Source organism: Cupressus sempervirens, chromosome 5 (genome assembly GCF_028749045.1).
Source record: "Cupressus sempervirens isolate cs-2001-9-10 chromosome 5, ASM2874904v1, whole genome shotgun sequence".
In the NCBI taxonomy this organism is placed as follows: Eukaryota; Viridiplantae; Streptophyta; class Pinopsida; order Cupressales; family Cupressaceae; genus Cupressus; species Cupressus sempervirens.
Genome location: NC_143122.1, coordinates 845,266,462 through 845,338,550, shown reverse-complemented (window position 1 = coordinate 845,338,550; position 72,089 = coordinate 845,266,462). Strand labels below are relative to the sequence as shown.

General features: G+C 31.3%; 3 protein-coding genes across 3 annotated transcripts; all 3 read right to left on the bottom strand.

Moving 5' to 3' along the window:
- Positions 1 to 7,488: 7,488 nt before the first annotated feature.
- LOC149558565 (L-type lectin-domain containing receptor kinase S.4-like) lies at positions 7,489 to 8,754 on the bottom strand. Its single transcript, XM_089830928.1, has 3 exons — positions 8,636 to 8,754; positions 7,744 to 8,522; positions 7,489 to 7,601 (listed from the first exon to the last, which is right to left on the bottom strand). The coding sequence occupies exons 1-3, from the start codon at positions 8,752 to 8,754 to the stop codon at positions 7,489 to 7,491; spliced, it is 1,011 nt and encodes a 336-aa protein (XP_089687054.1).
- Positions 8,755 to 21,381: 12,627 nt separating this feature from the next.
- On the bottom strand, positions 21,382 to 29,051 carry LOC149558564 (L-type lectin-domain containing receptor kinase IX.1-like). The gene is made up of 6 exons (XM_089830927.1): positions 28,995 to 29,051; positions 26,896 to 27,077; positions 25,561 to 25,756; positions 25,225 to 25,473; positions 24,417 to 25,059; positions 21,382 to 21,662 (listed from the first exon to the last, which is right to left on the bottom strand). The coding sequence occupies exons 1-6, from the start codon at positions 29,049 to 29,051 to the stop codon at positions 21,382 to 21,384; spliced, it is 1,608 nt and encodes a 535-aa protein (XP_089687053.1).
- Positions 29,052 to 48,061: 19,010 nt separating this feature from the next.
- Positions 48,062 to 49,486, bottom strand: LOC149558563 (L-type lectin-domain containing receptor kinase IX.1-like). Its single transcript, XM_089830926.1, has 2 exons — positions 48,859 to 49,486; positions 48,062 to 48,759 (listed from the first exon to the last, which is right to left on the bottom strand). Exons 1-2 carry the CDS (start codon positions 49,484 to 49,486, stop codon positions 48,062 to 48,064), a joined length of 1,326 nt encoding a protein of 441 aa, XP_089687052.1.
- Between the last annotated feature and the right edge of the window lie 22,603 nt (positions 49,487 to 72,089).

The following is a 72,089-nucleotide window of genomic DNA, read 5'->3' as shown; positions in this document are numbered from 1 at the left end:
TTCTTTATTAACAAATGATTATATTGTAAAACCCTCTTAGCAATATCATAATTTGACTTTCTATGGAAAAATTGTCCTTATTATCAATGATTACGTTCTTGTAATTCAATTGACATGTATTTTCTTCTCCTTTGCACAGGTTGCTAGGATCCTTTTATTTACAAGAATTCATTTCTTTTTTTTAGTTTCTTCTATGCTATTACTTTAATAGCTTTTGTTGATCTTGATAGAGCCTACATTTTTACAAAATTAGAGCTCCCATCTTAGCACAATGATTCAAATTATAACAAAAATTAGACATTAAGCATGGAGAAAACATCAAATGTAGAAATGATTCATGAAGTTCATGATGCAGGTGCATCATAGGGACATCTTAAGAAGTCTAGGAATGGAATTGAAGATAATGCATACAGCATTGAACTTTAAATTGGATGAAATTTTACTTGTAGGTACTTGTGATAACATGTAAAATGAGGGAAGACTTGACAACAATCATGGCTATAGTGTTGTTCAAGATCGCATGGTTCTTGCAAATGTTAATTAAAGCTTAGGGTATACCAATTTAGTTGTATTAATGAGGAGGGACAAATGGAATCAGTAGGACCTCTGATGGAAATTGTAATATCATAGAAACTAGAATTACACATATTGTAAATAAATATTATTTTCTATGTGTTAAGCTTTATAGTCTCAGACAATAGGAGTATTTAACATGCTTGACCTGTAAGTATATGTGCACTCTTGTGAAGAGAAACAAGCCTGTATATGACATGTGGAGTCAAGAGGGCATGAAGAGGAAATCAAGAATAGTAGCAAAAACATATTCATAGGTTGGCAACAGTATAATAGTTCCAATAATGTCATTCTCTGTATGCAATGATTTCATTAAACATATCAATTAATAAAAGGATAGCTCCATTGATGTCTACCACCTACAACACTCAGAAGCCCATGCCAATAGAAGAGTTATATCTTTGTCAAACCTAAAAGCTCCCACCTACACGTTTACTTTAAATGTCTTAGACTAAATTATTACATCTTTACTCATTTAGCTTAGGACGTTGCAGTATAATAGTTCCAGTGTCATGCTCTATATGCAATAATTTCATAAAACATATCAGTTGAGAAAAGGACAAATCCATTGATGTCTACCAAGTACAACACTCAAAAGCCCATTCCAATAATAGAGTTATATCTTTGTCAAACATACAAGCTCAATTATTATATCTTTACACATTTAGCTTAGGACATAAATATTTAATTTAAACCAGACTAATCTAAGTCCTATAAGGATTATTAAAATTATCTACATTTATTTATCCAAATTACAAAAATTATCAATAATTAGAAATAATTTACTTATAAACAATTTTAAAAAAATTAAACATTTAATGAGAAATGAAAATCTATTTTTTATTTTATTTTGAGGCAATATAAGACAAGAGGAAACCTATTTTTTAGTTTGTTTGTTGTTCCATTTGTAATTTAAGGTCCACAATGCTACTTTTATCATTTACCATTGTAAGAATAGGGCCCCAAAATGTGAGAAATTATGAATCTACAAACAAAAATGTTCTCATTGAGTGAGTTGAGAAAATGTCAACATGCATGCAAAAAATTTTGATAGACCGTTGATGTTGGAAAATATTTATTGGCAAAATGCTCAAAATCGAATTATAATAGACTCAAAATTTGCCATGTTTGTAAATATTTTGATGTTGTATACTAGGAAAAAAAAATTAAAAAACAAATCTTAAGCAATTCGAAATCGAAATCCATGCAAAGTCCTAAGCATGTATATATTTTGTCAAATGCTAAAATGAGTGACAAAATATATTGCATTGTTTTCAAAAATATTATCATCATATGAGCATTTATTTACACTTCAAGAGACTACTTGATGGATTGCAAGTTTTGGCATAAGATATATAGGGATTTCTTTGTAGAGTAAATCAATACTAGAGCCATGCAAAAATACAAAAAATTTAATGAGTTGAGAGAATTTACATCGATTTAATTTATTTTTTATTTAGCTCAATGGGTTTGAAAAACTATAAGAAAGTGGCATGGTTACCAAATAGGATACTAAGAAAAATTAAAAGTGAAACACCAAAAACCTCAATAAAAAAGATAGTAGAATAGTTTTTTCTACAATATGCAAAGTTATTAATTTTAGAAACCAAGAATTCTATTTATTCTAATGAGGGATGGATTCATGTTGAATCACTACTTATGAAACATGGGTCAATAAGTTTGACTCAAAAACTACACAGTTAAATCTTGATAGCAATATCACACATCAATAAAATTTATCCTATAGTATGTAGTGCATACATATTTTTAATTTCATTTTTATTAATTATTCTTATTTTCTCATTAGTCCATCTGCATTTTGCTAGGGGTTTTATATTTTATTTATTAAGAATTTTAAAAGAAAACTATTCCAACCAATGAACAAATGACAGTTTAAAATTATTAACACATTGTAATGTTCTTTTTATTGCCCAGGCAAGAGTGGACTGGAATGATAAAATAGACAACTGGAATGCAAGGACAATGTAAGATTACTTAATACTTTTCAAATATGACATTTAATACTATACTTACAACTGTCGTGGGTGAATGCCTTTCCATTTATAGTTCCAGATTCTTCCTAAATTTCTCGTGAATTGTTGTAGACCTTTTGGATCTATTCTAGAGTCTACGATAATTTTTAAGTTCCCTGCAAACAAAAGTGAAAATTGATTTGATATTTGTTTTTCCTTTTGGGGTCACTATCAAAAGTTATCTGTAATTTTTTGTTAAGTTGTACAAATATTAGGTTTGTTAAGGATATCTACTGTAGTAGAGCTTAACTCTAGTATGATTTCCCCCATTTTGTAGTGCAGTCTTTAGATTTTATGATAAAGGAGAGGTGATTGCATTTGTTTTTCTATGATTAGAATTCTTAAGTCATTGGTTTCTATTATTTAAATTTGAAAAATGAAGATTTTTTTATTCTATTTGTGGTGGCCATTTCTTTCATGCCACTCCAAAATTATTTAACCATCAAGATAACTGTTACACAATGTTGTAGTTTTCCATTTATTTAAACTCATTTTTCTGTTATTGTCTATCTCAGTGTCTACAGGTTTGGTGATTTATAGGGTTTTTTTTTTTGGTGGCAGGCAAGTTTATATATATTTTGATTTCTCCATTAAAAAAGTTCTCATCTTTTCAAATGTATTGCACTGTATCATATTTGTGAGCTAGAGAAAGATTTTAGATTTGTAATAATAGAGTAAGGATGAATGTATTAGAAGAGTTGATTAAGTGCATAGGTATATGCAATGACCGATGAAGGATTCACTACCTAGTTGGAACATTATGGAGTTTAACATTAACCATCCAATGTGGAGTGCATCATCTAGAATTCGTCATACAGCTTAAAAGGTGTGATACAGTGACAATCACTCTTTGTTATTTGTATTTGGATAACTCGCATTGAAGAGAAAAAAACTCTAGACCAATATGATGCTCTTGATATTTTAATGCTAATCTTGTTTACTCTTTTAACATTTAAAACACATATGATACACATATAATACTGAGCACCTCATCCTTATATGATATAATATAAAATTTCACCCGATATTGCTCACTTCACAACATTTGACTAAATATCTTTAAACCCTCCCAACTAATATTCCACTCATCTTGCCAAACTGTAATCTTGGGACACGAGATGGGAAAGTGTTTTCAATATCAAGTGATATGGCATTCTTAATGGAAATCCTCATGGATATTCTAACAAAGTAAAAAAATGATGTTGAAATTCATGGGCTTCTTGTTTGATATTACATTTCAGTCTTTTTGAAGGCAGACAGGCATGGTGCAGAAGATGGTGGTTAGCATATAGGTCGAGTCATTTTTATAAAACGTTAAATTCCTCATTAGTTTGTTGTCTCTATTTTACTTACTGATTTTATGATTTGGCATTCCCTAGAAAACACATAGAAGTTGAGCATTTCTTAATGCAGTCGGTCGGGTGATTACATTTTGACATACCAACGAACACATAGGCCTCTCTGTGTTGCGTTAAATTTCATTATTGTTTTTTTACCGATAAGACCTAGGAAATTGTTAGTCATGATGAAACCTCGATGACACACAGGTTCCATCAAGGTCTTGGTTGAGATATGAAGAGCGTGCAAGAGAAATATTTTCGATGTCATTCGCTACAAAATTTGTCCTGGAATGCCTTTGGCCATTACGAACGAAAAACATCGAACTGGTTGAAACTCTCAGGGGTTCTTGTTGTGACATTGCACGAGTTCAATCTTTTTCAAGGCAAATAGGCATGGTCCACAAATGTCGGATATCATAGACATCCATTTTTTCTATAGTATTTTAATGCCTCGTCAGTTTTATTTCTCTAAGCGGCGTTAATTAAGCCGAGATGCTTCTACAATGGGAGCACATTTTGTGGTAAACAATCTAACATTTTGAAAAAATTTTACAGGTAGTTGAATAGTTTTACCAAGTCCTTTATTGAAATTCCATTCGGACTTGACCAGCAATTCTTAACACTGACGCTTCCCATTCCCTCATTAACCATATTTTTGGTTTGAATGCTTCGATATTTCCAAACACTAAACACACATCCTGCGAGTCTATAATTGCAAACGTCAGGTCCAGTCGGGTTGTCATCAAATAATAGTTTATTACTGACAGTATGAAGACACATTTAGACGTTTCTAAATATATTTCTTCGTCTTTCACTCAAGCAAGAAGAAATCCAATAATCTGTTATGAAAAGAAAACCAAATGTCTTTCCTTATGCTCCATTTTTACACGTTACATGTTTTCAATTGTTTGGAGTTGAACCATCACACATCAACATTATATATGGCAAGAGCCTATTTTCTTTTTTATTCAACATTGTATTGAACAACAGGATCGATATTCTGATTCCTATTCAACATTGGATTGAGTAACACGATCAATATTATGATTTCTATTCAACATTGGATTGAGCAACAGGATCATTATTCTGAGTATGTATGTTTATGTGTTTTGATTTCTTCTATTTTTGAAACTTTTATTGTGTTGTTTTTTCTTATTTTCAAAGCTCTATAATTTCCTTAATTTTTCCTAGAAACTTTGATAGAATAGAAATTCTTCTCAATTAGAAACATTGTTGATTTGTATTTCTTCCATTTTAGAAACTTTTATTGTGTAGTTTTTTCCTATTTTGAAATCTGCATAGTTTCCTTAAATTTTCTTAGAAACTTTGTTATATTAGAAATTCTACTCAATTGCAGATTTCTTTCTATTTCTTTCTCTTCATTCAAAACATTAGATTTTTAGAATTTAGATATTATAGTATTAATTAATTTGACTTCTTCAATAGATTATTTGAATCAATGATTATATTCCTCTATCTATTATTAAAATAACATTACAAAGCTATTTTAAAATAACATTAATAATGGTAATTGTTTGCAATTTTTATCATTATATGTTTTAATTTTTAATTTTTATTAATGAGTAGTAATCTTTTTAATAGATAGATCATTTTTAATATATAAAATTTTAGATTATACTATTTTTCATGTTATATTGATTGATCAATATTATTGTATTGTTGTTATGCATCTTTTGAGAATAGACTTATGGGAAAATAAAAAACAATATTTCATGAAATGTTATCTATTTTCTCCTTAATATTTGAAGTTAGGTTTTACTATTAAAATTTTAAATCAAAGATTAGAACATTATATAAATAATATTAAGAAGATATAAGTTTTTTGTTAAAAGAAATTAAATGCGTAGAATTATGTTAATAAGAAAGAATCAAACAAATCTTCTTCTCTTTCAAATACCAATTTATTGCTATATATGCATAGCTTAATTCTTGTCATTTTGATACTGACCATTTTTTATCCTTACATTATAGATATCAGAAAAAAATTAACTACGGATGCTCAACAAAATAATTCTGAGAACACTATCGCAAGCCCACTTCTTCCAAACGACTTGGTGCAATCAAGCCAAATTGTTCACACTTATTTGGATAGATTGGGAACAATCATTTCTGAGTCTTGTAAAAAAATTATAGATGAAATTCATAATGCGAGCTTTCATGTTTGAGGTGTCCAAGATTCTCAAATCTTGCAGATGGGACAATATACAAAGGAAATTCATGACTCATGGAAGAAATTATTTGGGTTCTTTGAATTTATGAAAGACTTCTGCTACGATCAAGAGCACATGGATGGCAAAAATAACCTTTTCCTCACTGATGAATTCCACATGTTTTTGGATCACTATAATGAAATCTAGGAGTCATATTATTTGACATTATCAATTTTTTTAATTAATTTGTCTGTTCGACTTATCAATTTTGATGAACGTATGTTATTTTTCCTTTGTCTTAAATAAATTTAGTATTATACATACAAGACTATTTGGTATTTAGTATATTTGTAGATCTTATCTACACAAAAAAGTTCCTCCTATATGTATTTGTGAATTGTTAAACTATTAATTAGAAATGAATAAATATCTATCTTATCTAAAGTGCAATGCCACTAAATTAATGTGATATTATAAACAAATTTTATAAAAAGTAATTTACTAAATCTACTATTTTTTTAATGTTTGGTTACAAATTTATTTCATAGAAATGAATAAATCAAGTATGAATTTCCAATCGGATGAAGAAAGAAGACAATTGCAAATGGACCAACAAAGAGCATACCAGAGAGAATACTAGAGAGAATATCGTAGACGACGACAAGAACAAATGACACAAGCTGAAAGAGAAGAAGAAAGAAGAAGGAAAAATGAAGTCCGATGACTAAATTATGCTAGAAGAAGGGCAGGATTGCTAATACAAGAATTGGAATTACAAAATAGGGATAGAATTACTCGTCAACGAACATCTGATGAAGTGTCTTATTTTGAAACACAAGCGAGACATGAATTTGATTTTGAATCAAGTGAGAGGTACAATCAAGCATTACCTGTATTTGTGGAAATGAGTCACCAGAACGAAAATTCAAGAACAACAGAGCGTGTTCCTGAAACACCTCATCCTACAAGGCAAAATAGGATAAATTTAGGTGGACAAGGCAACAGAGAAAATATACAAAACCCAACTATATTTCTTAAGGATAATTTCTATAGATCCCAAATGCAGTTTCGACAACAAATGGATAGCTTGAAAATGCCACAGATGTGTTATATTTTTCAGGAATGCTATCTACGAATGAAAGTGATCCTCACATCAGAAGGTCCAGTATGCAATAGATGTTGACAAGAAAAGGGAAAAAATTGTGTTCTTCAAGGCTATGATCAATCGGCCGCCTTCCGTATGCAATTTCTAGTGTAACTGCCCCAAAGCTGTACACGTCAGCTTCTGGACTAGTTTTCCCTGTTATGTACCACTCTGGAGCAACATACCCCCACGTGCCCACCACCATAGTCATATGGGAAGCCTCCTAGTCACGTTCCATCAGTCTCGCCAAACCAAAAATCACCCGACTTGACATTGAAATTAGAATCCAACATTGCGTTGCTTGCCTTCACGTCTCGATGAACGACATGCTGGTCCCACTCTTCATGGAGATAAACAAGAGCAGAGGCAATGTCTTGGATGGATGAATCTCTAATAGCATAGATGGGGAGCAAGGTCCTTAAGTATTTTCTATTAACAGTCTCTTCTTCCAATTGACCACCTAGACTTCTTATTGCACTTACCACTAAAAATGTGTCTATCCAGACTCCCATTTGGCAAGTACTCGTGGACCAGAAGTAACTCTCCCTTTTCGTGGCACCATCCTAAAAGCCGCACAAGATTACGGTGTCTGAACCTGCTGATTGTTTGAACTTCGGAGACATAATCATTTCTTCCTTGTCTCAATCCTTGAGCTATTCTTTTGACAGCCAGTGCCTCCTCGGTGCCGGCCAAGATTCCTTTGTAAATGTTGTCGAAGCCACCTTGTCCAAGCTTTTCTTTCTCGCAGAAATTTCCTATTGCGGCACTGAGCTTGGCGTAGGAAAAGCTTCGGGGGCCATGAGAACAACATTCGTCTAGCTCTGGATCGCTCTCTTCCCTAACCTTACCTTCTCTTCCCTTTTTTTCAAAATACTGCCACCAGGGAACAACTATGAAGCCACATAGGACCACAACAACGAAGAACACGCATATCAAATAAACTTTCACAGAAAATCTATTTGCATTGCCATTTCTAAGTAATTCACCAGGAGGTCTGACTTCCCATGAATATTCAAAAGTAAAATTCCAAACTTTTACAGTGTGCATCTCTGTGTACTCTCCTATGGCAGCCGAGAAGCCAATCTTGATGTACTCTGGTAGATAGTTGCTCAGATCTATTGTGTGGTTAAATAGAGGGATTTTGGGTTTAGAAGAATTATACCACAGAAAGAAGGGCAAAACCTTTTCTTCACCGTCATAATCCACCCAGGCATCCCATGTCACGTTTGTGAGATTTTGGTGTGTACAGCGATTAAATAGACTAGATGTATTGAGCAGAAAAATGAACTTCGAGAAAATGCTATTGATGTCGATCCCAACATTATTTTCATCAGGATCCCAATCATTGTTTCATGTATCATGCTCCACAGTAACCATCTGATAAGATGATTGAATAAAGCTTTCCTCATTAAACAAGCCAAGAAATCCACCATAAGCGTCCTCTGGTGGTTCCACTTCGAATGGTGCCATGAAGAGCGCAAGTCCATCTCCATGATGTTAGAAATAGTCAACAAATACACCCAGGCTATTATAACTGAATTGTTTGTCTCTCACACATTTCCTATTATGTTGCTAATAGATATGGATGCTATCCTTGATACTAGGTCATACAGCCTTAGCATCTTAGCCTCTAGAAACATCTTCTATTAATTCCCTCATCTCATAGGCTCTCTATATATAGAGGCCATTGCATAGGTTGTAAGCAATCAGTTTTATGAATAAAATATGTTGTTAGTTCAGTGTCTATTTCTGATTCTCGTTGCCTAGAATATTAGATCTCTTATTTTTATCATGGTATCAGAGCAAGGTTTAGCCAAGTTCAGCTAGAGATTTATATAGAAATTCAGCTAGAAATATTGCTAGAGGGTTTTGCTGTAGGCAAATAGTTTGCTGAAAATGGTTTGTTTGCAGGGCTGATTTTTTTTGGAGTGATATTTGGTTGCAGAGTTGTTATGCTACTAGAGTATTGCTCGATTTGTTTGAACTTGATCTTTTTGCTAACATGGGTTCTTCAAATGAAGTTTTGCCTATCTTTGATGGAAGTGGTTTTGCAGATTGGAAGATTGCAGTCAAGAATGCTCTAAGAGAGAAGGCTTTATGGAGGATAGTAAATAAAGAAATTGGAGAACCTCAACAAACTCATAAAGAAAAGGAGTTGTGGAAATGTAAGTTGGAGCAAGCTAGAGGTATTATTGGTAAAGCTTTTAGCCCCAATCTCAATAGAAAATTTGTTGATATTGATAACCCAATAGAGCTGTGGGAGACTTTAGAAAAAGATTATAAAGATGAAGACATGGCTAGCATGTTTAGTATAGAAGAAAAATTGATGAATTTAGATCCATCTTATTTTGAAAAAATGTCTGATTACTTCAATGAAGTTACTTTTTTAAATACTCAGCTAAAAAAAATAGGCGTTGAATATGCAAAAAAGGATTTTCAGTTGATTGTAATGGTTGAAAGTAAGCTTCCCCAGCCATATAAAGTTTTTAAGGAATAGAGGAAAAGTTTTCTTCAACTAAATCCCAATACCCCCCAGCAAACTTTTGATCAATTTTGCAAATCTGTTTTAGATGAAGAAGTTCAACTTATTAAAGAAGAGCATGTTAAAAAGAATCATGCATATAAAACCAAAAGTAAATTCTTTAGAAATGATGGAAAAAAGAATTGGAAAGGAAATAATAAATTTTGAAATCATGAAGGTTCTAATCATTTTTCTAGAAATGATGGTGCAGAAAAGTAAGCTGGAAGAAAGCCTTTTATTTGCAGGTATTGTGGAGGTGAGAATCACATGGAGAAGTTTTGTTTGAAGAAGAGGGACAGTGAAAGGCAGCAATATAAGCCCAAGCATGAAAGGTTTAAGGATGGAAAGAAGGATAATCATAGTTTCGTAGCTATCTCTTTAAAAAGGCAAGAGAAATCAAATGAGGAGGTAATTGCTACACCCAAAAGTAAATCTAGTGTTAAAGGGGGATACTTTGCTTTAGATTCTAATAAAGAATGGATTTTAGATTCGGGGGCATCATCTCACATGACTAGGGATAGATCTTTGTTTATTTATTTTATGAAGGGAAGAATTCAGATCAAGAAATTTCTATTGGCAATAAAATGAAACTTCCAATTTTTGGAACAGGTACTGTTAATGTAACACATGGGTCTTTGAAAAATGTTTTATTGGTTAAAGGATTGGGGGTGAATCTTATTTCAGAATACAAAATAGTTCAAGCCGAGTATGAGTTTGTTGTCAATCCTGATCAAGTTATTTTTAGAGATAGAAAAGACCCAAGCAATATAATTGCTATTGGTAGAGTTGATCATGAAGAGAATCTATTTAAATTTGTGGGGTTTCTTGATGATAAATATACACTCTCTCATGATTTTATTGCTCAGACTGATTATATGTCACAAATTTGGCATGCTAGACTTGGACATTTAAATTATAGAAAATTACAAGATATGGTTAGAGGATTAACAAAAATTTCAGCTTGTGAAGGTGTTTGTGAAGGTTTTGTGTTAGGGAAACATCATCGAGATCCTTTTGATTCAAGAAAAACATGGAGAGCTAATCATCCATTGCAACTTATTCATAGTGATTTATGTGAACCAGGATATCCTTCACTTTCAGGTGCTAGGTACCTTCTCACTTTTATTGATGATTACAGCAGGAGAGTATGGGTTTATTTTCTTGAAAGGAAAAAAGAAGTGTTTGAAGTATTTCAAAAGTTTAAGGCATTAAATGAAAATCAAAGTGGCAAAACAATTAAATGTTTAAGGACAAATAATGGGGGTGAATATTGCAATTATGCTTTTGAGTTATTTTGTGAAAATTATGGTATTAAGGTGCAAAAAATAGTTCCTTATACTCCTCAACAAAATGGAGCGGTTGAACGAATGAATAGAACTCTTTTAGAAATGGCCCGTTGTATGTTGCATTTTAAAAGTTTGCATACTAAATTTTGGAGTTTGGCTATTTCTTGTACTGCACATATTATAAATAGAATCCCCACCAAAGCTCTCACAAATATCACCCCTGAAGAAGCATGGAGTGGTAAGAAACCTCACATTGGATATTTTAAAGTATTTGGGTGTATTGCTTGGGGACACATTCTTGATGCACAAAGGGAAAAGTTAGAACCAAAGAGTCATAAGTGTTTGTTTATGGGTTATAGTGAAGAATCAAAGGCTTATAGGCTATATGATTTGACAACAAACAAGGTCTTTGTTAGTAGAGATGTGAAGTTTGATGAGCATTCACAACTTACAGCTACTCCTTCTCACTCTACAACAACAAATGCTTCTCATTTTTTAGATATTTTAGGAGGAACTAGAGACTACATTGAAGAGGATGAGTTGTGCACTTCTACAAATGATGAAAATACTAGTGAAAACAACACAACTAATGCTTGTAATCAAACATTTTTTGCAGGTAGTAATGATGAAGAAGATAACTTTTCAGCTAGCCAAAAGACAAGGAGTGTTGAAGAAATATATAGGCAAGGCTCAAAGATCCAAGGGAGGAATGGTAGTGCTCTCATGGCCAAAGTATTACAAGTAAATGACCCAAGATCATATGAGGAAGCTAGAGGGAAGAAAGAATGGGAGCAAGCTATGGAAGAAGAATATGATGCTTTGATGAAAAATAAAACTTGGGAACTTGTGCAACTTCCCAAAGGTAAGAATGTCATTGGTTGCAAAAGGGTTTATAAAAAAAAATTTAAATTAGATGGTGCTATAGAAAAATTTAAAGCTAGATTGGTTGCTAAGGGATTTAATCAAAAAGAGGGTGTTGATTATGAAGAAACTTTTGCTCCTGTCATTAAAATGAATACAGTTAGAATTATTCTTTCTTTGGATGGAAGTCTTGGGTGGCATATTCATCAAATTTAATGTAAAAAATGCTTTCTGAAATGGAGATTTATATGAAGAAATATACATGGATCAGCCACCAGGTTTTGTAGATCAGCATCATCCTAATCTTGTTTGTAGATTAAATAAGTCACTTTATGGGCTTAAACAAGCACCAAGAGCATGGAATGAGAAGATTGATAGGTATTTTCAGCTTCATGGGTTTCAAAAATGCAAATCAGATCCAAATCTTTATGTGAAGAGAGTGCAAAATGAAATTATTCTTGTTGCAGTTTATGTGGATGATTTACTCATAGCTAGACCAAATATTGGGTTAATTAGTGATTTCAAATCAGATCTTAAAGGGGCATTTCATATGAGTGATTTGGGTGAACTGAATTATTTTCTTGCCTTGCAAATTAGTAGACTTCATGATGGGTTATTTATCTCTCAAGAAAAATATACTTTGGATCTTTTAGATAAATTTAACATGCTTGAATGTAAGCCAACCCCTACTCCCTTTCAATCTGGAATTAAGCTTATGAAAGAATGTATTTGCAAGAAAGTGGATGCTACTTTATATAGACAGCTTGTTGGTAGCTTGGTTTATCTAACACCGTCTAGACTAGACATTTGTTTTGCAGTCAATTTGGTATCTAGATTTATGCAAGAACCAAAAGAAACTCATTGGTTGGCTGCAAAAAGAATTTTACGATACATTTGTGGCACCATTTACTATGGCATTCATTATAGTTACAAGTCTTCAATTTCTTTGACTAGCTTCACAGATTTAGACTGGGGAGGTGACATAGATGATAGGAAATCTACTAGTGGATATATTTTTCAGCTTGGGTCAGGTCCAATTACATGAAGTAGCAAAAAAACAAACTACTACATCATTGTCCTCATGTGAAGCAGAATATAGAGCAACAAAAGAAGCTGGAAAGGAAGTAGTTTGGATTTGCAACCTTTTATTTCAGCTTGGTTTTGCACAAAGTTCAGCTACTCCTTTGTATTGTGATAATCAAAGTGCTATTCAAGTTGCAAATAATCCTGTTTTTCACGCTAAAACAAAACACATTGAGATTGATGTTCACTATATTCGGGATCTTGTTCAAGAAAATTTTCTTAATCTTCTCTTTTGTCCAAGTGAAGACCAAGCAGCAAATATATTTACTAAGAGTATGCTCGAGGCCAAATTTCTGAAACTACGAGGCATGCTCGGCATGATTGAGGTGAACATTAAGGGGGGATAGTCATGTTGCTAATATTGTCTGTCTCTCACACATTTCCTATTATGTTGCTAATAGATATGGATGCTATCCTTGATACTAGGTCATACAGCCTTAGCATCTTAGCCTCTAGAAACATCTTCTATTAATGCCCTCATCTCATAGGCTCTCTATATATAGAGGCCATTGCATAGGTTGTAAGCAATCAGTTTTATGAATAAAATATGTTCTTAGTTCAGTGTCTATTTCTGATTCTCATTGCCTAGTATATTAGATCTCTTATTTTTATCACATGATTATCGTATATTTCATTGTTCAGATCAATATTGAATTGAAAGTAAGTTGAAAAATTGGCCAGAGCCCCAGTAGACCTATTTCATAGCGGAATATGGTCAGTATAATACACCCATCTAGAATTGTTCTTAAGGTTCCCTGATGCTTCATTTCATGTAAGCTGCACGGCTGCTTGATTACTCTCTTGATATGTGGCATCATTTTTCCTTTCTATACCTGTTACAGGAGGGAAGCTAAAAGTAACATTTCCTGCATGCGATGATAATACAAAAAGAGCAACACAGGTTAAGAAAAGGAAGGCCCATGTAGGGTGAGTGAATTTAGCCATCCTAATATGTGATTTAGAGGGTCTCTGAGGGTAATTTGTTAGCAATTATATTTTGTAGTGCCTTTCATAAGAAGAAGGCTATTGCAATTGTTCAGCCGATTCCATTTCGAGATAGGAACGAACACATAGGCCTCTCTCTTCATTATTATCTTACAGGATTAGGACCTGCCGATTCATTAGTCTGGATGGACCTTTGATGGCCCGTAGGTTTCATCGAGCTCTTCGTGGACGTAGGGATCAGAGCCCAATAAAATTCTTTTTGATATCAAGCAACGTATAATTTTTGGTGGAAATCCTTGTGGATATTCTAATGAAGTACAAACTAATTGTGAAATACATGGGCTTCTCATTTGATATTCCATTTCAGTCTTTATGAAGGCAGGTAGGCATGGTGCACAAGATGGTGGATAGCATATAAGTCGAGTTGTTTCTACAAAATGTTAAATGCCTCGTTAGTTTGTTCTCTCTAGATAACTAACTAATTTTATGATTCGGCATTTCTTGCAGTTGGTCGGATGATTCCATTTTGGCCTACCAACGAACAGATAGGCTTCTCTGTGTTGCGTTAAATTTCATTATTGTTTTGTGACGGATAAGCCCTGGGAAATTGCTAGTCACGATGAAACTTCGACGAAATGCATCGAGGTCTTCGTTGACATTCCAATATCATGAAGAGCGTGCAAGAGAAATATTTTTGATGTCATCCACTACAAAATTTGTTGTGGAATGCCTTTGGGCATTACTAAAGAAACACATCGAATATGTTTAAATTCTCGGCAGTTCTTGGTGCAATGTTCCACAAGTTTAGTCTTTTCAAGGTGAATAGGCATGGCCCAAAAAATGTCGAATATCATAAACGTCCAATTTTCCGTATAACATCATGAGTTTGTTTTCTGTAATATTATGATCCAGAATTTCCTAGAAAACAAGAGCACTTAAAGGAGATGAGGTCCCTCTCTTTTGATCAAAATAGAAGATGAATCTTTTTTTAAAGATTAGGACATTGGGTGATCACTACAACATGAAGGGGGGTTTTAAGATAATATGGGAGATAATTTTTGAGTAAATTGTTGTAAATGGAGACAAAAAAAAAAGTTGTGTATTGTCTTAAGTAGTGTCTTTAAGTGAGTGTCTTAGACTATTGTCTTAGAAAGACAATAAGGAACAACACTATTATTGTGTCTTAGAGATGATTTTAATTTTTTCTTTATAGAAACGTCTTTAATCTCGCTTATTTTCTTCTTGAAAATAGTTAGAGAAAAGATGGTATGAAAATAATAAGTTCTATATATATATATATATATATATATTGCATTGTAATTAATTAATTCATGTTAAGGCATGATGGATTTGAACCACCATCCCTTGCTTGTAATGCAAGGGCTCATCCATTGAGCTAGCACCTTCTAAAATAAGGAAAAATAATAGTCTAAGGTTTTACAAATAAGAGATACAAGAAGGGAGCAAGGTAGATTGATTCAATGAGTAGGAACATTGATGATGACTTGAGAGTTGCATGTGGATAGATGGTGATAGGATTTGGTAGCTTTACATCTTGCACTCAAGATTGCATGCTCATCACATAGATGTTGAAACAAATTAGATGGAACTTAAACTTGTTTTAATTGTAAACTTTAATACATGGTTTTAAATGTTGCTTAAAAGGCTAAAGCTTTTCATAGTTAAAAAAAAACTAAACTCTAATTAAAAAACCTTTACAAGTATGTTCTCTACATGTGCTGACTTGAGGCTTTGGAAATGGGTATGCACATACAACAACAGAGAAAGATTTTAGCTACAATTGACCTCGTACACATGTACACCTAATGTGGAAGTAAACACAGGCATGACAAGTATTTTTCATCACCACATATGCCAAGACTGAAAGCCTTTAAAAGTAACTAATTTATTGAATCAATTTTAGATTTTTGTCCAAGAAGACCATTAAACTCAAATTCTAAACACAAAAATACAAATCAAGTAGAAATTGAATTTCCATAGGGAAGATAATGGAAGAAATTTTTAAAGAACTTAAAAACAAGCCAAATTGAGTGTGATAAAATAGGGGAGTGCATTGGAAATTAGGTAGGCTATTGTAAACAAGAAAGAGAAGTGGGGTTGTGGGGCAATGATAGGGAGATGTGAAGAGGAAGAAAATAGCGAAGAAGGGTGTAGTAAGGGTGTAGGAAGAAAATAGCCATTATAATATAATTTTTTTGTTGCAAGGTGCATAAAATCTCACTGGATGCACAAGGCCTTCAAAGTAAGAGCAGTTTATACCGAATACTTGTTGGTTTAAGTCGAGCATTGTCATTCCTATTCGAAGGAGGATGCATCTGAATAGTTTTGAAAAGCTATAAACATCAGTTTTAGGTTTCTGGATTTCTATCACAATAGTAGAATCCATTAAGTTGGATAAAGTGATTTTTATCCAACCTAGTGTTTATTTAGTTCTAGAAGTTGATGTTCCAAGCATAGTAGATAGATATAGTTATTAGCATGTGATAATTCAGGTAATAAAGAGACTGCACTTTCCCATTAAGGAATTCCCACACAAAATAATGTATACCCAATTGTAGTCAATCCATGAAAACAATTTTTAGTAAAGCATCTACTTAGATAGCTTTAGTTTAAATAATATAGAACAAAAAAATCCATAATGAAAACTGGAAATATATTAACACCCACAACTTCAAGTTTGTGTACCTTAATAAAATCACTCTGATTCCGACATGTTTATTGAACCACCCATGTCTATTGTCTAATTCCTGAGCTCGAAAACTCTAGCCATTTTCTTGAATGTTAATCAAATAGTTTACACTTTTTTAATACTTTATATATCCACCCAGCTCCACAATAGTTCATCCTAAGAGATCACCCAAGAAAATCAATTCAACTAATATTTTGTTGTAGTATAATCTAAAAACATACCACATTTATTTACTTTTACCTCTAACTCATAAGAAGAGCAATAGAATGGAGAGATTGTAGACTTAAGCGAGTTACTATAAGATCATCTATGCTTTTCAGTGAAATAAAAAAATCTAGAATAGGAAGGTTGATGAGCTCCTCAACAAAAAAAATAGAATATAATATAGCTTGCATTCATGAAGCTACTAAAATTTTACCATGATGGAAGCACAAATGAGCCTCTTGGAATAGGAAAGGTTCATGCCATTATGAACGAAAAACATCGAACAGGTTGGAAATTTTGGGGGTTCTTGTTGTGAGGTTCCACGAGTTCAGTCTTTTTTGAGGCAAATAGGCATGGTCCACAAATGCCGGATATCATAGAAATCCTTTTTTTCATATATTATTTTAATGCCTCATCAGTTTGTTTTCTCTAAGAGGCATTAAAAAAGCCAAGAGGCTTCTACAATGGGAGCACATTTTGTTGTAAACAATCTAACATTTTGAAAAAACTTGATAGGTAGTTGAATAGTTATACCACGTCCTTTATTGAATTCCATTCGGACATGAACAACAATGCTTAACACTGATGCTTCCCATTCCCTCATTAACCACATTGTATTTTTGGTCTGAACACTTTGATATTTCCAAACACTAAACATGCGTCCTACGAGTTCGTAAATGCAAACGTCAGGTCCAGTCGGGTCATCATCAAATAATAGTTTATTGCTGACAATGTGAAGACATATTTAGACATTTCTAAATATATTTCTTCATCATTCACTCGAGCAAGAAGAAAGCCAATAATCTGTTATGACAAGAAAACCAAATGTCTTGCCTTATGCTCCATTTTTACGCGTTTCATGTTTTCAATTCTTTGAAGTTGAACCATCACACATCAACATTATATATGGCAAGATCCTATGTTCTTTTTTATTCAACATTGTATTAAACAACAGGATCGATATTCTGATTTCTATTCAACATTGGATTGAGTAACAGGATCAATATTATGATTTCTATTCAACATTGGATTGAGCAATAGGATCATTATTATGAGTATGTATGTTTATGTGTTTTGATTTCTTCTATTTTTGAAACTTTTATTGTCTTGTTTTTTCTTATTTTCAAAGCTCTATAATTTCCTTAAATTTTCTTAGAAATTTTGATAGAATGGAAATTCTTCTCAATTAGAAACATTGTAGATTTGTATTTCTTCCATTTTAGAAACTTTTATTGTGTAGTTTTTTCCTATTTTGAAATCTGCATAGTTTCCTTAAACTTTCTTAGAAACTTTGTTATATTAGAAATTCTACTCAATTGCAGATTTCTTTCTATTTCTTTCTCTTCATTCAAAACATTAGATTTTTAGAATTAAGATATTATAGTATTAATTAATCGGACTTCTTCATTAGATTATTTGAATCAATGATTATATTCCTCTATCTATTATTAAAATAACATTACAAAGCTATTTTAAAATAACATTAATAATGGTAGTTGTTTGCAAGTTTTATAATTATATGTTTTAATTTTTAATTTTTATTAATGAGTAATAATCTTTTTAATAGATAGACCAATTTTAAAATATAAAATTTTACATTATACTATTTTTCATGATATATTGTTAAAATTCAGATATGCTCTCAAATTATTGATATTAGAAAACCTTTTAAATTTGTTTAGATTTATTTACTACGTGGATTAATAATAATAATTGTTTGCAATTTTTTATAATTATATGTTTTACAATTTTTAAAATTCATTTAAATAAATAATTTTTTCTCGAGAAATATATTAGTATAAAATTATGATTTAGTTAAATTAATATTCAAAATATTTAGCAAGAATAAAAAATGTAGTAGTAGATGAGTTCAACGTTGTTTTTAGATTTGATCTTGTAAGATTTTAAATCTTTATATAAGTGTTGCATTCTATTAACTATCATCATCATGTTGAAGAGTAGTAGATAGATTTTAGATCAACTAATTATATAGTATGGGTCATGTGAACTATTATCATGATGTTAAATAAAAGTAAATGAGATTTATATCAATTATAGCTCCTACAAACTATTATTAAGATTTTCAACAAAAGTAGAATAATTTTTAATCAACTAATTATATGCTATAGGTCCTATGAACTATTACTATACTATTAAATAAAAGTAGATGGATTTGAGATTAGCTAATTATACTATTATAGGTTTTATCAACTACTATCATGATATTAAATAGTAGTAGAATAATTTAGATAAGCTCTTTATACATCATGAAGCAATTTAAATCTAATATTTTAAGGAATCTCTTTAATAAAAATAGGAGTTGTTTTTTTAAGAAATAGAAAATTGATTTGAAACCAATCCATTATATAGTTTATCAAACATCCAAGTTTAGATAAATAAACATAGATACACATGTACAATTATAATTAATTTATATATTTATAATGCATGATACATTAATTTTTATTAATGAGTAGTAATCTTTTTAATAGATAGATCATTTTTAATATATAAAATTTTAGATTAGACTATTTTTCATGTTATATTGATTGATCAATATTATTGTATTGTTGTTATGCATCTTTTGAGAATAGACTTATGGGAAAATAATTTTTTATTGCTTGATAATAAAAGAAAGTTTAAAATTATAGGTATCATTTAGTTATGTATTTTTAAAGAACAAAATCTATGAAACAATAATTCTTAAAAACTTTTTTAGAATAGAAACTACATGGTCTCTACCTTGTCTTGTGATGTATGTAAGAAGTAGGTCCTAGGCCTTGATATAATCTCTAACATTTTCTTCAAATTTTTTCAAATTTATAAATTTCAACCTTATATTAAAATAGATTAGAAAAGTTCAATTAGATCTATCAACTAAGTCTAAAAGATTAATACACATTTAAATGAAATGATGCATCAGGAAATTTAAATTTTATATTTAAGAATCTCTTTTAATTTTTATAAATTTTATTCTACATATAAATCTCAATTTTAACGTCTATCAAAATATGAAGAAAATAAAAAACAATATTTCATGAAATGTTATCTATTTTCTCCTTAATATTTGAAGTTAGGTTATACTATTAAATTTTTAAATCAAAGATTAGAACATTATATAAATAATATTAAGAAGATATAAGTTTTTTGTTAAAAGAAATTAAATGTGTAGAATTATGTCAATAAGAAAGAATCAAACAAATCTTCTTCTCTTTCAAATACCAATTTATTGCTATATATGCATAGCTTAATTCTTGTCATTTTGATACTGACCATTTTTTATCCTTACATTATTGATATTAGAAAAAAAATTAACTATGGATGCTCAACAAAATAATTCTAAGAACACTATCACAAGCCCACTTCTTCCAAATGACTTGCTGCAATCAAGCCAAATTGTTCAAACTTAATTGGACAGATTGGGAACAATCATTTCTGAGTCTTGTAAAAAAATTACAGATGAAATTCATAATGCGAGCTTTCATGTTCGAGGTGTCCAAGATTCTCAAATCTTGCAGATGGGACAATATACAAAGGAAATTCTTGACGCATGGAAGAAATCATTTGGGTTCTTTGAATTTATGAAAGACATTTGCTATGATGAAGAGCACATGGATGGCGAAAATAACCTTTTCCTCACTGATGAATTCCACATGTTTTTGCATCACTATAATGAAATCTAGGAGTCATATTATTTGACATTATCAATTTTTTTAATTAATTTGTCTGTTCAACTTATCAATTTTGATGAACGTATGTTATTTTTCCTTTGTCTTAAATAAATTTAGTATTATACATACAAGACTATTTGGTATTTAGTATATTTGTAGATCTTATCTACACAAAAAAGTTCCTCCTATATGTATTTGTGAATTGTTAAACTATTAATTAGAAATTAATAAATATCTATCTTATCTAAAGTGCAATGCCACTAAATTAATTTGATATTTTAAACCAATTTTATAAAAAATAATTTACTAAATCTAATATTTTTTTAATGTTTGGTTACAAATTTATTTCATAGAAATGAATAAATCAAGTATGAATTTCCAATCATATCAAGAAACAAGACAATACCAAATGGAGCAACAAAGAGCATACTAGAGAGAATACCAGAGAGAGTATCATAGACGACGATAAGAACAAATGACAAAAGCTGAAAGAGAAGAAGAAAGAAGAAGGAAAAATGAAGTCTGACGACTAAATGATGCTAGAAGAAGGGCAGGTTTGCTAATACAAGAATTGGAATTACAAAATAGGGATAGAATTACTCGTCAATGAACATTCGATGAAGTATCTCATTTTGAAACACAAGGGAGACATGAAGTTGATTTTTAATCAAGTGAGAGGTACAATCAAGCATTACCTGTATTTGTGGAAATGAGTCACCAGAATGAAAATTCAAGAACAACAGAGCATGTTCCTGAAACACCTCATCCTACAAGCCAAAATAGCTTAAATTTAGGTGGACAAGGCAACAGAGAAAATATACAAAACCCAACTGTATTTATTAAGGATAATTTCTATAGATCCTGAATGCAGTTTTGACAACAACTGGATAGCTTGAAAATGCCACAGATGTGTTATATTTGTCAGGAATGCTATCTACGAATGAAAGTGGTCCGTACATTAGAAGGTCCAGTATGCAATAGATGTTGACAAGAAAAAGGAAACAATTGTGTTCTTCAAGGCTGTGATCAATCGGCCGCCTTTTGCAGGGTATTTCTAGTGTAACCGCCCCAAAGCTGTACACGTCAGCTTCTAGACTGGTTTTCCCTGTTATGTAGCACTCTAGAGCAACATACCCCCGCGTGCCCGCGTATTGAAAATTTAAAAATAGTACACAGCTATATCAAAAAATAAATAGAAACATATACACAAAAAGAACTCAGAAAATGAAACTATTTTATTCACTCATAAATCTCTGTGATACACCTTTTACATTAGCTATGAGGTTCTATTTATAGAAGCCTTTAGATCATTCTAGATTAAAAATTTAGTTGTAACTTGCTTTCATCTTGGGCAGAAGATTCTGGTTTGATGGACAGCACTGAAGTTATCTACCGACCATTCTATATCTATTTTCCATTGAAGGAGGATTTGTTTCAACTATTTGAAAGAAATAGGGAATGCAATAACTGCTCATTCAATTTGTAACAAACCATATTATGTGGTGGTAGAATAGGTCTATCCAACACCCTCTCTTAATTTTTGGCACTAAAGATAATGTGGGAGAAGTTACAATAAGAAATTTAGATAAGATATGTACTGGCATTGAGCCTTGTTAGGTACCCATTTACAATATTAAAAGAAATTTGGCTCCTCTTTTCACTATCAATTTGTTCCATGTGTCATTATGATGTGGATTTTTAACCGGTTGACCCATAACCATTTGAGATTTGCCCCAACTAATGAAATTGATTTTACTTTTGGATTTCTCACCCAAACAAGTGGTTTTGGCTTACCAAAAACCTTTGTAAAAAAAAAGCCTTAGGTTTTGCACCCAAACAAGTGGTTTTAGCTTATCACAAACTCTTCAAAAAAAAAATGCTTTAGGATCCTAAATAAGTGATTTCAGATTACCACAAACCTTTCAAACAAATTTATCACCTAAACAAATGGTTTTAGATTACCAAAAACCCTTGGAGCACTTAAAAAATCTCACTTTTCATGGATGACTTGCTAGATGATGATTCTGATTTGCAAGATCCATTTCTTGAGAGTTGACACTTTGATATGTTTTGATTATTCTTCACACTCGAACATTTGTATTTAAACAAAAATTTTATCATACCTGTGATATTTTTCCAACTTGATCCATAACTCCAACCAACGTCCATTTTGAAGCATTTCTCCATAGAACTATTTTTACATTCTCTGTTCCAACATGTCTTTTCACAATGACTTTTTAATCCACAAAAAAATACATGGATGTAGATACCAACACTTGTCTTTCGTGTGCCCTTTCCTATTACAATTTGAACATTGCATATATTTTTTACATTGAAAAAATTTGATTGAATCCATAAAATCATTTCTTTCATCTCTCATATATCCTAGTCCTTCATACTTTGATCTCATTATTGGCTCAATAGGCTCTATGATTCCTTGTTGATGTTTTCCCAATCCGTTACCTTTGTAACCCATTTTCTTCATTATATTCCATCCAACATTCTTATTATCACAACTGATAGTATTTGATGCCACATTTTCATATTCTTTACCACAAACAACCTCAACGAAGTCACACTTTTCTAGTGGTGAATTCAAATCATCTGTACTACATGAAACATCACATATTGATTTTTCTTTCATACATGCATTTCTTTCAATGATGGATTGATTCAATTCATACTTTAACAAATCATTTTCTTCTTTTACTTTCTTCATTTTTTCCTCTAATTCATCCTTTAACAAGTAATTCTCTTCTTTTACTTTCATCATTTCCTCTTCTAATTCATCATTTCTTTTCTTAACATTGTCCAAGAACTTTAATTTTTTCTCTAGCTTTCCATTTGCATCTATATAGTCATTAATTTGATTTAAAAAGTTGCATCTTTCTAGATTCATTTCATTTCGTAACTGTGTAAGTTCTTTTTGCAAACAATTCTTCTCACAAACTAAGTCTCCATTTTCTTTGTCACATTTATTAATTCTTTTTCTAAAATGTCTATCTCAGAAATTAAATTTGCATTTTCCTTCAACACTCTTTTACCTTGCTTCCCCATTGCTTTTAATCCACAAATAACACTTTTTTTGGAATTAACTTGGCATTTTATTAGATTTCACAATCATAGTGACAACTTTAGATTTCTTCATCTATGCCTTTAAGAATTCAAATGAAAGATTATTGAACATAATCACCATCTCAACAATATCACACCAAATTCTTATGACTTTTTCTCTACATTGATCAAATATATAATTTTACCTCCAAAAATCTCATTCTTCTCTTAATGTAGCAATGGACAAAATGCAAGCAGCCCTTCTCTTGAGTAATCTTTTACCGAACATTTTTATTCTCCTTTAGACAGCAACTTTAAAAATTAAAACAATCTATTCCACTGTCCATCTTTGCTTTCCATACACTCAAAGATTTCTTTGATGCTCCTCAATCACATTATAATCTGCAATAGAAAAATTTCACACAAAAAAATTCTGCCACAGCCCAAGTGTTAATAAAGCTCTGATACCATATTGAAAATTTAAAAATAGTACACAGCTATATCAAAAAATAAATAGAAACATATACACAAAAAGAACTCAGAAAATGAAACTATTTTATTCACTCATAAATCTCTGTGATACACCTTTTACATTAGCTGGGAGGTTCTATTTATAGAAGCCTTTAGATCATTCTAGATTCAAAATTCAGTTTTAACTTGCTTTCATTGTGGGTAGAAGATTCTTGTTTGATGGACAGCACTGAAGTTATCTACCGACCATTCTATATCTATTTTCCATTGAAGGAGGATTTGTTTCAACTGTTTGAAAGAAATAAGGAATGCAATAACTAGTCATTCAATTTGTAACAAACCACATTACGTGGTGGTAGAATAGGTCTATCCAACACCGCCATCATGGTCATATGGGAAGCCTCCTGGTCACGTTCTATCAGCCTTGCCAAACCAAAATCACCCAATTTGGCATTGAAATCAGAATCCAACATTACGTTGCTTGCCTTCACGTCCCGATGAACAACAGGCTGGTCCCACTCTTCATGGAGATAAATAAGAGCAGAGGCAATGTCACAGGTGATACTATATCTTCGGCTCCAATCGAGCGTATCCTCCTCTTCCCAAAAAATGTGTTTATCTAGACTCCCATTTGGTAAGTACTCGTAGACCAGAAGTAACTCTCCCTTTTCGTGGCACCATCCTAAAAGCCACACAAGATTACGGTGTCTCAACCTGCTGATTGTTTGAACTTCAGAGACATACTCCTTTCTTCCTTGTCGCGATCCTTGAGCTATTCTTTTCACAGCCAGCGCCTCCCCGGTGCCAGGCAGGATTCCTTTGTAAACATTGCCGAAGCCGCCTTGTCCAAGCTTTTCTTTCTCAAAAAAATTTCTTGTCGTGGCATTGAGCTCGGCGTAGGAAAAGCTTTGGGGGCCATGAGAACAACATTCATCCAGATCTGGATCGCTCTCTTCCCTAGCCTTACCTTCTCTTCCCCTTTTTCTAAAATACTACCACCAGCGAACAACTATGAAGCCACATAGGACCACAACAACAAAGAACATGCATATCAAATAAACTTTCATAGAAAATCTGTTTGCATTGCCATTTCTAATTAATTCACCAGGAGGTCTGACTTCCCATGAATATTCAAAAGTAAAATTCCAAACTTTTACGGTGTGCGTCACTTTGTACTCTCCAGTGGCAGCCGAGAAGCCAATCTTGATGTACTCTGGTAGACAGTTGCTCAGATCTATTGTGTGGTTAAATAGAGGGATTTTGGGTTTAGATGAATTATACCAGAGAAAGAAGTGCAGAACCTTTTCTACACCGTCATAATCTACCCAAGCATCCCATGTCACGTTTGTGAGATTTTGGTGTGTAGAGCGATTGAATAGACTGGATGTATTGAGCGGAAAAATGAACTTCGAGAAAATGCTATTGACGTCAATCCCAACATGATTGTCATCAGGATCCCAATCGTTGTTTTATGTATAAAACTCCACAACAACCATCTGATAAGATGATTGTTTAAAGCTTTCCTCATTAAACAAGCCAAGAAATCCACCATAAGCGTCCTCTGGTGGTTCCAGTTCGAATGGTGCCATGACGAGCACAAGTCCAACTCCATGATTATCGTATATTTCATTGTTCAGATCAATATTGAATTGAAAGTAAGTTGAAAAATTGGCCAGAGCCCCAGTAGACCTATTCCATAGCGAAATACGGTCAGTATAATACGCCCAACTGGAACTTTTCTTAAGGTTCCCTAATGCTTCATTTCATGTAAGCTGTAGGGCTCCTTGATTACTCTCTTGATATGTGGCATCATTTTTCCTTTCTATACCTGTTATAGGAGGGAAGCTAAAAGTAATGTTTCCTGCATGCGATGATAATAGGAAAAGAGTAACATAGGTTAAGAAAAGGAAGGCCCATGTGATAAAAATAAGAGATCTAAGAATTACTAAGATCTAAAATAAGCACAAATACTTGGCAATGGAAGAAACAAAAATAAACACTTAAGAAAGAAGCAAATTTTATTCATCAAACTGATTTCATACAACCTATGCAATGGCCTCTATATATAGAGAGCCTATGAGATGAGGGCATTAATAGAAGATGTTTCTAGAGGATAAGTGGATAATGCTAAATGATCTAGTATCATGGAGGACATTCATATCTTCTTAGGATAATGTTGTATGACCTAGTTTCATGGAGGACATTCCTATCTTGTTACCAATTTAATAGGAAATGTGTGGCATACTTGTTGTTTGGTTATAATAGCATGACTGTTGACTATTTCTAACATCCTCCCTTAATTTCTACCACTAATGATAATGTATGGGAGAAATTACAATAAAAAATATAGATAGGATAGGTCCCGACATTAAGCCTTGTTAGGTACCTATTTACAAAAAATGAAAGAGAGGGGAACATGACATGACTATCCCCCCTTAATGTTCACCTCAATCATGCCGAGCATGCCTCATAGTTTCAAAAATTTGGCCTCAAGCATACTCTTAGTAAATATATCTGCTGCTTGGTCTTCACTTGGACAAAAGAGAAGATTAACAAAATTTTCTTGAACAAGATCCAGAATATAGTGAACATCAATCTCAATGTGTTTTGTTTTAGCATGAATAACAAGACTATTTGCAACTTGGATAGCACTTTGATTATCACAATACAAAAGAGTAGCTGAATTTTGTGCAAAACCAAGCTCAAATAAAAGGTTGCGAATCCAAACTACTTCCTTTCCATCTTCTTTTGTTGCTCTATATTCTGCTTCACATGAGGACAATGATGTAGTAGTTTTTTTTTTGCTGCTCCATGTAATTGGACCTGACCCAAGCTGAAAAATATAACCACCAATAGATTTCCTATCATCTATGTCACCTCCCCAGTCTGAATCTGTGAAGCCATTTAAAGAAATTGAAGACTTGTAACTATAATGAATGCCATAGTAAATGGTGCCATGAATGTATCGTAAAATTCTTTTTGCAGCCAACCAATGAGTTTCTTTTGGTTCCTGCATAAATCTAGATACCAAATTGACTGCAAAACAAATGTTTGGTCTAGACTGTGTTAGATAAACCAAGCTACCAACAAGCTTTCTATATAAAGTAGCATCCACCTTCTTGTAAATACATTCTTTAGTAAGCTTAATTCCAGATTCAAAAGGAGTAGGGGCTGGCTTACATTCAAGCATGTTAAATTTATCTAAAAGATCCAAAGCATATTTTTCTTGAGAGATAAATAATCCATCATGAAGTCTACTAATTTGCAAGCCAAGAAAATAATTCAGTTCACCCAAATCACTCATATGAAATGCCCCTTTAAGATCTGATTTGATATCACTAATTAATCCTCATCAATGTAGTCTCCATTTCCTCCTAAAATATCTGAAAAATGAGAAGCATTTGTTGTTCTAGAGTGAGAAGGAGTGGCTATAAGTTGTGAATGCTCATCAAACTTCACATCTCTACTAACAAAGACCTTGTTTATTGTCAAATCATATAACCTATAAGCCTTTGATTCTTCACTATAACCCATAAAGAAACATTTATGACTCTATGGTTCTAACTTTTCCCTTTGTGCATCAGGAATGTGTGCCCAAGCAATACACCCAAATACTTTAAAATATCCAATGTGAGGTTTCTTACCACTCCATACTTCTTCAGTGGTGATATTTGTGAGAGCTTTAGTGGGGATTCTATTTATAATATGTGCAACACAAGAAATAGCCAAACCCCAAAATTTATTATGCAAACTTTTAAAATGCAACATACAACGACCCATTTGTAAAAGAGTTCTATTCATTCGTTCAGCCACCCATTTTGTTGAGGAGTATAAGGAACTGTTCTTTGCACCTTAATACCATAATTTTCACAAAATGAATTAAAAGCATAATTGCAATATTCACCCCCATTATCTGTCCTTAAACATTTAATTGTTTTGCCACTTTGATTTTCAACTAATGCCTTAAACTTTTGAAATACTTCAAACACTTCTTTTTTTCTTTCAAGAAAATAAACCCATAGTCTCCTACTATAATCATCAATAAAAGTGAGAAGGTACCTAGCACCTGAAAGTGAAGTATATCCTGGTTCACATTAATCACTATGAATAAGTTGCAATGGATGATTAGCTCTCCATGCTTTACCTGAATCAAAAGGATCTCGATGATGTTTTCCTAACACACATCCTTCACACACACCTTCACAAGCTGAAATTTTTGTTAATCCTCTAATCATATCCATTCTAACCATATCTTGTAATTTTCTATAATTTAAATGTCCAAGTCTAGCATGCCAAAGTTGTGACATATAACCAGTCTGAGCAATAAAAGCATGAGAGAGTGTATATTTATCATCAAGAAACCCCACAAATTTAAATAGATTATCTTCATGATCAACTCTACCAATAGCAATTATATTGCTTGGGTCTTTTCTATCTCTAACAATAACTTGATCAACATTGAAAACAAACTCATATCCAGCTTGAACTACTTTGTATACTGAAATAAGATTCACCCCCAATCCTTTAACCAATAAAACATTTTTCAAAGACCCATGTGTTATATTAACAGTACCTGTTCCTAAAATTGGAAGTTTCATTTTATTGCGAATAGAAATTTCTTGATCTAAATTCTTCCCTTCATAAAAATCAATAAACAAAGATCTATCCCCAGTCATGTGAGATGATGCCCCTGAATCTAAAATCCATTCTTTATTAGAATCTGAAGCAAAGTATCCCCCTTTAACACTAGATTTACTTTTGGGTGTAGCAATTACCTCCTCATTTGATTTCCCTTGCCTTTTTAAAGAGATAGCTACGAAACTATGATTATCCTTCTTTCCATCCTTAAACCTTTCTTTCTTGGGCTTATATTGCTGTCTTTCATTGTCCCTCTTCTTCAAACAAAACTTCTCCATGTGATTCTCACCTCCACAATACCTGCAAATAAAAGGCTTTCTTCCAGCTTGCTTTTCTGCACCGTCATTTCTAGAAAAATGATTAGAACCTTCATGATTTCGAAATTTATTATTTCCTTTCCAATTATTTTTTCCATCATTTCTAAAGAATTTACTTTTGGTTGTATATGCATGATTCTTTTTAATATGCCCTTCTTTAATAAGTTGAACTTCTTCATCTAAAACAGATTTGCAAAATTGATCAAAAGTTTGTTGGGGGGTTATTGGGATTTAGTTGAAGAACCTTTTTTGTTGATTCCTTAAAAACTTCATATGGCTGGGGAAGATTACTTTCAACCATTGCAATCAACTGAAAATCCTTTTTTGCATATTCAGCACCTTTTTTTTTTAGCTGAGTATTTAAAAAAGTAACTTCATTGAAGTAATCAGACACTTTTTCAAAATAAGATGGATCTAAATTCATCAATTTTTCTTCTATACTAAACGTGCTAGCCATGTTTGCATCTTTATAATCTCTTTCTAAGGTCTCCCACAACTCTATTGGGTTATCAATATCAACAAATCTTCTATTTAGATTGGGGCTCAAAGCTTTACCAATAATATCTCTAGCTTCCTCCAACTTACATTTCCACAACTCCTTTCATTTATCAGTTTTTTGAGGTTCCCCAATTTTTTTATTTACTATCCTCCATAAAGCATTCTCTCTTAGAGAATTCTTGACTGCAATCTTCCAATCTACAAAACCACTTCCATCAAAGATAGGCAAAACTTCATTTGAAGAACCCATGTTAGCAAAAAGATCAAGTTCAAAAAAATCTAGCAATACTCTAGTAGCATAACAGCCTTGCAACCAAATATCACTCCAAAAAAAATCAGCCCTACAAACAAACCATTTTCAGCAAACTATTTGCCTATAGCAAAACCCTCTAGCAATATTTCTAGCTGAATTTCTAAATAAATCTCCAGCTGAACTTGGCTAAACCTTGCTCTGATACCATGATAAAAATAAGAGATCTAAGATTTACTAAGATCTGAAATAAGCACAAATACTTGGCAATGGAAAAAATAAAAATAAACACTTAAGAGAGAAGCAAATTTTATTCATCAAATTGATTTCATACAACCTACGTAATGGCCTCTATATATAGAGAGCCTATGAGATGAGGGCATTAATAGAAGATGTTTCCAGAGGATAAGTGGATAATGATAAATGACCTAGTATCATGGAGGACATTCATATCTTCTTAGGATAATGTTGTATGACCTAGTTTCATGGAGGACATTCCTATCTTGTTACCAATTTAATAGGAAATGTGTGGCATACTTGTTGTTTTGTTATAACAGCATGACTATTGACTATTTCTAACACCGTGTAGGGTGAGTGAATTTAGCCATCCTAATATGTGATTTAGAGGGTCTCTGAGGGTAATTTGTTAGCAATTATATTTTGTAGTGCCTTTCATAGGAAGAAGGCTATTGCAATTCTTCGGCCGATTCCATTTCGAGATAGGAATGAACACATAGGCCTCTCTCTTCATTATTATCTTACAGGATTAGGACCTGTAGATTCATTAGTCAGGATGGACCTTCGATGGCCGAAAGGTTTCATCGAGCTCTTCGTGGACGTAGGGATCAGAGCCCAAGAAAACTCTTTTTGATATCAAGCAACGTATAATTCTTGGTGGAAATCTTTGTGGATATTCTAATGAAGTACAAACTAATTGTGAAATACATGGGCTTTTCGTTTGATATTCCATTTCAATCTTTATGAAGGCAAGTGGGCATGGTGCACAAGACGGTGGATAGCATATAAGTCGAGTTGTTTCTACAAAATGTTAAATGCCTTGTTAGTTTGTTCTCTAGATAACAAACTAATTTTATGATTCGACATTTCTTGCAGTTGGTCAGATGATTCCATTTTGGCCTACCAACGAACTCATAAGAAGAGCAATAGAATGGAGAGATTGTAGACTTAAGCGAGTTACTATAAGATCATCTATGCTTTTCAGTGAAATAAAAAAATCTAGAATAGGAAGGTTGATGAGCTCCTCAACAAAAAAAAAAAAGAATATAATATAGCTTGCATTCATGAAGCTACTAAAAATTTACCATGATGGAAGCACAAATGAGCCTCTTGGAATAGGAAAGGTTCATGCTACAGGACACTAGGGATGAAACTACAGTTGTTTCACTAGCAACATCTAAGCTAGGATCCTACCTATCAATTTTATATGTAGTTCTAATAGCATCCATATTCCCTAGCCTCTAAAGACATTTATGGTCATTGTAGGGATCATCGGCTTGCATAATTTAAGGCAAGTCTCAATAATGTATCTACCCACTTGAGATAGAGATAGTGATTCATGACTACAAGCATTCACATAGTTTAAACTTTATACCTAACCAAATATAGTGCTTGGGTGAGCAGTAGTCTTGAGAAGATATTTTATGGCCCTAGCATATGGAAGTCTTTTCATTGGAGAGCTCAGTACCATGAATCTAAAAAATTCTAAATAGCTCCAAGAGAGCATTGAGCTATTTAAGTTAAAATTGGGCATAGATTATTGAGCTAGAAGAGGAGACATTCTTGGGAACTAGGGCTTGAAATAACTTTGAAAGTTGGTTGACGGGGTTAATGGGGTGTGATGGAAGGATTGTGATACTTAGACACTATTTTTTCTTGATAGATCAGAATAAGCTTGGGTCAGTGCTATTTCTCTTTGATTAGGAATGCCGTGAGGAATATTTATCACATCTCTCCTTAAGGAATGATGGTCTCCCATGTAATGAGAAGCTCCATGGTGAAAATTGAATTATTCTATTTAAATAGAAATATATGAGAAAAGAATAGACTCACTGAAAGAAATGTTGGAAGATTAAGGAATCATTGGTTTTTCCTATATTCTAAAAAAAAATTAAGTGGAAAGAAAATTTAAACTTATTTGCATAAGAAATAATCGCAAGTCAAGGTCCTCCTAAATGATCTACAGAAAGTTTACTTAGACCTTGTGAAATCTAGTTGGAAACTATTAGTATTTAAACATTAAACCAAATTTACCCTTTTTTTATTGACCAACCACTAGTTATGAAAATAAGAGGAAAGGTCAAAGAACCATACAATGTGGTTTGAGATTTGTCTCACACTTTATTCATGTGATAATTCTATAAGAGGTTCTTGTTGCAACCACATGTACCATGTGCTTCCCTTCAACATATTAAAGCCAAGTCAAGTAATGACCAAACTTTGTGTCAAGAGTTTGTCTTACCATTGGCTTGAACAATATGGTATTCATGCTTTCAATAATGATTATGACACAAAATGTGAATGGGATATAAGTAAAATGCATAAATGTTAATAGCATTTAATGTATTCATTCTAAAATTCAGTAGTTGACCTTCCAACAAATGGTGCAAAAATGCTACTGCAAAATTGGTCTACAACCAAGCTTTAAACTTGGATATCCAAATAAAAAAAGCCATCATAGTAGCTAAAACTTCAAAAAGAATGAAATTCAAGGAAGTAATTGTCATAGCTTGATTCAATACAACCAAAAATTTGCAAAAGAAGTAGTCATCAATAATTATATATAGTTACAAAATAATAAGAATTGATTTTAGATGGTTTGAGTGTTAAAGTCAATTTTTTCAGTTTCTCTTAGTTGACTGTATAGGTTATGCTAAGCATACCAAGGTTATCATGCTATATTTTTTTTCAATGTATTTGGACTCCAAGTTTATAAAATATGAATTTTTGGATCTTAATTTAATTCCTAATCCAAGCTTGCTATTATGGAAATGATTGTTTGATTCCGTTTTTTTTTAGAAAGTCTTCCATTGAACTTTCTTGTGTCATAACTTTGTCGACAATGTGTTGGTCTAGGTATTCTCTGTTGAAATCTCTTGTGTCATGCTTTTTTGGGCAATACAATGATCCAAGCATTCTATGCTCATTCTCCAAATCTTTCTTAGCAATTGATGTCTTTTCTACCTCATCTTCAGAATTTTTTGTGTCACTTTAATATGTCCAAACTTAAGAATGATATAAGTAACATGAAAAATAGTAAAATCTAAAATTTTATATATTAAAATTGATCTATCTATTAAAAATATTACTACTCATTAATAAAAGTTAAAAATTAAAACATATAATTATAAAAATTGCAAACAATTACCATTATTACTGTTATTTTAAAATAGCTTTGTAATGTTATTTTAATAATAGATAGAGGAATATAATCACTGATTCAAATAGTCTAATGAAGGAGTCAGATTAATTAATACTATAATATCTAAATTCTAAAAATCTAATATTTTGAATGAAGAGAAAGAAATAGAAAGAAATATGCAATTGAGTAGAATTTCTAATATAACAAAGTCTCTAAGAAAATTTAAGAAAACTATACACATTTCAAAATAGGAAAAATCTACACAATAAAAGTTTCTAAAATCAAAGAAATACAAATCTACAATGTTTCTAATTGAGAATAATTTCTATTCTATCAAAGTTTCTAAGAAAAATTAAGGAAATTATAGAGCTTTGAAAATAAGAAAAAAAAACACAATAAAAGTTTCAAAAATAGAAGAAATCAAAACACATAAACATACATACTCAGAATAATGAAATTATAGAGCTTTGAAAATAAGAAAAAAAAACACAATAAAAGTTTCAAAAATAGAAGAAATCAAAACACATAAACATACATACTCAGAATAATGATCCTAATATGTGAGTGAATTTAGTTTAGCAACACAGGTTAAGAAAAGGCAGGCCCATGTAGGGTGAGTGAATTTAGCCATCCTAATATGTGATTTAGAGGGTCTATGAGGGTAATTTGTTAGCAATTATATTTTGTAGTGCCTTTCATAGGAAGAAGGCTATTACAATTGTTCAACCGATTCCATTTTGAGATAGGAATGAACACATAGGCCTCTCTCTTCATTATTATCTTACAGGATTAGGACCTGCCCATTCGTTAGTCGGGATGGACCTTCGATGGCCCGCAGGTTTCATCGAGCTCTTCCTGGATGTAGGGATCAGAGCCCAAGAAAACTCTTTCTGATATCAAGCAACGTATATTTCTTGGTGGAAATCCTTGTGGATATTCTAACGAAGTACAAACTAATTGTGAAATACACGGGATTCTCGTTTGATATTCCATTTCAATCTTTATGAAGGCAGGCGAGCATGGTGGACAAAACGGTGGATAGCATATAAGTGGAGTTGTTTCTACAAAATGTTAAATGCCTCGTTAGTTTGTTCTCTCTAGATAACTAACTGATTTTATGATTCGGCATTTCCTAGAAAACACATAGAAGTTAAGCATTTCTTGCAGTTGGTCGGGTGATTCCATTTTGGCCTACCAACGAACAAATAGGCCTCTTCGTGTTGCGTTAAATTTCATTATTGTTTTGTGACGGATAAGCATCGAGGTCTTCATTGACGTTGATTTATCATGAAGAGCATGCAAGAGAAATATTTTCGATGTCATCCGCTACAGAATTTTCGATGTCATCCGCTAAAGAAACACATCGAATACGTTGAAATTCTCAGCGGTTCTTGTTGCAACGTTCCGCAAGTTTAGTCTTTTCAAGGCGAATAGGCATGGCCAACAAAATGTCGGATATCATAAACGTCCAATTTTCCGTATAACATCGTGAGTTTGTTTTCTCTAATATTATGATCCGGAATTTCCTAGAAAACAAGAGCACTTAAAGGAGCTGAGGTCACTCTCTTTTGATCAAAATGGAAGATGAATCTTTTTTTAAAAGATTAGGACATTGTGTGATCACTACAACATGAAGGGGGGTTTTAAGATAATATTGGAGATAATTTTTGAGTAAATTATTGTAAATGGAGACAAAAAAAAAGTTGTGTATTTTCTTAAGTATTGTCTTTAAGTGAGTGTCTTAGACTATTGTCTTAGAAAGACAATAAGGAACAACACTATTATTGTGTCTTAGAGATGATTTTAATTTTTTCTTATAGAAACGTCTTTAATCTCTCTTATTTTCTTCTTGAAAATAGTTAGAGAAAAGATGGTATCAAAATAATAAGTTCTATATATATATAAATATACATATATATATATATACATATATATATATATATATATATATATATATATATATATATATATATATATATAGTGCAATGTAATTAATTAATTCATGTTAAGGCATGATGGATTTGAACCACCATCCCTTTCTTGTAATGAAGGGGCTCATCCATTGAGCTAGCACCTTTTAAAATAAGGAAAAATAATAGTCTAAGGTTTTACAAATAAGAGATACAAGAAGGGAGCAAGGCACACTGATTCAATGAGTAGGAACATTGATGATGACTTGAGACTTTCATGTGGATAGATGTTTATAGGCTTTGGTAGCTTTACATCTCGCACTCAAGATTGCATACTCATCAAATAGATGTTGAAACAAATTAGATGGAACTTAAACTTGTTTTAATTGTAAACTTTAATACATGGTTTCAAATGTTGCTTAAAAGGCTAAAGCTTTTGATAGTTTTAAAAGAACTAAACTCTAATTAAAAAGCCTTTACAAGTATGTTCTCTACATGTGCCGACTTGAGGCTTTGGAAATGGGTATGCACATACAACAACAGAGAAAGATTTTAGCTACAATTGACCTCATGCACATGTACACCTAATGTGGAAGTAAACACAGGCATGACAAGTATTTTTCATCACCACATATGCCAAGACTGAAAGCCTTTAAAAGTAACTAATTTATTGAATCAATTTTAGATTGTTTCCCAAGAAGACCATTAAACTCAAATTCTAAACACAAAAATATACATCAAGTAGAAGTTGAATTTCCATAGGGAAGATGATGGAAGAAATTTTTTAAGAACTTAAAAACAAGCCAAATTGAGTGTAATAAAATAGGGGAGTGCATTGGAAATTAGGTAGGCTATTGTGAACAAGAAAGAGAAGTGGGGTTGTGGGGTAATGATAGGGAGATGTGAAGAGGAAGAAAATAGGGAAGAAGGGTGCAGTAAGGGTGTAGGAAGAAAATATCCATTATAATATAATTTTTTTGTTGCGAGTTGAATAAAATCTCACTGGATGCACAAGGCCTTCAAAGTAAGAGCAGTTTATACCGAATACTTGTTGGTTTAAGTCGAGCATTGTCATTCCTATTTGAAGGAGGATGCATCTGAATAGTTTTGACAAGCTATAAACACTAGTTTTAGGTTTTTGGATTTCTATCACAACAGTAGAATCCATTCAGTCGGATAAAGTAATTTTTATCCAACCTAGTGTGTATTTAGTTCTAGAAGTTGATGTTCCAGGAATAGTAGATAGATATAGTTATTAGCATGTGATAATTGTTTACTGAACCACCCATGTATATTGTCTAATTCATGAGCTCAGAAACTCTAGCCATTTTCTTGAATGTAAATCAAATAGTTTACACTTTTTAATACTTTATATATCCACCCAGCTCCACAATAGTTCATCCTAAGAGATCACCCAAGAAAATCAATTCAACTAATATTCCGTTGTACTATAATCTAATAACATACCATATTTATTTACTTTTACCTCTAACTCATAAGAAGAGCAATAGAATGGAGAGATTGTAGACTTAAGCGAGTTACTATAAGATCATCTATGCTTTTCAATGAAATAAAAAAGTCTAGAATAGGAAGGTTGATGAGATCCTCAACAAAAAAAATAGAAAATAATATAGCTTGCATTCATGAAGCTACTAAAAATTTACCATGATGGAAGCACAAATGTACCTCTTGGAATAGGAAGGGTTCATGCTACATAACACTAGGGATGAAACTACAATTGTTTCACTAGCAACATCTAAGCTAGGATCTTGCCTATCAATTTATTATGTAGTTCTAATAGCATCCATATTCCCTAGCCTCTACAGACATTTATGGTCATTGTAGGGTTCACCGGCTTGCATAATTTAAGGCAAGTCTCAATAATGTATATACCCACTTGAGATAGAGGTAGTGATTCGTGACTAAAAGATTTCACACAGTTTAAACTTTATACCTAAATAAATATAGTGCTTGGGTCAGCAGTAGTCTTGAGAAGATATTTTATGGCCCTAGCATATGGAAGTCTTTTCATTGGAGAGCTCACTACCATGAATCTACCAAATTCCAAATAGCTCCAAGAGAGCATTGAGCTATTTAAGTTAAAATTGGGCATAGATTATTGAGCTAGAAGAGGAGACATTCTTGGGCACTAAGGCTTGACATAACTTTGAAAGTTGGTTGACGGGATTAATGGGGTGTGATGGAAGGATTGTGACACTTAGACACTATTTTTTCTAGATAGATCAGAATAAGCTTGGGTCAGTGCTATTTCTCTTTGATTGGGAATGCCATGAGGAATATTTATCACATCTCTCCTTAAGGAATGATGGTCTCCAATGTAATAAGAAGCTCCATGGTGAAAATTGAATTATTCTATTTAAATAGAAATATATGAGAAAAGAATAGACTCACTGAAAGAAGTGTTTAAACATTAAAGTCTAGTTGGCAACTATTAGTATTTAAACATTAAACCAAACTTCCCCTTTTTTTATTGACCAACCACTAGTTATGAAAATAAGAGGAAAGGTCAAAGAACCATACAATGTGGTTTGAGATTTGTCTCATACTTTATTCATGTGATAATTCTATAAGAGGTTCTTCTTGCAACCACTTGTACCATGTGCTTCCCCTCAACATATTAAAGCCAAGTCAAGTAATGACCAAACTTTGTGTCAAGAGTTTGTCTTACCATTGGCTTGAATGATATGGTATTCATGCTTTCAATAATGATTATGACACAAAATGTGAATGGGATATAAGTAAAATGCATAAATGTTTTGTTGATCAAATGCTACAATCTATAGTAAAATACAAGCTCACCATGCTTAACTAACCAAGGCAGACTATTGTCTAGCATACAGATGTCTATCTAGTATGTAGAGGTAAGGCTTTTAAAATACAGTAGTTGACCTTCCAAAAACTGGTGCAAACATGCTACTGCAGAATTTGTCTGCAACCAAGCTTTAAACTTGGATATCCAAATAAAATAAGGCATGATAGTAGCTAAAACTTAAAAAAGCATGAAATTCAAGGAAGTAATTGCCATAGCTTGATTCAATACAACCAAAAATTTGCAAAAGAAGTAGTCATCAATTATTATATATAGTTACAAAATAATAAGGATTCATTTTAGATGGTTTGAGTGTTAAAGTATTTTTTTCAGTTTCTCTTAGTTGACTGTATAGGTTATGCTAAGCATACCATGGCTATCATGCTATATTTTTTTTCAATGTATTTGTACTCGAAGTTTAGAAAATATGAATTTTTTGATCTTAATTTAATTCCTAATCCAAGCTTTCTATTTTGGAAATCAGTGTTTGATTCCATTTTCTTTTAGAAAGTCTTCCATTGAACTTTCTTGTGTCATAACTTTGTGGAAAATGTGTTGGTCTAGGTATTCTCTGTTGAAATCTCTTGTGTCATGCTTTTTTGGACAATACATTGATCCAAGCATTCTATGCTCATTCTCCAAATCTTTTTTAGCAATTAATGTCTTTTCTACCTCATCTTCAGAATTTTTTGTGTCACTTTAAGATATCCAAACTTATAAAATAGCATATCTATGCCAATTTTTAAAACAAATATTTGACTAATAGTATAATATAAAGTAGATCTTTCTTTCTACTTGGTTTTTCTATCATTCCATCTACACAACACGCAGTGGATTCACAACAATAAAATAACCTTCTCTAACAATGGACAAGATGGGCCAGCCAATGATAACATACAATCAGCGTACTGTGTTTAAATGTCATACAAATAAGCAAGAAGAACATAAGTACATATCAGCAATGACCTATTAAGCTTTTTTTTGGACCATAAAATGCATTTTTTATGTAAAAGAAAATTAAATGTTTTACACATTCTTTTGAAACCTTTGGACATGAGTTTCCTACGAAAGAGCATGGTTTTTCTAGCATATGGAGCAACCATATGGGCTACTATTCTATCTCCTATTTTTTCCTCTAATGGAACCCCAAATACATGGATCCAAGGGGTTTCTAGATTTCTCTATCGATATATATTAAGAGAAGAAAAGAAATCTAGCCTTTATGGATTCATCATAAATCATAATATGATCATCTACAAGGAAATGCCTCTAACTTACATCTTTCTCAGTTTTTCTAGAATTTAAAATTTGCCTTCTTTATTAACAAATGATTATATTATAAAACCCTCTTAGCAATATCATAATTTGACTTTCTATGGAAAAATTGTCCTCATTATCAATGATTACACTCTTGTAATTCAATTGACATTTATTTTCTTCTCCTTTGCACAGGTTGCTAGGATCCTTTTATTTACAAGAATTCATTTCTTTGCTTTAGTTTCTTCTTTGGTATTACTTTAAATGCTTTTGTTGATCTTGATGGAGCCTACATTTTTACAAAATTAGAGCTCCCATCTTAGCACAATGATTCAAATTATAACAAAAATTGGACATTAAGCATGGAGAAAACATCAAATGTAGAAATGATTCATGAAGTTCATGATGCAGGTGCATCATAGGGACATCTTAAGAAGTCTAGGAATGGAATTGAAGATAATGCATACAACATTGAACTTTAAATTGCATGAAATTTTACTTGTAGGTACTTGTGATAATATGTAAAATGACGGAAGACTTGACAACAATCATGGCTATAGTGTTGTTCAAGATCGCATGGTTCTTGCAAATGTTAATGGAAGCTTAGGGGAATACCAATTTAGTTGTATTAATGAGGAGGGACAAATGGAATCAGTAGGACCTCTGATGGAAATTTTAATATCATAGAAACTAGAATTACACATATTGTAAATAAATATTATTTTCTATGTGTTAAGCTTTATAGTCTCAGACAATAGGAGTATTTAACATGCTTGACCTGTAAGTATATGTGCACTCTTGTGAAGAGAAACAAGCCTGTATATGACATGTGGAGTCAAGAGGGCATGAAGAGGAAATCAAGAATAGTAGCAAAAACATATTCATAGGCTGGCAACAGTATAATAGTTCTAATAATGTCGTGCTCTATATGCAATGATTTCATGAAACATATTAATTAATAAAAGGATAACTCCATTGATGTCTACCACCTACAACACTCAGAAGCCCATGCCAATAGCAGAGTTATATCTTTGTCAAACATACAAGCTCCCACCTACACCTTTACTTTGAATGTCTTAGACTAAATTATTATATCTTTACTCATTTAGTTTAGGATGTAGTAGTATAATAGTTCCAGTGTCATGCTCTATATACAATGATTTCATAAAACATACCAGTTGAGAAAAGGACAACTCCATTGATGTCTACCAGCTACAACACTCAAAAGCCCATGCCAATAACAGAGTTATATCTTTGTCAAACATACAAGCTCAATTATTATATCTTTACTCATTTAGCTTAGGACATATATATTTAATTTAAACCAGACTAATCTAAGTCCTCTAAGGATTATTAAAATTATATACATTTATTTATCCAAATTACAAAAATTATCAGTAATTAGACATAATTTCAGAATAAACAATTTTAAAAAAATTAAACATTTAATGACAAATGAAAATTTATTTTTTTAATTTTATTTTGAGGCAATATAAGACAAGAGGAAACCTATTTTTAAGTTTTTTTGTTGTTCCATTTGTAATTTAAGGTCCCCAATGCTACTTTTATCCCTTACCATTGTAAGAATAGGGCCCCAAAATGTGAGAAATTCTGAATTTGCAAACAAAAATGTACTCATTGAGTGAGTTGAGAAAATGTCACCATGCATGAAATTTTTTTTGATAGACGGTTGATATTGGAAAATATTTATTCACGAAATGCACAAAATCAAATTATAGTAGACTCAAAATTTGCCATGTTTGTAAATATTTTGATGTTGTATACTAGAAAAATAATAATTGATAAACAAATCTTAAGCAATTCCAAATAGAAATCCATGCAGAGACCTAAGCATGTATATATTTTTTCAAATGCTAAAATGAGCGAAAAAATATATTGCATTGTTTCCAAAAATATTATCATCATATGAGCATTTATTTACACTTCAAGAGACTACTTGATGGATTGCAAGTTTTGGCGTAAGATATATAGGGATTTCTTTGTAGAGTAAATCATTACTAGAGCCATGCAGAAATACAAAAAATCTAATGAGTTGAGAGAATTTACATCGATTTAATTTATTTTTTATTTAGCTCAATGGGTTTGAAAAACTATAAGAAAGTGGCATGGTTACCAAATAGGATACTAAGAAAAATTAAAAGTCAAACACCAAAAACCTCAATCAAAAAGATAGTAGAACAGTTTTTCCTACAATATGCAGAGTTTTTAATTTCAGAAACCAATAATTCTATTTATTCTAATGAGGGATGGATTCATGTTGAATCACTACTCATGAAACATGGGTCAATAAGTTTGACTCTAAAACTACACAGTTAAATCTTGATAGCAATATCACACATCAATAGAATTTATCCTATAATATGTAGTGCATACATATTTTTAATTTCATTTTTATTAATTATTCTTATTTTCTCATTAGTTCGTATGCATTTCACTATTGGTTTTATAATTTATCTATTAAGAATTTTAAAAGAAAACTATTCCAACCAATGAACAAATGGCAGTTTAAATTTATTAACACATTGTAATGTTTTTTTTATTGCCCAGGCTAGAGTGGACTGGAAAGATAAAATAGACAACTTAAATGCAAGGACAATGTAAGATTACTTAATACTTTTTAAATATGACATTTAATACTATAGTTACAACTGCCGTGGGTGAATGCCTTTCCATTTATAGTTCCAGATTGTTCCTAAATACACTTTTGTAGATAAATTTGTGTAAGGTTTTCTCCCACTTCCACATTGAGATTATGTGTTAAGTTGTACAAATACTAGGTTTGTTAAGGATATCTACTATAGGAGAGCTTAACTCTGGTATGATTTCCCCCATTTTGTAGTGCAGTCTTTAGATTTTATGATAAAGGAGAGATGATTGCATTTGTTTTTCTATGATTAGAATTCTTAAGTCGTTGGTTTCTGTTATTTAAATTTGAAAAATTATGAAGATTTTGTTATTCTATTTGTGGTGGCTATTTCTTCCATGCCACTCAAAAATTATACAACCATTAGGATAGCTGTTAGATGATGTTGTAGTTTTCCATTTATTTAAACTCTTTTTTCTGTTATTATCTATCTTAGTGTCTACAAGTTCGGTAATGTATAGGGCATTATTTTTTTGGTGGTAGGCAAGTTTATATATATTGTGATTTCTCCATTTAAAAATTTCTCATCTTTTCAAATGTATTGCACTGTATCATATTTGTGAGCTAGAGAAAGATTTTAGATTTCTAATATTAGAGTAAGGATGAATGTATTAGAAGAGTTGATTAAGTGCATAGGTATATGCAACGACCGATGGAGGATTCACTACCTTGTTGGAACATCATTGAGTTTAACATTAACCATCCAATGTGGAGTGCATCATCTAGAATTTTTCATATAGCTTAAAAGGTGTGATATAGTGACAATCACTCTTTGTTATTTGTATTTGGGTATCTCGCATGGAAGAGAAAATACTCTAGACCAATATGGTGCTCTTGATATTTTAATGCTAATCTTGTTTACTATTTTAAAATTTAAAACACATATGATACACATATAATACTGAGCACCTTATCCTTAAATGATATAATATAAAATTTCACCCGATATTGCTCACTTCACAACATTTGACTAAATATCTTTAAACCCTCCCAACTAATATTCCACTCATCTTGCCAAACTGTAATCTTGGGACACCAGATGGAAAAGTGTTTTCTATATCAAATGATATGAAATTCTTAGTGGAAATCCTTGTGGATATTCTAACAAAGTAGAAAACTGACGTTGAAATTCATGGGCTTCTTGTTTGATATTACATTTCAGTCTTTGTGAAGGCAGACAGACATGGTGCAGAAGATGGTGGTTAGCATATGAGTCAAGTCATTTTATAAAATGTTAAATTCCTCATTAGTTTGTTGTCTCTATTTTATTTACTGATTTTATGATTCGGAATTCCCTAGAAAATACATAGAAGTTGAGCATTTCTTAATGCGGTTGGTCGGGTGATTACATTTTGACATACCAACGAACACATAGGCCTCTCCATGTTGCGTTAAATTTCATTATTATTATTTTACCGATAAGACCTAGGAAATTGTTAGTGATGATGAAACCTCGACGACACGCAAGTTCCATCAAGGTCTTGGTTAAGATATGAAGAGTGTGCAAGAGAAATATTTTCGATGTCATCCGCTACAGAATTTGTCGTGGAATGCCTTTGGCCATTACAAATGAAAAACATCGAACAGGGTGAAACTCTCTAGGGTTCTTGTTGTGATGTTCCACTAGTTTAGTCTTTTCGAGGCAAATAGGCATGGTCCACAAATGCCAGATATCATAGACATCCATTTTTTTGTATAGCATTTTAATGCCTTGTCAGTTTTTTTTCTCTAAGAGGCATTAATTAAAGTGAGAGGCTTCTAAAATGGGAGCACATTTCTTTGTAAACAATCTAACATTTTGAAAAAAATTGATAGGTATTTGAATAGTTATACCATGTCCTTTACTGAAATTCCATTCGGACTTGACCAGCAATGCTTAACATTGACGCTTCCCATTCCCTCATTAACCATACTGTATTTTTGGTTTGAACACTTCGATATTTCCAAACACTAAACACGCGTCGTGCAAGTCCGTAATTGCAAACGTCAGGTCCAATTGGGTTGTAATCAAATAACAGTTTATTGCTGATAGTGTGAAGACACATTTAGACTTTTCTAAATATATTTCTTCGTCATTCACTCGAGCAAGAAGAAAGGCAATAATCTATTATGACAAGAAAACCAAATGTCTTGCCTTATGCTCCATTTTTACGTGTTACATGTTTTCAATTCTTTGAAGTTGAACCATCACACATCAACATTATATATGGCAAGAGCCTATTTTCTTTTTTATTCAACATTGTATTGAACAACAGGATCGATATTCTGATTTCTATTCAACATTGGATTGAGTAACAACATCAATATTATGATTTCTATTCAACATTGGATTGACCAATAGGATCATTATTCTAAGTATGTATGTTTATGTGTTTTGATTTCTTCTATTTTTGAAACTTTTATTGTGTTTTTTTTTCTTATTTTCAAAGCTCTATAATTTCCTTAATTTTTCTTAGAAACTTTGATAGAATAGAAATTCTTCTCAATTAGAAACATTGTAGCTTTTTATTTCTTCCATTTTAGAAACTTTTATTGTGTAGTTTTTTCCTATTTTGAAATCTACATACTTTCCTTAAATTTTCTTAGAAACTTTGTTATATTAAACTTTCTACGCAATTGGAGATTTCTTTCTATTTCTTTCTCTTCATTCAAAACATTAGAATTTTAGAATTTAGATATTATAGTATTAATTAATCTGACTTCTTCATTAGATTATTTGAATCAATGATTATATTCCTCTATCTATTATTAAAATAACATTACAAAGCTATTTTAAAATAACATTAATAATGGTAATTGTTTGTAATTTTTATAATTATATGTTTTAATTTTTAATTTTTATTAATGAGTAGTAATCTTTCTAATAGATAGATCAATTTTAATATATAAAATTTTAGACTGTACTATTTTTCATGTTAAATTGTTAAAATTTAGATATGCTCTCAAATTATTGATATTAGAAAACCTTTTAAATTTGGTTAGATTTATTTACTATGTGGATTAATAATAATAATTGTTTGCAATTTTTTATAATTAAATGTTTTACAATTTTAAAAATTTATTTAAATAAATAATTTGTTCTCGAGAAATATATTAGTATAAAATTATGATTTAGTTAAATTAATATTCAAAATATTTTAACAAGAATTAAAAATGTAGTAGTAGATGGGTTCAACACTGTTTTTAGATTTAATCTTGTAAGATTTTAAATCTTTATATAAGTGTTGCATTCTATGAACTATCATCATCATGTTGAAGAGTAGTAGATAGATTTTAGATCAACTAATTATATAGTATGGATCATGTGAACTATTATCATGATGTTAAATAAAAGTAGATGAGATTTATATCAGTTATAAATCCTACAAACTATTATTAAGATTTTCAACAAAAGTAGAAGAATTTTTAATCAACTAATTATATGCTATAGGTCCTATGAACTATTATTGTACTATTAAATAAAAGTAGATGGATTTGAGATTAGCTAATTATACTATTATATGTTTTATCAACTACTATCATGATATTAAATAGTAGTAGAATAATTTAGATAAGCTCATTATACATCATGAAGCAATTTAAATCTAATACTTTAAGGAAACTCTTTAATAAAAATATGAGTTGCTTTTTTAAGAAATAGAAAATTGATTTGAAACCAATCCATGATATAGTTTATCAAACATTCAAGTTTAGATAAATAAACATACATACACATGTACAATTATAATTAATTTATATATTTATAATGCATGATACATTAATTTTTATTAATGAGTAGTAATCTTTTTAATAGATAGATCATTTTTTATATGTAAAATTTTAGATTATACTATTTTTCATGTTATATTGATTGATTAATATTATTGTATTGTTGTTATGCATCTTTTGAGAATAGACTTATGGGAAAATAATTTTGTATTGCTTGATAATAAAAGAAAGTTTAAAATTATAGTTATCATTTAGTTATGTATTTTTAAAGAACAAAATTTATGAAAAAAAAATTCTTAAAAACTTTGTTAGAATAGAAATGACGTGGTCTCTACCTTCTCTTGTGATGTATGTAAGAAGTAGGTCCTAGGCCTTGATATATCTCTAACATTTTGTTCAAATTTTCTCAAATTTATAAATTTCAACCTTATATTAAAATAGATTAGAAAAGTTCAATTAGATCTATCAACTAAGTCTGAAAGATTAATACACATTTAAATGAAATGATGCATCAGGAAAATTAAATTTTATATTTAAGAATGTCTTTTAATTTTTATAAATTTTATTCTACTTATAAATCTCAATTTTAACGTCTATCAAAATATGAAGAAAATAAAAAACAATATTTCATGAAATGTTATCTATTTTCTCCTTAATATTTGAAGTTAGGTTTTACTTTTAAATTTTTAAATCAAAGATTAGAACATTATATAAATAATATTAAGAAGATATAAGTTTTTTGTTAATAGAAATTAAATGCATAGAATTATGTCAATAGGAAAGAATCAAAGAAATCTTCTTCTCTTTCAAATACCAATTTATTGCTATATATGTATAGCTTAATTCTTGTCATTTTGATGTTGACCATTTTTTATCCTTAAATTATAGATATTAGAAAAAAATTAACTATGGATGCTCAACAAAATAATTCTGAGAACACTATCACAAGCCCACTTCTTCCAAACGACTTGGTGCAATCAAGCCAAATTGTTCAAACTTATTTGGATAGATTGGGAACAATCATTTATGAGTCTTGTAAAAAAATTATAGATGAAATTCATAATGCGAACTTTCATGTTCGAGGTGTCCAAGATTCTCAAATCTTGTAGATGGGACAATATACAAAGGAAATTCATGACGCATGGAAGAAATCATTTGGGTTCTTTGAATTTATGAAAGACAACTACTATGATGAAGAGCACATAGATGGCGAAAATAACCTTTTCCTCACTGATGAATTCCACATGTTTTTGCATCACTATAATGAAATCTAGGAGTCATATTATTTGACATTATAATTTTTTTTTATAAATTTGTCAGTTCGACTTATCAATTTTGATGAACGTATGTTATTTTTCCTTTGTCTTAAATAAATTTAGTATTATACATACATGACTATTTGGTATTTAGTATATTTGTAGATCTTATCTACACAAAAATGTTCCTCCTATATGTATTTGTGAATTGTTAAACTATTAATTAGAAATGAATAAATATCTGTCTTATTTAAAGTGCAATGCCACTAAATTAATGTGATATTTTAAACCAATTTTATAAAAAATAATTTACTAAATCTACTATTTTTTTAATGTTTGGTTACAAATTTATTTCATAGAAATGAATAAATCAAGTATGAATTTCCAATTGGATCAAGAAAGAAGACAATACAAAATGGAGCAACAAATAGCATACCAGAGAGAATACCAGAGAGAGTATCGTAGACGACGACAAGAAAAAATGACACAAGCTGAAAGAGAAGAAGAAAGAAGGAAAAATGAAGTCCGACGACTAAATGATGCAAGAAGAAGGGTAGGATTGCAAATACAAGAATTGGAATTACAAAATAGGGATAGAATTACTCATCAACGAACATCCGATGAAGTATCTCATTTTGAAACACAAGGAAGACATGAAGTTGATTTTGAATCAAGTGAGAGGTACAATCAAGCATTACCTGTATTTGTGGAAATGAGTCACCAGAATGAAAATTCAAGAACAACAGACCGTGTTCCTGAAACACCTCATCCTACAAGCCAAAAGAGGATAAATTTAGGTGGACAAGAGAACAGAGAAAATATACAAAACCCAACTGTATTTCTTAAAGATAATTTTTATAGATCCCAAATGTAGTTTTGACAACAACTGGATAGCTTGAAAATGCCAAAGATGTGTTATATTTGTCAGGAATGCTATCTACGAATGAAAGTGGTCCGTACATCAGAAAGTCCAGTATGCAATAGATGTTGACAAGAAAAGGGAAACAATTGTGTTCTTCAAGGCTGTGATCAACTGGCCACCTTCCGAAGGCAATTTCTAGTGTAACCGGCCCAAAGCTGTACACGTCAGCTTCTGGACTAGTTTTCCCTATTATCTAGCACTCTTGAGCAACATACCCCCGCGTGCCGGCCACCATGGTCATATGGGAAGCCTCTTGGTCACGTTCCATCAGTCTTGCCAAACCAAAATCACCCAACTTCGCATTGAAATCAGAATCCAACATTACGTTGCTTGCCTTCACGTCTTGATGAACGACACGCTGGTCCTACTCTTCGTGGAGGTAAACAAGAGTAGAGGCAATGTCATAGGCGATACTATATCTTCGGCTCCAATCTAGCGTATCCTCCTCTTCCCCAAAAATGTATTTATCCAGACTCCCATTTGGCAAGTACTCATAGACCAGAAGTAACTCTCCCTTTTCGTGGCACCATCCTAAAAGCCGCACAAGATTACAGTGTCTCAACCTGATAATTGTTTGAACTTCGGAGACATACTCCTTTATTCCTTGTCTTGATCCTTGAGCTATTCTTTTCGCAGCCAGCACCTTCTCGGTGCCGGGCAGGATTCCTTTGTAAACGCTACCGAAGCCACCTTGTCCAAGCTTTTCTTTCTCGCAGAAATTTCCTATCGCAGCACTGAGCTTGGCGTAGGAAAAGCTACGAGGGCCATGAGAACAACATTCATCCAACTCTGGATCGCTTTCTTCCCTAGCCTTACCTTCTCTTCCCCTTTTTCTGAAATACTGCCACCAGCGAACAACTATGAAGCCACATAGGACCACAACAATGAAGAACACGCATATCAAATAAACTTTCACAGAAAATCTATTTGCATTGCCATTTCTAAGTAATTCACCAGGAGGTCTGACTTCCCACGAATATTCAGAAGTAAAATTCCAAACTTTTACGATGTGCATCTTTGTGTACTCTCCAATGGAAGCCGAGAAGCCAATCTTGATGTACTCTGGTAGATAGTTGCTCAAATCTATTGTATGGTTAAATAGAGGGATTTTGAGTTTAGAAGAATTATACTAGAGAAAGAAGTGCATAACCTTTTCTACACCATCATAATCCACCCAGGCCTCCCATGTCGCATTTGTGAGATTTTGGTGTGTAGAGCGATTGAATAGACTGGATGTACTGAGCGAAAAAATGAACTTCGAGAAAATGCTATTGACGTCGATTCCAACATGATTGTCATCAGGATCCCAATCATTGTTGTATGTATCAAACTCCACAACAACCATCTGATAAGATGATTGTTTAAAGATTTCCTCATTAAGCCAGCCAAGAAATCGACCATAAGCGTCCTCTGGTGGTTCCAGTTCGAATGGTGCCATGAAGAGCGCAAGTCCACCTCCATGATTATCGTATATTTCATTTTTCAGATCAATATTGAATTGAAAGTAAGTTGAAAAATTGGCCAGAGCCCCAGTAGACCTATTCCATAGCGGAATACGGTCAGTATAATACGCCCAGCCGGAACTATTCTTATGGTTCCCTGATGCTTCATTTCGTGTAAGCTGCAGGGCTCCTTGATTACTCTCTTGATATGTGGCATCATTTTTCCTTTCTATACCTGTTAGAGGAGGGAAGCTAAAAGTAACATTTCCTGCATGCGGTGATAATAGGAAAAGAGCAACACAGGTTAAGAAAAGGAAGGCCTGTGTAGAGTGAGTGAATTTAGCCATCCTAATATGTGATTTAGTTTTATAAATAGTCAACAGTCCTGCTGTTATAACCAAACAAGTATGCCACACATTTCCTATTAAATTGGTAACAAGATAGGAAGTCCTCCATGAAACTAGGTCATGCAACATTATCCTAAGAAGATATGAATGTCCTCCATGATACTAGGTCTTTTAGCATTATCCACTTATCCTCTAGAATCATCTTCTATCAATACCCTCATCTCATAGGCTCTCTATATATAGAGACCATTGCATAGCTTTGTCGAAATTAGTTTGATGAATAAAATTTACTTCTCTCTTAAGTTTTTATTTCTGTTTTTTCCATTGCCAAGCATTTGTGCTTATTTCAGATGTTAGTAAATCTTAGATCTCTTATTTTTATCAAGAGGCTCTCTGAGGGTAATTTTTTAGCAATTATATTTTGTAGTGCCTTTCATGGGAAAAAGGCTATTGCAATTGTTCGGTCGATTCCATTTCGAGATAGGAATGAACATATAGGCCTCTCTCTTCATTATTATCTTATAGGATTAGGACTTGCCGATTCGTTAGTCGGGATGGACCTTCGATGGCCCGCAGGTTTCATCGAGCTCTTTGTGGATGTATAATTCTTGGTGGAAATCATTGTGGATATTCTAACGAAGTACAAACTAATTGTGAAATACATGGGCTTCTCGTTTGATATTCCATTTAAGTCTTTATGAAGGTAGGCGGGCATGGTGCGCAAGATGGTGGATAGCATATAAGTCGAGTTGTTTCTACAAAACGTTAAATGCCTCATTAGTTTGTTCTCTCTAGATAACTAACTGATTTTATGATTCGGCATTTCCTAGAAAACACATAGAAGTTAAGCATTTCTTGCAGTTGGTCAGATGATTCCATTTTGGCCTACTAAAGAACAGATAGGCCTCTCCGTGTTGCGTTAAATTTCATTATTGTTTTGTGACGGATAAGCCCTGGGAAATTCCTAGTCACGATGAAACTTCGATGAAAGGCATCGAGATCTTCCTTGACATTGACATATCATGAAGAGCGTGCAAGAGAAATATTTTCGATGTCATCCGCTATGAAATCTTTTGTGGAATGCCTTTGGGCATTACAAAAGAAACACATCAAATACGTTGAAATTCTAGGCGGTTCTTGTTGGAACGTTCCGCAAGTTTAGTCTTTTCAAGGCAAATAGGCATGGCCCACAAAATGTCGGATATCATAAACGTCCAATTTTTGTATAACATCGTGAGTTTGTTTTCTCTAATATTATGATCCAGAATTTCCTAGAAAACAAGAGCACTTAAAGGAGTTGAGGTCCCTCTCTTTTGATCAAAATGGAAGATGAATCTTTTTTTTAAAGATTAGGACATTGGGTGATCACTACAACATGAAGGCAGGTTTTAAGATAATATTAGAGACAATTTTAGAGTAAATTATTGTAAATGGAGACAAAAAAAAAAGTTGTGTATTGTCTTAAGTATTGTCTTTAAGTGAGTGTCTTAGACTATTGTCTTAGAAAGACAATAAGGAACAACACTATTATTGTCTCTTAGAGATGATTTTAGTTTTTTCTTTATAGAAACATCTTTAATCTCGCTTATTTTCTTCTTGAAAATAGTTAGAGAAAAGATGGTTTGAAAATAATAAATTCTATATATATATATATATTGAAATGTAATTAATTAATTCATGTTAAGGCATGATGGATTTGAAACACCATCCCTTGCTTGTAATGCAGGGGCTCATCCATTGAGCTAGCACCTTTTAAAATAAGGAAAAATAATAGTCTAAGGTTTTACAAATAAGAGATACAAGAAGGGAGCAAGGCAGACTGATTGAATGAGTAGGAACATTGATGATGACTTGAGACTTGCATGTGGATAGATGGTGATAGGCTTTGGTAGCTTTACATCTTGCACTCAAGATTGCATGCTCATCACATAGATGTGCTGACTTGAGGCTTTGGAAATGGGTATGCACATACAACAAAAGAGAAAGATTTTAGCTACAATTGACCTCGTACACACGTACACCTAATGTGGATGTAAACATAGGCATTGCAAGTATTTTTCATCACCACATATGTGAAGACTGAAAGCCTTTAAAAGTAACTAATTTATTGAATCAATTTTAGATTGTTGTCCAAGAAGACCATTAAACTCAAATTCTAAACACAAAAATACACATCAAGTAGAAGTTGAATTTCCATAGGGAAGATGATGGAAGAAATTTTTAAAGAACTTAAAAACAAGCCAAATTGAGTGTAATAAAATAGGGGAGTGCATTGGAAATTAGGTAGGCTATTGTGAACAAGAAAGAGAAGTGGGGTTGTGGGGCAATGATAGGGAGATGTGAAGAGGAAGAAAATAGGGAAGAAGGGTGCAGTAAGGGTGTAGGAAGAAAATAGCCATTATAATATAATTTTTTTGTTGCGAGTTGCATAAAATCTCACTGGATGCACAAGGCCTTCAAAGTAAGAGCAGTTTATACCAAATACTTGTTGGTTTAAGTCGAGCATTGTCATTCCTATTTGAAGGAGGATGCATCTGAATAGTTTTGACAAGCTATAAACACTAGTTTTAGGTTTTTTAATTTCTATCACAAGAGTAGAATCCATTCAGTCGGTTAAAGTAATTTTTATCCAACCTAGTGTGTATTTAGTTCTAGAAGTTGATGTTCCAGGCATAGTAGATAGATATAGTTATTAGCATGTGATAATTGTGGTCATAAAGAGACTGCACTTTCCCATTAAGGAATTCCCACACAAAATAATGTATACCCAATTGTAGTCAATTCATGAATTTTTTTTTTTACAAAGCATCTACTTAGATAGCTTTAGTCTAAATAATATAGAACAAAAAAAATCCATAATGAAAACTTGAAATATATTAACACCCACAACTTCAAGTTTGTGGACCTTAATAAAATCATTCTGATTCCAAAATGTTTATTGAACCACTCATGTATATTGTCTAATTCATGAGCTCAAAAACTCTAGCCATTTTCTTGAATGTAAATCAAATAGTTTACACTTTTTAATACTTTATATATCCACCCAGCTCCACAATAGTTCATCCTAAGAGATCACCCAAGAAAATTAATTCAACTAATATTTTGTTGTAGTATAATCTAAAAACATACCACATTTATTTACTTTTACCTCTAACTCATAAGAAGAGCAATAGAATGGAGAGATTGTAGACTTAAGCGAGTTACTATAAGATCATCTATGCTTTTTAGTGAAATAAAAAAATCTAGAACAGAAAGGTTGATGAGCTCCTCAACAAAAAAAAAAGAATATAATATAGCTTGCATTCATGAAGCTACTAAAAATTTACCATGGTGGAAGCACAAATGTACCTCTTGGAATAGAAAGGGTTCATGCTACAGAACACTAGGGATGAAACTACAGTTGTTTCACTAGCAACATCTATGCTAGGATCCTGCCTATCAATTTTTTATGTAGTTCTAACAGCATCCATATTCCCTAGCCTCTATAGACATTTATAGTCATTGTAGCGATCATCGGCTTGCATAATTTAAGGTAAGTCTATATAATGTATCTACCCACTTGAGATAGAGATAGTGATTCATGACTAAAAGCATACACACAGTTTAAACTTTATACCTAAACAAATATAGTGCTTGGGTGAGCAGTAGTCTTGAGAAGATATTTTATGGCCCTAGCATATGGAAGTCTTTTCATTGGAGAGCTCACTACCATGAATCTACCAAATTCCAAATAGCTCCAAGAGAGCATTGAGCTATTTAAGATAAAATTGGGCATAGATTATTGAGCTAGAAGAGGAGACATCCTTGGGCACTAAGGCTTGACATAACTTTGAAAGTTGGTTGATGGGGTTAATGGGGTGTGATGGAAGGATTGTGATACTTAGACACTATTTTTTCTAGATAGATCATAATAAGCTTGGGTTAGTGCTATTTCTCTTTGATTGGGAATGCCATGAGGAATATTTATCACATCTCTCCTTAAGGAATGATGGTCTCCCATGTAATGAGAAGCTCCATGGTGAAAATTGAATTATTCTATTTAAATAGAAATATATGAGAAAAGAATAGACTCACTGAAAGAAATTTTGGAAGATTAAGGACTCATTGGTTTTTCCATTATTCTAAAAAAAATTAAGTGGAAAGAAAATTTAAACTTATTTGCATAAGAAATGATGGCAAGTTAAGGTCCTCCCTAATGATCTATGCAAAGTTTACCTAGACCTTGTAAAGTCTAGTTGGAAACTATTAGTATTTAAACATTAAACCAAACTTCCCTTTTTTTTATTGACCAACCACAAGTTATGAAAATAAGAGGAAAGGTCAAAGAACCATACAATGTGGTTTGAGATTTGTCTCATACTTTATTCATGTGATAATTCTATAAGAGGTTCTTCTTGCAACCACCTGTACCATGTGCTTCCCCTCAACATATTAAAGCCAAGTCAAGTAATGACGAAACTTTGTGTCAAGAGTTTGTCTTACCATTGGCTTGAACAACGTGGTATTCATGCTTTCAATAATGATTATGACACAAAATGTCAATGGGATATAAGTAAAATGCATAAATGTTTTGTTGATCAAATGCTACAATCTACAGTAAAATACAAGCTCACCATGCTCAACTAACGAAGGTAGACTATTGTCTACCATAAAGATGTCTATATAGTATGTAGAGGTAAGGCTTTTAAAATTCAGTAGTTGACCTTCCAAAAAATGGTGCAAAAATGCTACTGCAGAATTTGTCTACAACCAAGCTTTAAACTTGGATATCCAAACAAAAAAAGCCATCATAGTAGCTAAAACTTCAAAAAGCATGAAATTCAAGGAAGTAATTTCCATAGCTTGATTCAATACAACCAAAAATTTTCAAAAGAAGTAGTCATCAATAATTATATATAGTTACAAAACAATAAGAATTGATTTTAGCTGGTTTGAGTGTTAAAGTCAATTTTTTCAGTTTCTCTTAGTTTACTGTATAGGTTATGTTAAGCATACCAAGGTTATCATGCTATATTTTTTTTCAATGTATTTGGACTCCAAGTTTAGAAAATATGAATTGTTGGATCTTAATTTAATTCCTAATCCAAGCTTGCTATTATGGAAACGAGTGTTTGATTCCGTTTTCTTTTAGAATGTCTTCCATTGAACTTGCTTGTGTCATAACTTTGTGGACAATGTGTTGGTCTAGGTATTCTCTGTTGAAATCTCTTGTGTCATGCTTTTTTGGGCAATACATTGATCCAAGCATTCTATGCTCATTCTCCAAATCTTTCTTAGCAATTGATGTCTTTTTTACCTCATCTTCAGAATTTTTTGTGTCACTTTAATATGTCCAAACTTATAAAATAGCATATCTATGCCAATTTTTAAAATAGATATTTGACTAATAGCATAATATAAAGTAGATCTTTCTTTCTACTTGGTTTTTCTATCATTCCCCCTACACAACACGCAGTGGATTAACAACAATAAAATAAGGTTCTCTAACTATGGACAAGATGGGCCAGCCAATGATAACATACAATCAGCCTACTGTGTTTAATTGTCATACAAATAAGCAAGAAGAATATAAGTACATATCAGAAATGACCTATTAAGTTGTTTTAGGACCATAAAATGTATTTTTTTATGTAAAAGAACATTAAATGTTTTACACATTCTTTTGAAACCTTTGGACACGAGTTTCCTACGAAAGAGCATGGTTTTTCTAGCATATGGAGCACCCATATGGGCTACTGTTCTATCTCCTATTTTTTCCTATAATGGGACCCCAAATACATGGATCCAAGGGGTTTCTAGATTTCTCTATCGATATATATTAAGAGAAGAAAAGAAATCTAGCCTTTATGGATTCATCATAAATCATAATATGATCATCTACAAGGAAAGGCGTCTAGCTTACATCTTTCTCAATTTTTCTAGAATTTAAAATTTGCCTTCTTTATTAACAAATGATTATATTGTAAAACCCTCTTAGCAATATCATAATTTGACTTTCTTTGGAAAAATTGTCCTCATTATCAATGATTACACTCTTGTAATTCAGTTGACATGTATTTTCTTCTCCTTTGCACAGGTTGCTAGGATCCTTTTATTTACAAGAATTCATTTCTTTTCTTTAGTTTCTTCTATGCTATTACTTTAAAAGTTTTTGTTGATCTTGATGGAGCCCACATTTTTACAAAATTAGAGCTCCCATCTTAGCACAATGATTCAAATTATAACAAAAATTGGACATTAAGCATGTAGAAAACATCAAGTGTAGAAATGATTCATGAAGTTCATGATGCAGGTGCATCATAGGGACATCTTAAGAAGTCTAGGAATGGAATTGAAGATAATGCATACAGCATTGAACTTTAAATTGGATGAAATTTTACTTGTACGTACTTGTGATAACATGTAAAATGAGGGAAGACTTGACAAAAATCATGGCTATAGTGTTGTTCAAGATCACATGGTTCTTGCAAATGTTAATGGAAGCTTAGGGTATACCAATTTAGTTGTATTAATGAGGAAGGAAAAATGGAATTAGTAGGACCTCTGATGGAAATTGTAATATCATAGAAACTAGAATTACACATATTGTAAATAAATATTATTTTCTATGTGTTCAGCTTTATAGTCTCAGACAATAGGAGTATTTAACATGCTTGACCTGTAAGTATATGTGCACTCTTGTGAAGAGAAACAAGCCTTTATATGACATGTGGAGTCAAGAGGGCATGAAGAGGAAATAAAGAATAGTAGCAAAAGCATATTCATAGGCTGGCAACAGTATAATAGTTCCAATAATGTCATTCTCTATATGCAATGATTTCATTAAACATATCAATTAATAAAAGGATAGCTCCATTGATGTCTACCACCTACAACACTCAGAAGTCCATGCCAATAGCAGAGTTATATCTTTGTCAAACCTACAAGCTCCCACCTACACGTTTACTTTGAATGTCTTAGACTAAATTATTATATCTTTACTCATTTAGCTTAGGACGTAGCAGTATAATAGTTCCAGTGTCGTGCTCTATATGCAATAATTTCATAAAACATATCAGTTGAGAAAAGGACAACTCCATTGATGTCTACCAGGTACAACACTCAAAAGCCAATGTCAATAACAGAGTTATATCTTTGTCAAACATACAAGCTCAATTATTATATCTTTACACATTTAGCTTAGGACATAAATATTTAATTTAAACAAGACTAATCTAAGTCCTATAAGGATTATTAAAATTATCTACATTTATTTTTCCAAATTACAAAAATTATCAATAATTAGAAATAATTTCAGAATAAACAATTTTAAAAAAATTAAACATTTAATGACAAATGAAAATCTATTTTTTATTTTATTTTGAGGCAATATAAGACAAGAGGAAACCTATTTTTTAGTTTGTTTGTTGTTCCATTTGTAATTTAAGGTCCACAATGCTACTTTTATCGCTTAACATTGTAAGAATAGGGCCCAAAAATGTGAGAAATTATGAATCTACAAACAAAAATGTACTCATTGAGTGAGTTGAGAAAATTTCAACATGCATGCAAAAAATTTTGATAGACGGTTGATGTTGGAAAATATTTATTGGCAAAATGCACAAAATCGAATTATAATAGACTCAAAATTTGCCATGTTTGTAAATATTTTGATGTTGTATACTAGGAAAAAAATAATTAAAAAAAAAATCTTAAGCAATTCGAAATCGAAATCCATGGAAAGACCTAAGCATGTATATATTTTGTCAAATGCTAAAATGAGCGACAAAATATATTGCATTGTTTTCAAAAAATATTATCATCATATGAGCATTTATTTACACTTCAAGAGACTACTTGATGGATTGCAAGTTTTGGCATAAGATATATAGGGATTTCTTTGTAGAGTAAATCAATACTAGAGCCATGCAAAAATAAAAAAAATCTAATGAGTTGAGAGAATTTACATCGATTTAATTTATTTTTTATTTAGCTCAATGGGTTTGAAAAACTATAAGAAAGTGGCATGGTTACCAAATAGGATACTAAGAAAAATTAAAAGTGAAACACCAAAAACCTCAATCAAAAAGATAGTAGAATAGTTTTTCCTACAATATGCAGAGTTATTAATTTTAGAAACCAAGAATTCTATTTATTCTAATGAGGGATGGATTCATGTTGAATCACTACTCATGAAACATGGGTCAATAAGTTTGACTCAAAAACTACACAGTTAAATCTTGATAGCAATATCACACATCAATAAAATTTATCCTATAGTATGTAGTGCATACATATTTTTAATTTCATTTTTATTAACTATTCTTATTTTCTCATTAGTCCGTTTGCATTTTGCTAGGGGTTTTATATTTTATTTATTAAGAATTTTAAAAGAAAACTATTCCAACAAATGAACAAATGGCAGTTTAAAATTATTAACACATTGTAATTTTTTTTTTATTGCCCAGGCTAGAGTGGATTGGAACGATAAAATAGACAACTGGAATGCAAGGACATAGTAAGATTACTTAATACTTTTTAAATATGACATTTAATACTATAGTTACAACTGTCGTGGGTGAATGCCTTTCCATTTATAGTTCTAGATTGTTCCTAAATTTCTCATGAATTTTTGTAGACCTTTTGGATCTATTATAGAGTCTACGATAATTTTTAAGTTCCCTACAAAAAAAACTGAAAATTGATTTGATATTTGTTTTTCCTTTTGGGGTCACTATCAAAAGTTATCTGTAATTTTTTGTTGTCATCAAATTTGTGAGTTTTTGACAAATTATTGAAATACAATTTTGTATATAAATTTGTGCAATGTTTTCTCCCACTTCCACTTTGAGATTGTGTGTTAAGTTGTACAAATATTAGGTTTGTTAAGGATATCTACTGTAGTAGAGCTTAACTCTTGTATGATTTCCCCCATTTTGTAGTGCAGTCTTTAGATTTTATGATAAAGGAGAGGTGATTGCATTTTTTTTTCTATGATTAGAATTCTTAATTCATTGGTTTCTGTTATTTAAATTTGAAAAATGAATATTTTGTTATTCTATTTGTGGTGGTTGTTTCTTTTATGCCACTCCAAAATTATTCAACCATCAGGATAACTATTACACGATGTTGTAGTTTTCCATTTATTTAAACTCTTTTTTTTGTTATTGTCTATCTCAGTGTCTACAGGTTTGGTGATTTATAGGGTATTTTTTTTTGGTGGTAGGCAAGTTTATATATATTTTGATTTCTCCATTAAAAAATTTCTCATCTTTTCAAATGTATTGCACTGTATCATATTTGTGAGCTAGAGAATGATTTTAGATTTGTAATTATTTTTTGTTGTCATCAAATTTGTGAGTTTTTGACAAATTATTGAAATACAATTTTGTAGATAAATTTGTGCAATGCTTTCTCCCACTTCCACTTTGAGATTGTGTGTTAGGTTGTACAAATATTTGGTTTGTTAAGGATATCTACTATAGTAGAGCTTAACTTTGGTATGATTTCCCCCATTTCGTAGTGCAGTCTTTAGATTTTATGATAAAGGAGAGGTGATTGCATTTTTTTTTTCTATAATTAGAATTCTTAAGTCATTGGTTTCTGTTATTTAAATTTGAAAAATGAATATTTTGTTATTCTATTTGTGATGGCTATTTCTTTCATGCCACTCCAAAATTATTCAACCATCAGGATAACTGTTACATGATGTTTTAGTTTTCCATTTATTTAAACTCTTTTTTTTGTTATTGTCTATCTCAGTGTCTATAGGTTTGGTGATTTATAGGGTATTTTTTTTTGGTGGCAGGCAAGTTTCTATATATTTTGATTTCTCCATTAAAAAATTTCTCATCTTTTCAAATGTATTGCACTGTATCATACTTGTGAGCTAGAGAAAGATTTTAGATTTGTAATAATAGAGTAAGGATGAATGTATTAGAAGAGTTGATTAAGTGCATACGTATATGCAATGACCGATGAAGGATTCACTACCTAGTTGGAACATTATGGAGTTTAACATTAACCATCCAATGTGGAGTGCATCATCTAGAATTCGTCATACAGCTTAAAAAGTGTGATACAGTGACAATCACTCTTTGTTATTTGTATTTGGGTATCTCGCATGGAAGAGAAAATATTCTAGACCAATATGGTGCTCTTGATATTTTAATGCTAATCTTGTTTACTCTTTTAACATTTAAAACACATATGATACACATATAATACTAAGCACCTCATCCTTATATGATATAATATAAAATTTCACCCGATATTGCTCACTTCACAATATTTGACTAAATATCTTTAAACCCTCCCAACTAATATTCCACTCATCTTGCCAAACTGTAATCTTGGGACACCAGATGCGAAAGCGTTTTCAATATCAAGCGATATGGCATTCTTAATGGAAATCCTCATGGATATTCTAACAAAGTAAATAATTGATATTGAAATTCATGGGCTTCTTGTTTGATATTAGATTTTAGTCTTTTTGAAGGCAGACAGGCATGGTGTAGAAGATGGTGGTTAGCATATAAGTCGAGTCATTTTTATAAAACGTTAAATTCCTCGTTAGTTTGTTGTCTCTATTTTACTTACTAATTTTATGATTCGGCATTCCCTAGAAAACACATAGAAGTTGAGCATTTCTTAATGCAGTCAGTCAGGTGATTACATTTTGACATACCAACGAACACATAGGCCTCTCTGTGTTGTGTTAAATTTCATTATTATTATTTTACCGATAAGACCTAGGAAATTGTTAGTGATGATGAAACCTCGACGACACACAGGTTCCATCAAGGTCTTGGTTGAGATATGAAGAGCGTGCAAGAGAAATATTTTCAATGTCATTCGCTACAAAATTTTTCACGGAATGCCTTTGGCCATTATGAATGAAAAACATTGAACTGGTTGAAACTTTCAGGGGTTCTTGTTTTGACATTGCACGAGTTCAGTCTTTTTCAAGCCAAATAGGCATCGTCCACAAATGCCGGATATCATAGACATCCATTTTTTCTATAGTATTTTAATGCCTTGTCAGTTTTATTTCTTTAAGAGGCGTTAATTAAGCCGAGAGGCTTCTACAATGGGAGCACATTTTGTGGTAAACAATCTAACATTTTGAAAAAAATTGACAGGTAGTTGAACATTTTTACCATGTCCTTTATTGAAATTCCATTCGGACTTGACCAGCAATGCTTAACATTGACGCTTACCATTCCCTCATTAACCACACTTTATTTTTGGTTTGAATGCTTCGATATTTCCAAACACTAAACACGCATCCTGCGAGTTTGTAATTGCAAACGTCAGGTCCAGTCGGGTTGTCATCAAATAATAGTTTATTACTGACAGTGTGAAGACACATTTAGACGTTTCTAAATATATTTCTTCGTCATTCACTCAAGCAAGAAGAAATCCAATAATCTGTTATGACAAGAAAACCAAATGTCTTGCCTTATGCTCCATTTTTACGCGTTAAATGTTTTCAATTGTTTGGAGTTGAACCATCACATCAACATTATATATGGAAAGAGCCTATTTTCTTTTTTATTCAACATTTTATTGAACAACAAGATCGATATTCTCATTTCTATTCAACATTGGATTGAGTAATAGGATCAATATTATGATTTCTATTCAACATTGGATTGAGCAACAGGATCATTATTCTGAGTATGTATGTTTATGTGTTTTGATTTCTTCTATTTTTGAAACTTTTATTGTGTTGTTTTTTCTTATTTTCAAAGCTCTATAATTTCCTTAATTTTTCCTAGAAACTTTGATAGAATAGAAATTCTTCTCAATTAGAAACATTGTTGATTTGTATTTCTTCCATTTTAGAAACTTTTATTGTGTAGTTTTTTCCTATTTTGAAATCTGCATAGTTTCCTTAAATTTTCTTAGAAACTTTGTTATATTAGAAATTCTACTCAATTGTAGATTTCTTTCTATTTCTTTCTCTTCATTCAAAACATTAGATTTTTAGAATTTAGATATTATAGTATTAATTAATCTGACTTCTTCATTAGATTATTTGAATCAATGATTATGTTCCTCTATCTATTATTAAAATAACATTACAAATCTATTTTAAAATAACATTAATAATGGTAATTGTTTGCAATTTTTATCATTATATGTTTTAATTTTTAATTTTTATTAATGAGTAGTAATCTTTTTAATAGATAGATCAATTTTAATATATAAAATTTTAGATTATACTATTTTTCATGTTATATTGTTAAAATTCATATATTGTCTCAAATTATTGATATTAGAAAACCTTTTAAATTTGTTTAGATTTATTTACTATGTGGATTAATAATAATAATTGTTTACAATTTTTATAATTATACGTTTTAGAATTTTTAAAATTTATTTAAATAAATAATTTGTTCTCGAGAAATATATTATTATAAAATTATGATTTAGTTAAATTAATATTCAAAATATTTTAGCAAGAATAAAAAATGTAGTAGTAGGTGGGTTCAACGTTGTTTTTAGATTTGATCTTTTAAGATTTTAAATCTTTATATAAGTATTGCATTCTATGAACTATCATCGTCATGTTCAAGAGTAGTAGATAGATTTTAGATCAACTAATTATATAGTATGGGTCATGTGAACTATTATCATGATGTTAAATAAAAGTAGATGAGATTTATATCAATTATAGCTCCTACAAACTATTATTAAGATTTTCAACAAAAGTAGAATAATTATTAATCAACTAATTATATGCTATAGGTCCTCTGAACTATTATTGTACTATTAAATAAAATTAGATGGATTTGAGATTAGCTAATTATACTATTATAGGTTTTATCAACTACTATCATGATATTAACTAGTAGTAGAATAATTTAGATAAGCTCATTATACATCATGAAGCAATTTAAATGTAATACTTTAAGGAAACTCTTTAATAATGATTCCATTTTGGCCTACCAACGAACAGATAGGTGTCTCGGTGTTGCATTAAATTTCATTATTGTTTTGTGACGAATAAGCCTTGGGAAATTGCTAGTCACGATGAAACTTCGACGAAATGCATCGAGGTCTTCGTTGACATTGACATATCATGAAGAGCGTGCAAGAGAAATATTTTCGATGTCATCCGCTACAAAAATTTTTGTGGAATGCCTTTGGGCATTAATAAAGAAACACATCAAATATGTTTAAATTCTCGGCAGTTCTTGTTGCAATGTTCCACAAGTTTAGTCTTTTCAAGGTGAATAGGCATGGCCCACAAAATGCCGGATATCATAAATGTCCAATTTTCCCTATAACATTGTGAGTTTATTATCTTTAATATTATGATACGGAATTTCCTAGAAAACAAGAGCACTTAAAGGAGCTGAGGTCCCTCTTTTGATCAAAATGGAAGATGAATCTTTTTTTTAAAGATTAGGGCATTGGGTGATCACTACAACATGAAGGGGGGTTTTAAGATAATATGGGAGATAATTTTTGAGTAAATTGTTGTAAATGGAGACAAAAAAAAAAGTTGTGTATTGTCTTAAGTATTGTCTTTAAGTGAGTGTCTTAGACTATTGTCTTAGAAAGACAATAACGAACAACACTATTATTGTGTCTTAGAGATGATTTTAATTTGTTCTTTATAGAAACGTCTTTAATCTCACTTATTTTCTTCTTGAAAATCGTTAGAGAAAAGATGGTATGAAAATAATAAGTTCTATATATATATATATATATATATATATATTGCAATGTAATTAATTAATTCATGTTAAGGCATGATGGATTTGAACCACCATCCCTTGCTTGTAATGCAGGGGCTCATCCATTGAGCTAGCACCTTTTAAAATAAGGAAAAATAATAGTCTAAGGTTTTACAAATAAGAGATACAAGAAGGGAGCAAGGAAGACTGATTCAATGAGTAGGAACATTGATGATGACTTGAGACTTGCATGTGGATAGATGGTGATAGGCTTTGGTAGCTTTACATCTTGCACTCAAGATTGCATGCTCATCACATAGATGTTGAAACAAATTAGATGGAACTTAAACTTATTTTAATTGTAAACTTTAATACATGGTTCTAAATGCTGCTTAAAAGGCTAAAGCTTTTGATAGTTTAAAAAAAATAAACTCTAATTAAAAAACCTTTACAAGTATGTTCTCTACATGTGCTGAATTGAGGCTTTGGAAATGGGTATGCACATACAATAACAGAGAAAGATTTTAGCTACAATTGATCTCGTACACATGTACACCTAATGTGGAAGTAAACACAGGCATGACAAGTATTTTTCATCACCACATATGCCAAGACTAAAAGCCTTTAAAAGTAACTAATTTATTGAATCAATTTTAGATTGTTGTCCAAGAAGACCATTAAACTCAAATCCTAAACACAAAAATACACATCAAGTAGAAGTTGAATTTCCATAGGGAAGAGAATGGAAGAAATTTTTAAAGAACTTAAAAACAAGCCAAATTGAGTGTGATAAAATAGGGGAGTACATTGGAAATTAGGTAGGCTATTGTGAACAAGAAAGAGAAGTGGGGTTGTGGGGAAATGATAGGGAGATGTGAAGAGGAAGAAAATAGCGAAGAAGGGTGCAGTAAGCGTGTAGGAAGAAAATAGCCATTATAATATAATTTTTTTGTTGCAAGTTGCATAAAATCTCACTGGATGCACAAGGCCTTCAAAGTAAGAGCAGTTTATACCAAATACTTGTTGGTTTAAGTTGAGCATTGTCATTCCTATTCGAAGGAGGATGCATCTGAATAGTTTTGACAAGCTATAAACACTAGTTTTAGGTTTTTAGATTTCTATCACAATAGTAGAATCCATTCAGTCGGATAAAGAGACTGCACTTTCCCATTAAGGAATTCCCACACAAAATAATGTATAACCAATTATAGTCAATCCATGAAAACAATTTTTATTAAAGCATCTACTTAGATAGCTTTAGTTTAAATAATATAGAACAAAAAAAATCCATAATGAAAACTTGAAATATATTAACACCCACAACTTCAAGTTTGTGTACCTTAATAAAATCACTCTGATTACAACATGTTTATTGAACCACCCATCTATATTGTCTAATTCATGAGCTCGGAAACTCTAGCCATTTTCTTGAATGTAAATCAAATAGTTTACACTTTTTTAATACTTTATATATCCACCCAGCTCCACAATAGTTCATCCTAAGAGATCACCCAAGAAAATCAATTCAACTAATATTTTGTCGTAGTATAATCTAAAAACATACCACATTTATTTACTTTTACCTCTAACTCATAAGAAGAGCAATAGAATGGAGAGATTGTAGACTTAAGTGAGTTACTATAAGATCATCTATTCTTTTCAGTGAAATAAAAAAATCTAGAATAGGAAGGTTGATGAGCTCCTCAACAAAAAAAAAAGAATATAATATAGCTTGCATTCATGAAGCTACTAAAATTTTACCATGGTGGAAGCACAAATGAGCCTCTTGGAATAGGAAAGGTTCATGCCATTACGAACGAAAAACATCGAATAGGTTGAAACTCTTGGGGGTTCTTGTTGTGAGGTTCCACGAGTTCAATCTTTTTTGAGGCAAATAGGCATGGTCCAAAAATGCCGGATATCATAGAAATCCATTTCTTCATATAGTATTTTAATGCCTCATCAGTTTTTTTTCTCTAAGAGGCATTAAAAAAGCCAAGAGGATTCTACAATGGGAGCACATTTCGTTGTAAACAATCTAACATTTTTGAAAAACTTGATAGGTAGTTGAACAGTTATACCACGTTCTTTATTAAAATTCCATTCGGACTTGACCAACAATGCTTAACACTGATGCTTCCCATTCCCTCATTAACCACACTATATTTTTGGTCTGAATGCTTCGATATTTCCAAACACTAAACACGCGTCCTGCGAGTCCGTAAATGCAAACATCAGGTCCAGTCGGGTCATCATCAAATAATAGTTTATTGCTGACAGTGTGAAGACACATTTAGACATTTCTAAATATATTTCTTCATCATTCACTTGAGAAAGAAGAAAGCCAATAATCTGTTATGACAAGAAAACCAAATGTCTTGCCTTATGCTCCATTTTTACGCGTTAAATGTTTTCAATTCTTTGAAGTTGAACCATCACACATCAACATTATATATGGCAAGAGCCTATTTTCTTTTTTATTCATTATTGTATTTAACAACAGGATCGATATTCTGATTTCTATTCAACATTGGATTGAATAACAAGATCAATATTATGATTTCTATTCAACATTGGATTGAGCAACAGGATCATTATTCTGAGTATGTATGTTTATGTGTTTTGATTTCTTCTATTTTTGAAACTTTTATTGTGTTGTTTTTTCTTATTTTCAAAGCTCTATAATTTCCTTAATTTTTCTTAGAAATTTTGATAGAATGGAAATTCTTCTCAATTAGAAACATTGTAGATTTGTATTTCTTCCATTTTAGAAACTTTTATTGTGTAGTTTTTTCCTATTTTGAAATCTGCATAGTTTCCTTAAACTTTCTTAGAAACTTTGTTATATTAGAAATTCTACTCAATTGTAGATTTCTTTCTATTTCTTTCTCTTCATTCAAAACATTAGATTTTTAGAATTTAGATATTATAGTATTAATTAATCGGACTTCTTCATTAGATTATTTGAATCAATGATTATATTTCTCTATCTATTATTAAAATAACATTACAAAGCTATTTTAAAATAACATTAATAATGGTAATTGTTTGCAATTTTTATAATTATATGTTTTAATTTTTAATTTTTATTAATGAGTAGTAATCTTTTTAATAGATAGACCAATTTTAATATATAAAATTTTAGATTATACTATTTTTCATGTTATATTGTTAAAATTCAGATATGCTCTCAAATTATTTATATTAGAAAACCTTTTAAATTTGTTTAGATTTATTTACTATGTGGATTAATAATAATAATTGTTTGCAATTTTGTATAATTATATGTTTTACAATTTTTAAAATTTATTCAATTAAATAATTTTTTCTCGAGAAATATATTAGTATAAAATTATGATTTAGTTAAATTAATATTCAAAATATTTAGCAAGAATAAAAAATGTAGTAGTAGATGGGTTCAACTTTGTTTTTAGATTTGATCTTGTAAGATTTTAAATCTTTATATAAGTGTTGCATTCTATGAACTATCGTCATCATGTTGAAGAGTAGTAGATAGATTTTAGATCAACTAATTATATAGTATGGGTCATGTGAACTATTATCATGATGTTAAATAAAAGTAGATGAGATTTATATCAATTATAGCTCCTACAAACTATTATTAAGATTTTCAACAAAAGTAGAATAATTTTTAATCAACTAATTATATGCTATAGGTCCTATGAACTATTATTATACTATTAAATAAAAGTAGATGGATTTGAGATTAGCTAATTATACTATTATAGGGTTTATCAACTACTATCATGATATTAAATAATAGTAGAATAATTTAGATAAGCTCTTTATACATCATGAACCAATTTAAATCTAATACTTTAAGGAAACTCTTTAATAAAATAGGAGTTGCTTTTTTAAGTAATAGTAAATTGATTTGAAACCAATCCATTATATAGTTTATCAAACATCCAAGTTTACATAAATAAACATAGATACACATGTACAATTATAATTAATTTATATATTTATAATGCATGTTACATTAATTTTTATTAATTAGTAATCTTTTTAATAGATAGATCATTTTTAATATATAAAATTTTAGATTAGACTATTTTTCATGTTACATTGATTGATCAATATTATTGTATTGTTGTTATGCATCTTTTGAGAATAGAATTATGGGAAAATAATTTTGTATTGCTTGATAATAAAAGAAAGTTTAAAATTATAGGTATCATTTAGTTATGTATTTTTAAAGAACAAAATTTATGAAAAAATAATTCTTAAAAACTTTGTTAGAATAGAAACTACATGGTCTCTACCTTGTCTTGTGATGTATGTAAGAAGTAGGTCCTAGGCCTTGATATAATCTCTAACATTTTGGTCAAATTTTCTCAAATTTATAAATTTCAACCTTATATTAAAATAGATTAGAAAAGTTCAATTAGATCTATCAACTAAGTCTAAAAGATTAATACACATTTAAATGAAATGATGCATCAGGAAATTTAAATTTTATATTTAAGAATCTCTTTTAATTTTTATAAATTTTATTCTACATATAAATCTCAATTTTAACGTCTATCAAAATATGAAGAAAATAAAAAAAAATATTTCATGAAATGTTATCTATTTTGTCCTTAATGTTTGAAGTTAGGTTATACTATTAAATTTTTAAATCAAAGATTAGAACATTATATAAATAATATTAAGAAGATATAAGTTTTTTGTTAAAAGAAATTAAATGTGTAGAATTATGTCAATAAGAAAGAATCAAACAAATCTTCTTCTCTTTCAAATACCACTTTATTGCTATATATGCATAGCTTAATTCTTGTCATTTTGATGCTGACCATTTTTTATCCTTACATTATAGATATTAGAAAAAAATTAACTATGGATGCTCAACAAAATAATTCTGAGAACACTATCACAAGCCCACTTCTTCCAAATGACTTGCTGCAATCAAGCCAAATTGTTCAAACTTATTTGGATAGATTGGGAACAATCATTTTTGAGTCTTGTAAAAAAATTACAGATGAAATTCATAATGCGAGCTTTCATGTTCGAGGTGTCCAAGATTCTCAAATCTTTTAGATGGGACAATATACAAAGGAAATTCATGACGCATGGAAGATATCATTTGGGTTCTTTGAATTTATGAAAGACATTTGCTATGATGAAGAGCACATGGATGGTGAAAATAACCTTTTCCTCACTGATGAATTCCACATGTTTTTGCATCACTATAATGAAATCTAGAAGTCATATTATTTGACATTATCAATTTTTTTATTAATTTGTCTGTTCGACTTATCAATTTTGATGAATGTATGTTATTTTTCCTTTGTCTTAAATAAATTTAGTATTATACATACAAGACTATTTGGTATTTAGTATATTTGTAGATCTTCTCTACACAAAAAAGTTCCTCCTATATGTATTTGTGAATTGTTAAACTATTAATTATAAATAAATATCTATCTTATCTAAAGTGCAATGCCACTAAATTAATGTGATATTTTAAACCAATTTTATAAAAAATAATTTACTAAATCTTCTATTTTTTTAATGTTTGGTTACAAATTTATTTCATAGAAATGAATAAATCAAGGATGAATTTCCGATCGGATCAAGAAAGAAGACAATACCAAATGGAGCAACAAAGAGCATACTAGAGAGAATACCAGAGAGAGTATCATAGATGACGACAAGAACAAATGACACAAGCTGAAAGAGAAGAAGAAAGAAGAAGAAAAAATGAAGTCTGACAACTAAATTATGCTAGAAGAAGGGTAGGATTGCTAATACAAGAATTGGAATTACAAAATAGGGATAGAATTACTCGTCAACGAACATCCGATGAAGTATCTCATTTTGAAACACAAGGGAGACATGAAGTTGATTTTGAATCAAGTGATAGGTACAATCAAGCATTACCTGTATTTGTGGAAATGAGTCGTCAGAATGAAAATTCAAGAACAATAGAGCGTGTTCCTGAAACACCTCATCCTACAAGCCAAAATAGGATAAATTTAGGTGGACAAGGGAACAAAGAAAATATACAAAACCCAACTGTATTTCTTAAGGATAATTTCTATAGATCTCGAATGCAGTTTTGACAACAACTAGATAGCTTGAAAATGCCACAGATGTGTTATATTTGTCAGGAATGCTATCTACGAATGAAAGTGGTCCGTACATCAGAAGGTCCAGTATGCAATAGATGTTGACAAGAAAAAGGAAACAATTTTTTTCTTCAAGGCTGTGATCAATCGGCCGCCTTTTGCAAGCAATTTCTAGTGTAACCGCCCCAAAGCTGTACACGTCAGCTTCTGGACTGGTTTTCCCTATTATGTAGCACTCTAGAGCAACATACCCCCGCGTGCCCACGTATTGAATATTTAAAAATAGTACACAACTATATCAAAAAATAAATAGAAACATATACACAAAAAGAACTCAGAAAATGAAACTATTTTATTCACTCATAAATCTCTGTGATACACCTTTTACATTAGCTATGAGGTTCTATTTCTAGAAGCCTTTAGATCATTCTAGATTCAAAATTTAGTTGTAACTTGATTTCATCGTGAGCAGAAGATTCTGGTTTGATGGACAACACTTAAGTTATCTACCGACCATTCTATATCTATTTTCCATTGAATGAGGATTTGTTTCAACTATTTGAAAGAAATAAGGAATGCAATAACTGCTCGTTCAATTTGTAACAAACCATATTACGTGGTGGTAGAATAGATCTATCCAACACCCTCTCTTAATTTTTGCCACTAAAGATAATGTGGGAGAAGTTACAATAAGAAATTTAGATAAGATATGTACCGGCATTGAGCCTTGTTAGGTACCCATTTACAATATTAAAAGAAATTTGGCTCCTCTTTTCACTATCAATTTGTTCCATGTGTCATTATGATGTGGGTTTTTAACCGGTTGACCCATAACCATTTGAGATTTGCCCCAACTAATGAAATTGATTTTACTTTTGGATTTCTCACCCAAACAAGTGGTTTTGGCTTACCAAAAACCTTTGAAAAAAAAAAACCTTAGGTTCTGCACCCAAACAAGTGGTTTTAGCTTATCACAAACTCTTCAAAAAAAAAAATGCTTTAGGATCCTAAATAAGTGATTTCAGATTACCACAAAACTTTCAAACAAATTTATCACCTAAACAAATGGTTTTGGATTACCAAAAACCCTTGGAGCACTTAAAAAATTTCACTTTTCATGGATGACTTGCTAGATGATGATTCTGATTTGCAAGATCCATTTCTTGAGAGTTGACACTTTGATAGGTTTTGATTATTCTTCACACTCAAACATTTGTATTTAAACAAACTTTTTATCATACCTGTGATATTTTTCCAACTTGATCCATAACTCCAACCAACGTCCATTTTGAAGCATTTCTCCATAGAACTATTTTTACATTCTCTGTTCTAACATGTCTTTTCACAATGACTTTTTAATCCACAAAAAATTACACGGATGTAGATCCCAACACTTGTCTTTCGTGTGCCCTTTCCTATTACAATTTGAACATTGCATATATTTTTTACATTGAACAAATTTTATTGAATCCATAAAATCATTTCTTTCATCTCTCATATATCCTAGTCCTTCATACTTTGATCTCATTATTGGCTCAATAGGCTCTATGATTCCTTGTTGATGTTTTCCCAATCCTTTACCTTTGTAACCCATTTTCTTCATTATATTCCATCCAACATTCTTATTATCACAACTGATAGTATTTGATGCCACATTTTCATATTCTTTACCACAAACAACCTCAACGAAGTCACACTTTTCTAGTGGTGAATTCAAATCATCTGTACCACATGAAACATCACATACTGATTTTGCTTTCATACATGCATTTCTTTCAATGATGGATTGATTCAATTCATACTTTAACAAATCATTTCCTTCTTTTACTTTCTTCATTTTTTCCTCTAATTCATCCTTTAACAAGTAATTCTCTTCTTTTACTTTCATTATTTCCTCTTCTAATTCATCATTTCTTTTCTTAACATTGTCTAACAACTTTAATTTTTTCTCTAGCTTTCCATTTGCATCTATATAGTCATTAATTTGATTTAAAAAGTTGCATCTTTCTAGATTCATTTCATTTCGTAACTGTGTAAGTTCTTTTTGCAAACAATTCTTCTCACAAACTAAGTCTCCATTTTCTTTCTTCACATTTATTAATTCTTTTTCTAAAATGTCTATCTCAGAAATTAAATTTGCATTTTCCTTCAACACTCTTTTACCTTGCTTCCCCATTGCTTTTAATCCACAAATAACACTTTTTTTGGAATTAACTTGGCATTTTATTAGATTTCACAATCATAGTGACAACTTTAGATTTCTTCATCTATGCCTTTAAGAATTCAAATGAAAGATTATTGAACATAATCACCATCTCAACAATATCACACCAAATTCTTATGACTTTTTCTCTACATTGATCAAATATATAATTTTACCTCCAAAAATCTCATTCTTCTCTTAATGTAGCAATGGACAAAATGCAAGCAGCCCTTCTCTTGAGTAATCTTTTACCAAACATTTTTATTCTCCTTTAGACAACAACTTCAAAAATTAAAACCATCTATTCCACTGTCCATCTTTGCTTTCCAAACACTCAAAGATTTCTTTGATGCTCCTCAATCACATTATAATCTGCAATAGAAAAATTTCACGCAAAAAAAAATTCTGCCACAACCCAAGTGTTAATAAAGCTCTGATATCATATTGAAAATTTAAAAATAGTACACAGCTATATCAAAAAATAAATAGAAACATATACACAAAAAGAAATCAGAAAATGAAACTATTTTATTCACTCATAAATCTCTGTGATACACCTTTTACATTAGCTCGGAGGTTCTATTTATAGAAGCCTTTAGATCATTCTAGATTCAAAATTCAGTTGTAACTTGCTTTCATTG

Excerpts from the sequence above, each read along its gene's own strand:
- LOC149558565 (XM_089830928.1), bottom strand. The coding sequence starts at position 8,754 with ATGGAGATGGACTTGCGCTCTTCATGGCACCATTCGAAGTGGAACCAC. Across the intron at positions 8,523-8,635 it reads TTCAATCATCTTATCAGATG|TCTATTTAATCGCTGTACAC; the intron begins GTTACTGTGGAG and ends CAATACATCTAG. Across the intron at positions 7,602-7,743 it reads GGATAGACACATTTTTAGTG|AGTGGGACCAGCATGTCGTT; the intron begins GTAAGTGCAATA and ends ATCTCCATGAAG.
- LOC149558564 (XM_089830927.1), bottom strand. The coding sequence starts at position 29,051 with ATGACGGTGCAGAAAAGCAAGCTGGAAGAAAGCCTTTTATTTGCAGGT. Across the intron at positions 25,757-26,895 it reads GGTTATATTTTTCAGCTTGG|GTCTACTGGGGCTCTGGCCA; the intron begins GTCAGGTCCAAT and ends GCTATGGAATAG. Across the intron at positions 25,474-25,560 it reads AACAATCATCTTATCAGATG|TTCATTTTTCCGCTCAATAC; the intron begins GTTGTTGTGGAG and ends ATTTTCTCGAAG.
- LOC149558563 (XM_089830926.1), bottom strand. The coding sequence starts at position 49,486 with ATGGCTAAATTCACTCACTCTACACAGGCCTTCCTTTTCTTAACCTGT. Across the intron at positions 48,760-48,858 it reads GGCCTGGGTGGATTATGATG|AGTACATCAAGATTGGCTTC; the intron begins GTGTAGAAAAGG and ends ACTATCTACCAG.